This window comes from Haliotis rufescens, unplaced genomic scaffold, assembly GCF_023055435.1.
Source record: "Haliotis rufescens isolate VD_foot unplaced genomic scaffold, xgHalRufe1.0.p SCAF_9, whole genome shotgun sequence".
NCBI lineage: Eukaryota > Metazoa > Mollusca > Gastropoda > Lepetellida > Haliotidae > Haliotis > Haliotis rufescens.
The window spans coordinates 24,956,524-25,013,891 of NW_025964383.1; the positions used below are offsets into that span (position 1 = coordinate 24,956,524).

General features: G+C 40.2%; 3 protein-coding genes and 1 long non-coding RNA gene across 5 annotated transcripts; 1 reads left to right on the plus strand and 3 right to left on the minus strand.

The window, feature by feature from the left end:
- Positions 1 to 1,259: 1,259 nt before the first annotated feature.
- On the minus strand, positions 1,260 to 18,758 carry LOC124127977 (monocarboxylate transporter 5-like). Of its 2 annotated transcripts, XM_048391347.1 has the most exons (6): positions 18,556 to 18,758; positions 5,543 to 5,738; positions 4,966 to 5,109; positions 3,283 to 4,259; positions 2,663 to 2,713; positions 1,260 to 2,464 (listed from the first exon to the last, which is right to left on the minus strand). In XM_048391347.1, exons 4-6 carry the CDS (start codon positions 4,160 to 4,162, stop codon positions 2,385 to 2,387), a joined length of 1,011 nt encoding a protein of 336 aa, XP_048247304.1. In that variant the 5' UTR covers positions 4,163 to 4,259; positions 4,966 to 5,109; positions 5,543 to 5,738; positions 18,556 to 18,758; the 3' UTR covers positions 1,260 to 2,384. The 2 variants fall into 2 exon arrangements, with proteins under 2 accessions (XP_048247304.1, XP_048247305.1); XM_048391348.1 differs by lacking the exons at positions 4,966 to 5,109; positions 5,543 to 5,738.
- Positions 18,759 to 27,361: 8,603 nt separating this feature from the next.
- LOC124130946 (oxalate:formate antiporter-like) lies at positions 27,362 to 47,304 on the minus strand. Its single transcript, XM_046494001.2, has 11 exons — positions 47,136 to 47,304; positions 44,696 to 44,888; positions 44,155 to 44,281; positions 43,243 to 43,382; positions 42,498 to 42,630; positions 41,923 to 41,996; positions 41,321 to 41,441; positions 40,709 to 40,831; positions 39,235 to 39,444; positions 27,973 to 28,072; positions 27,362 to 27,653 (listed from the first exon to the last, which is right to left on the minus strand). Exons 1-11 carry the CDS (start codon positions 47,233 to 47,235, stop codon positions 27,586 to 27,588), a joined length of 1,389 nt encoding a protein of 462 aa, XP_046349957.2. The 5' UTR covers positions 47,236 to 47,304; the 3' UTR covers positions 27,362 to 27,585.
- Positions 33,056 to 37,206, plus strand: LOC125377556. The gene is made up of 3 exons (XR_007219732.1): positions 33,056 to 33,133; positions 33,405 to 33,480; positions 37,037 to 37,206. It is a non-coding gene; the product is annotated as an uncharacterized LOC125377556 (long non-coding RNA).
- A 3,497-nt stretch (positions 47,305 to 50,801) lies between the features above and the next one.
- On the minus strand, positions 50,802 to 55,401 carry LOC124130948 (toll-like receptor 4). Its single transcript, XM_046494002.2, has 2 exons — positions 55,315 to 55,401; positions 50,802 to 54,090 (listed from the first exon to the last, which is right to left on the minus strand). The coding sequence occupies exon 2, from the start codon at positions 54,076 to 54,078 to the stop codon at positions 51,634 to 51,636; it is 2,445 nt and encodes an 814-aa protein (XP_046349958.2). The 5' UTR covers positions 54,079 to 54,090; positions 55,315 to 55,401; the 3' UTR covers positions 50,802 to 51,633.
- Positions 55,402 to 57,368: the final 1,967 nt, after the last annotated feature.

Here is a 57,368-nt window from a genome sequence, read left to right on the forward strand (position 1 = left end):
CATCATTGACAATAATTATGTCCGATGCAGTTCCTATTTTGACGTGTACCGTGTGTTCCCGCGGTTTTTTTAGGTGATCAATCGATTTGCCTTGGCATGTGTGTGCGGCGGGTGCTACCGGTGGGACAGAATACACTCAGCTTTTCGCGAACGGATTTTCATCACTATTTAATAGTGATTCATAAACACATGCTCATGATAAAGTCGGAATCGTACAATGGACTCTGCTTTTAGCAGAGATTTCTTATGAATATGGAAATTGTTTTCTCGCTTTTATGAACTATCCCAGGTGGGTGTTGAATGTCGTGTTCCAACACATCTTGGGGGCATATGTCAGTGTAGTAGCAAATATTCAAATGAGACTACCTATTGTGTTGCCTTTTCAAATGTAATTTAACTGCTCGAGGTGGTTCCCGTCGACTCTGTTCCATTGTGATTCAGTTGGTCGACGTCGTTGCATGTGAGTGAATAAGTATGGTTTTTACGCCGCTTTAATCAATATTCCAGCAATATCACGGCGGGGGGCACCAGAAATGGGCTTCACACATTGTAGTACCCATGTCGAGAATCGAACCCTGGTCTTCGGCGTGACGAGCGAACGCTTAAACCACTAGGCTACCCGACCGCCCGTCGTTGCATGTCTTCCAAGTTGAACAGTTACTAAGTGTTGCAGTCAAAGAATTATATTTTTTGAGGTTCATATCCTTTCGGGTTTGTTAGTTAAGTGAAGATGTTCAGTATTTCAGTCCGCTGCCGGTCATATGGATGCCCTTATTCTATTATCATTCCTTCATGTCAGAATGATGAGATCTTATTGGTCCACGTGATCTTGATAAAATACTGTGTAACCCGCCTTGGAGGGGAATACATTTCTCAGCGGGTAATTAAATCTCTTATACCCCGTCTCGAGCAAGCCAGACTGCACGTAGATTTATGAGAGGCAGAATAAATCCCTTATACCCCGCTTCAAAGCCAGTGGAAGTCACGTGACATAGCGCAAGCTAACCTCAGCTTAATCGAACAGCTGTTTTCTATCAATTTTGAATTTGTTTGAATTCTTTTACAATGTCATATTAAAAGATGTCGTAAATTCGTTGTAGCAGGATCACTCGGGGTACATGCGTTGTGTTTTGCGTCCCGCGTTAGGTTCTATACCACAAGCCTGAGGGACGCATACCCTACGGGATCCTGCTACAACTTATATTGTACCATTGCTGCAGCAATAATCTGTATTTCCTCTATAAGTATCTGAGAGTACGAACATGGAAATTAATTAATCAGTATGCACATGCACGATAACAGATATGTATATAGTCAGGTTACAAATAGAGAATAGACGTCAGCTGCCCTGAGCTTATTCCTGCCCATGTATCGAGTGTCATCTGAAGATGATACAAGATGCGTAATGCCACCAGGTAGTGTCACAACTCTCACTTCGTTGTCTGTACAATCTTCTATTTTAAGATATTGGTTACAGCACAGTAAATCAAACAGTTTCTCATAAAGGTTATGTCCTTCTTGCACCAGACTGTCACAGTTTATTAACTGGTGCAGTACAACATCGTTACATTCCTGTTCAAACATCATATATATGCCAGTTGTTATGGGTAAAATACCTAGTTTAACTAGGGCATATATTGGCTCCTGCTATTCATGTTGTAAAGGTCACACATATTCCACAATCTGTGTGGAGCCAGTCCTTCATGTATCATATGGAAACGTTTCAGATCTTGGCGAGTAGACACCTTTTCTATCCATTTCTGTCTTTCAAGTCGAGCTACCGTGTTATTAACGATTCCTTTCCATGTTGTCTTCGGTGGGAAATGCACTTCAGTGAGATACGTTTCTATGAAATGGAAGAGCTGGTACTTCTTTGTAATGCCTAGTAGATCATGGACAGATGTATCTGAAACACATTTGTTTAGGTACTGTCCTAGTCTAATGGAAAATAGGGTTTTAACAAAATAATCTGCTTTACATCTACAGAGTCTACCGACATAGGCGAGTTTAGTCTTGTCGATCACTGCTTTCACTGTCCAGAGAGGGCGGTGGGATAGCCTAGTGGTTAAAGCGTTCGCTCGTCACGCCGAAGACCCGGGTTCGATTCCCGACATGGGTACAATGTGTGAAGCTCATTTCTGGTGTCCCCCGCCGTGATATTGCTGGAATATCAAATTTGCTAAAAGCGGCGTAAAAACTCACTCACTCACTCACTCACTCACTCACTGTCCAGAGACCATGAGTTTGAGTAGTTACATCAGTTGGGGATCGTTTGTGAAAGTTCTCTATTGATCTGATCCCGACCCTCACCCAGACACCTACCGCGGCACCCGAATACCCTCCCGACATCTATCACGACACCCATCTCTTACCCCACCCCCTTTCTATTTATATTGCATAGATTTTTTCAATCTACGTATATTTGTTAATGCAGTTGATATCGAGCCAAGGATCAAGCATGCTCCTGAAATGAAGAAACAGAGACATGTACATACAGCACATATCAAAACATCCTTTTATGAACTACAACAATACGCAAATCGGTTTCCTTTCATCTACAAAATATGAGATCCTTCTTTGGATGTGTTTACAATCATGTTATCTTTCTGAAAGATGTCCTTGTAACACTACCCAGGTGCACCTAACATTTCACAAACCATACCTGCAAAAACATATGTGTACTCGTATATTCCACTTCTTTTGTACAATGTGCCTGAAACAAAATCAAATGCATTTTCAAACATTGATGAGAAGACTTTATCGGTACGACCTGAGAATAATTTAGTTTATCAGCTTCATTAAGTTGAAATACTTGCCACACTTCGATAAGTCCATAATTCTCTTATTGCTCAACATGTACTATTTCCCGAACTGTATAGCATATAGGGTGATTATGAGGAGTCCTGGGCAGCAGTCGGGACGATGTAATCTGACAAGTAGAGCAACAGGAACACTCAATCATCTTCATGATCAAATGTAATATGACCTGTGAAGATCCGGGGTAGAATAGGTCCTCAGCAACCCATGCTTGCCGTAAAAGGTGACTATGCTTGTCGTGAAAGGCGACTAACGGGATCGGGTGGTCAGGCTCGCTGACTTGGTTGATGCATGACATCGATCCCAATTGCGTGGATCGATGCTCATGATATTAATCACTGGATTGTCTGGCCCAGACTCGATTATTTACAGACCGCCGTCATGTAGCTGGAATATTGCTGAGTGCGGCGTTAAAGAACAAACCAACCAACCAATCGTCATATATTATCTCACACATGTACCTACTTGCTATAGGAGGTCCTAATAAATGACCAAGCCCGCAGAAGAAACACAAGATTCCATATGCAACAGCAACGTGGGGCAAACCAAGCAGATTTATGATGATTGGTCCGATGAGAGAATTGATGCCTTGACTGTATGTCCCATAAAAGTAGCTACGAGCAAGTAGTGAACCGTATGTAAAAGGGCCAACAGTAAACAAGAAAGATATTATTCCTGCCAAACCCGATAGTCCCATTTGTAGCACCACGGCATCTATGTTGGAGTCTGAGGCTGCTATTCCTGCAAATACCCGTGAAAACATGCTCCCTGCTCCCATAGCAGTCAGGAGACTTGCAGCCTCCGCTGGAGAGCGCCCTTTCTGTTCAGCGTAGTTAGGCAGATGGAATATCCAGGCAGCTTCACCTAAACTCCATAGCATAATGCTCAAGCTATACATCCAAAAGGGAAAGTGTCTAAATATGTGAAATCTTTTACAAAACCGAGACCAATTGTAACATATCAATCTCTGAACGTGTTTAGTTTCATTTATGGAATCCATTTCATCTAATTGTGTTGTAACGTTTGGTTGTTCTTGAGAACACTCAATCGCCTCCATATCCCTCATTTGAACATCTTTTACCAAACAAAACGACCTTTCGTCAATCTGGGAGGTTGCCATTTGGTCATCATTTTCAGAGGTCTTCAGGACTATGCATTTTTGTGTTTCCAGCTCTTCCACGTCTTCTAATCGGCATGTTCCAATTGGATTCACTGGTCTCAATAATGCACCAGCCACACACATATTGAAACCAATGCCGCCCATTATCAATAGTGTTCCGTGAAGTTTATAGTAGTGGAGAAGGTATTGACTGAGTGGACCCCCACAAACAAGCAAGCTCCACATCCTGCCATACAGATTCCATAAGCAGCAGGCCTTCGTTTCCGGAAGTACTGCCCTGGTATAACTCCGATCACATTAGCACCAAGCCCTAACCCCACACCTGAAAATATATTGAGACACACTACAAGGATGGAAGGATGGATGGATGCCTACATTATGCTGTAAAAATAAGATTAGGAAGGAAGGGTTAATAAGTTTGGGGCGTCAGACATGCATTACACGATATGAGTTTTTAAACATGATATATACTAATATATACTAATATATATATATATATATGATTAAGTCCAGTTAATAGTATATATATATATATATATATATATATATATATATATATATATATATATACAAAAATGAGGTAAATGTTCACTCGGTGTACATGTAATTTATAATAAAATAATAAAGTCCACGTTAGTCCATCATATAATTGATATAAAGAAGATGATGGACTAACGTGGACTTTTTTATTTTTATTTTATAATCTTCTACGTTTGTGATTTGATGGGAAACTTAGGTTATTAACATCTATCATTTAACAGAACAATTTTACATTTAATCATGCATATCACTTCTATCCCAAAGCCAAGCAAATATCGTATTAACTGTCTCAAAATAGTTCATTATACACGAGTGACGAATGGGTTGCACACAGGTGTTCAACGCGTTGCACACGGGTATCACACGCGTGGCGGACCGGTTCCACGCGAGTGACCAACGGGGTGCCCATGCGTGTAAAGTGAATGAACGTCTAGGCAGTAGTGTACATGTAGATTGAAATACCATCATTCATGTCAAACCATTCGTACCTGCGATAAGTCCATATGTGAGTAAGAGGCTAATGACAGTTTGGCAGAATGAGGCTATAGACATTCCCAGAAGCATCAGAAGGCCCCCTGCCATAGCTGTGATCCTGGCACCAACCTTCTGTTGAACGACTCCAGCAATGGGACCTGAATATACGAAAAAGGTTGAACATACGAACGTGTTATGTGAATATGATATGATGGAATGCACATGAAATTTATTCTACATTCTAAATAGGGTCGACTATTTGGGACATTGAAGTTCGTAAAACAATTTTTCAGTAATTAACGTTACTAATGTTGGCGATAACGATAGTTGTACGACTGTAAGAACAGTATCATGACTACGTTTACTTTCCGTAATTCCGTAATTACAGATTTCTATTCATTTCAAGCTAAGAGGAAACGTCTGCCTTTTCGTAGTTTCAAGTGAAAGAAAGGCTTATTTTTGAAACCTCCTCCCGACGCTATCAATTCAAAATGAAGGCACTGCGTAGCACATGCTTATATCACATGGTATTTAACCCAAACGTTTTGCTCTTTATGGATGTCCGTTGTCAGATCAAATACACACACTAACCAAGTAAAGTGTATGTCCCGAAAAGAGTTGAACCAATCCATGAAGTTTTCGTAATATCGTCTTCCACTTCTTCCATTATGGCAATATTTATTACCCCTGTCGAGTACGAGATGACTCCAATTATGAATTGGATGCTGAAGGTGGCCATCAGTGCCACCCAGGCGTACCCATGGTCAATGTCGCTTGTATACCCCATCTGTATATAGAAAAGTAATACCTTTGGTCAAAGGCGCTTGTATACCCCATCTGTATATAGAAAAGTAATACCTTTGGTCAAAGGAACTTGTTTTAGCCATCTGTATACTTAAATGTACTTTCTTTGGAGAAAGTCACTTGTATAAGCCATCTGTATATAGAAAAGTAATACCTTTGGTCAATGTCGCTTGTATACCCAATCTGTATATAGAAAAGTAATACCTTTGGTCAAAGGAACTTGTTTTAGCCATCTGTATACTTAAATGTACTTTCTTTGGAGAAAGTCACTTGTATAAGCCATCTGTATATAGAGAAGTAATACTTTTGGTCAAAGGCACTTGTTTTGGCTATCTGTATATAGAAAAGTAATACCTTTGGTCAAAGGAACTTGTTTTAGCCATCTGTATACTTAAATGTACTTTCTTTGGAGAAAGTCACTTGTATAAGCCATCTGTATATAGAAAAGTAATACCTTTGGTCAAAGGCACTTGTTTTAGTCATCTGTATAATTAAATGTACTTTCTTTGGAGAAAGTCACTAGTATAAGCCATCTGTATATAGAAAAGTAATACTTTTGGTCAAAGGCACTTGTTTTGGCCATCTGTATATAGAAAAGTAATACCTTTGGTCAAAGGCACTTGTTTTAGCCATCTGTATAATTAAATGTACTTTCTTTGGAGAAAGTCACTTGTATAAGCCATCTGTATATAGAAAAGTAATACCTTTGGACAAAGCACTTGTTTTAGCCATCTGTATAATTAAATGTACTTTCTTTGGAGAAAGTCACTTGTATAAGCTATCTGTATATAGAAAAGTAATAACCACAGTCGATGTCGCTTGTGTACGCCATCTGTATCTACAAAAGTAATTTGCATGGTCAATGTCGCTTGTATCAGCCATCTATCTGTATTTACAAAAGTAATTCCCATTGTCAATGTCGCTTGTATAAGCTATCTGCATATAGAAACGTAATAGCATGGTCAATCTCGCTTGTATGCGTCCTCTGTATATTAAATAGCAATTTCCAAGTTTAAATCAGTGCATATACATTGACATTAGAACGTTTATACATGCAAACTCCGTTCAGGCCATATTCAGCTGATGGCGTTGTAACGTGTCATTCTCTACATAAGCCTCGTCGATAATAGTGAGTGAGTGCATCAGCAGTCTTGCAGCTATCTGCGACTCATGTTGATAGGATAATCTATGATGGCAAATACGTTGGGGGTATCATTCACAAGGACGTCGTTGGATTTCAGTTTAGATTGTTGTTGTTACTTGTTTAACGCCGCAATATTTCAGCTATATGACGGCGGTCTGTAAATAATCGAGTTTGTACCAGACTAACCAGTGATTCATGTCATGAGCATCGATCCACGCAATTGGGATACGATGAGATGCATCAACCAAGTCAGCGAGCCTGACCACCCGATCCCGATAGTCGCCTCTTACGACAAGCATATTCGCCTTTTACGGCAAGCATGGGTTGCCATGGGTTGTCTGCCCCACTCTCGATTATTCTCATGCCGCCGTCATATAGGTGGAGTATTAATGAGATCAGTGTTAACAAAACTGTCAGACTGTGACTTTCACAACACGGCGACCCGCCATGAGTTAGGTGTGTTCTGCATAAAGACAATCAACAGTATGGACAGCTGTGCGAATCATCGCATTTTTTAATATTATCCAATATATATATATATATATATATATATATAATAAAATAATAAAGTCCACGTTAGTCCATCATCTTCTTTATATCAGTTTCATACATAGCACATAGACAGCGAAAGTACTATGTATGAAACTGATAAAAAGAAGATGATGGACTAACGTGGACTTTATTATTTTTTTATATATTACATGTACACCGAGTGAACATTTACCCCATTTTTGTATGTATATATATATATATATATATATATATATATATATATATATATATATATAAATATATATATATATTTTTACACACCAGCACATTCTTCACTCAGTTCACCAGCACATACTTCACTCAGTTCACCAGCACATACTTCACTCAGTTCACCAGCACATACTTCACTCAGTACACCAGCACATACTTCACTCAGTTCACCAGCACATACTTCACTCAGTTCACCAGCACATACTTCACTCAGTTCACCAGCACATACTTCACTCAGTTCACCAGCACATACTTCACTCAGTTCACCAGCACATACTTCACTCAGTTCACCAGCACATACTTCACTCAGTTCACAAGCACATACTTCACTCAGTTCACCAGCACATACTTCACCCAGTTCACCAGCACATACTTCACTCAGTTCACCAGCACATACTTCACTCAGTTCACCAGCACATACTTCACTCAGTTCACCAGCACATACTCCACTCAGTTCACCAGCACATACTTCACTCAGTTCACCAGCACATACTTCACTCAGTTCACCAACACATACTTCACTCAGTTCACCAGCACATACTTCACTCAGTTCACCAGCACATACTTCACTCAGTTCACCAGCACATACTTCACCCAGTTCACCAACACATCCTTCACTCATACCTCACTCAGTTCACCAGCACATACTTCAATCAGTTCACCAGCACATACTTCACTCATACTTCACTCAGTTCACCAGCACTTACAACATGACAACATGAGCATCTATCCACGCAATTTGGATCGATGGCATGCATCAACCAAGTCAGCAAGCCTGACCACCCGATCCCGTTAGTCGCCTCTGACGACAAGCATAGTCGCCTTTTATGGCAATCATGGGTTGCTGAAGACCTATTCTACCCCGGATCTTCACGGGTCAGTGAGGGAAGTATTATATGCCGGTAACGTTGATGAAGTATTTTATACTGGTAAAGTGACTAAAGTATTTTATAGCGGTAAAGTGAGGGAAGTGTTTTATACCGGTGAAGTGAGGGAAGCATGTGCACGTGCTGGCGAACTGAGTGAAGTATTGTTTGGGTTTTTTAGTAAGATTGTGAGTGAGTGAGTGAGTAGTTATGGATGGGCGAGTAAGGGTGTGAGAGAACGAGCGTGTATCGTATCAAAGTATGTCACAACTATGGGAGATTGAAGTCCAATGTAATGAAGAGTTTACCACTTTGATGAAACTATTAACTCGTCCATGGCTGTTATGAAATTGGTTTGAAAACACAACCAGGTCATCATGGCTTTCAACGCCTTAGATCAGAGTGCCCCCCTTGTCTTGTTTCCATCTAAGTTTTGAAATGATACATTTACCAGTCCGCATCAATAAAGGACCCGACACGGTTCAGCCGCCTGATGTTACACTATCGGTGTTGGATAAACTTGATGTTTTGATCAAGAAAACTCTGTCACTTCATTGAAGAGCGAATCGGTACTTAACAACCACTGGAACTGACATGTCATTGTTGTATTTGTAAATACGTAATTTGTATTCCAATATGTTCCATGGAACTATCCAACTTATCTAATGCATTAGGTTATACCTTATGAAGGGCCAGGTTTGATTCCACACATGGGTCAAATGCCTTGTTTTGGACACAAACTCCACAAAATTCTGGAGGAAAATTGCTCAAATGGCGTGAAAACATACTCACTCTCGGTGGTGAATCTGAATTATGTCCAAGCTAAGCTAATGGCGTCTTGACAGGAGTTCCAGTATGCCTGAGGGAATATGTTAAACCACATGTGTACAAGCCCTAATCTGACTTCAGATCAGATATTCTGAAGGTTGACTGGTCGGTGTTAAAATGTATCCTCCATCTCAAGAGTGTTCGAAAATAATGATAAACCTTGACTTTCAGAACACACCAAGAGCATGTATAGTTTACTGAGGGACAGTTTTCAATGTCAATCGTCGATTGGATAAAAACCGCTCTGAATCGATTGTTATCGTATCCGTCAGTCGCCGTCAATTAAGCACACATTAGATTGAATAACTCTCACTAATAGCGTCCCCGAAGGAGAAGTCCCCGGTCCTATTTTCTTCACTCTGAATAACGAATGCCGCAATACATATCGACGTCATGATGACAGGTGGTGCTGGTTGGAACTACGTGTAGTTCATAGCTAGATCAGTAAAGATATTATTGAGGTTACCACGAGTTCAGTCTTTTTAAGGAGACGTTAGCCATGTCTCAAATACTAGCTTCGTTCATGTCAGTAGTATATATTTTGGACCTTCAGCACCTTCCGTGGAAGGTGCCTTATGAATATTCATGAGCCTCGAGTTATTCTAATAGACATGCATGACGTCACAATGAGAACGGGGTAATTTAATTATGCATGAATGTTAAGAATGTGAAGAATGCGGCCTTTGTTAAAAAGTCTTAGTTGAGGAATTCTTTAGGAATGCCGTTTCTCTCTTCACCTTAATAAAACAGAACCAATCATTTTAATTGTTACTTATAGACATGAAGCCAAAAGGTTATCTAACCAATCAGCTCACTTTTCCCTTTCAACAACCAATGAATTTAAAACTTATTTCTAGATATAATGCATGCGTACATTCGTTTGTCCTTTCAATTTCCACTGTCGAGTTGAGTTGGGAAAACGTCTATGTGTGTGTGAACGTCTCATCATGGCAACACTGATAGCAGATAGGTTCGTATAGTTTTATTCCAAATTCTCGCCATTCAGTCAACACTATGCTACTGCCATTCATATCAATGATAAAGAATTTACAGCCATTTGATTCCATCTGAGACTGATGAATTGCTCACTAACACAAAATCTAACAATTGCAACAAAACCAAAATGTGCACAGCGACATGAATTGGACAGACCAACTCTGATGGTTTGTCTCATAACTTTTGACACCCGAAAAAAAAAATTGTTTAACAAATGATCATCATATTGTTGACATTTTTCGCCATGTATTTTGCAAATAATAATGCAGAAGTGTTTGATATTTTTGGGACACACAGCTAGTTACTAATATCAAGACTTTAGTTCGTTTTATGAAACAGCATTGTATTACATTTAAAGATAACACCCACATGCTACAGCAGTCTTACTTAGGTGTCTGCGGATTGTATTGCTTATATTATTTGCTGCAGAAATGTAGTACAGAGATATCACTCAAAGGTATTGCATCTACCTTTACACTCGATAAACTTCCCAATTATATCTATGTATATCAATATATATGTCGATAATTTCAAATTGTATGACTTCAAATGTCCACTGTATTCAATAAACTGTTAACATAGAGTCATGGATTTTTTTAAATTTTTTTTAGAGAAACATCTATGTAATCTGTTTGTTTGAGGTCATGTTTTCATTCTAAAGTGGGACATCGTAAGCGAAAGACCAATATGTGTTAAGACATTATTTTCTGAGACACATATTAGCATTCAATGACAGAAATGATATTTTAGAAGATATTATAGGCATGACCAGGGAGCAGATATTAGTGGTGGTAGTTATTGTCAGGCGGTACTTGAAAACCGTGACTAGAAATGAGAGGCAGAGGTTTCTTAAAAGAAACCCCAACAATCCCTATTTATCCATATTGAGACAATTTGTACGTTCGAGTACAACCGACCTCAAACGCTAAGATTGTTAATCCAACACACGTTACTTATACACTTCATCTTAAAACCAAACCCTGTCAGCAGTGTAAGAGATGAAGCGGTCAGACGCGCGAGGCTTTTAGCTCGTGCTACAGCTTAAATAAGCAAGCATATAGCCTTGGTATTTAGTTCTAGTCGAATGTTACCATATACAACATGTCCAGACAGATGAGTAGTGCTACGATGTATAAGCATACAGACTTGACGAGTGAGACCTCAGACCGAGCAAAATGTCTGTTACCTATACAAACACCCACTTCTATCTCGGTAATTGGTGGTACCTGCAGTGGAAAAACCTATCTGACTAAAGGAATCTTGCAGAATGGCGATCTGATGTTTAATAGGCCACCTAACTTGATCGTGTACTGTTACGCCGTATGGCAAGACATGTATACTGAAATGCAAACGTCTCTAACGAACCTTTTGTTTCACGAAAACCTACCGACAGAAACGGAACTGTACTCTTGGTCTGAACAATCTGATAAAAATATGGTCTTAGTGCTGGGTGATTTAATGATGGAAGTATGCAAAAGCCGTCTCATGCTAAATGTATACACAACCTTGTCCCATCATCTTGGCATCACCACAATTAACATACAACAGTCGGCCTATCCTAAAGGCGAAAGCAGTAGAAGTATATCCCTGAACACCCACCTGTTTATTTTAATGTCTTACCTTCGTTCAGGACATGAGTATAAAATTATAGCCGCTCAGATGTTTCCCGGACAAGCTTAATATTTCTCTGAATCATTGCGAGATGCTGTGGAAGGTAGAAAATATGGCTACCTCGTCATAGATGCTAGTCCATACAACCCTCAGTACAGGCGACTGCGTACGGGCATATTTCCCAATGAAATATGTACTTTGTATTTACCAAAAGACTGAAGTACTATAAAAAGTCCAGATGATTCTGAAAATTTGTCATTTTACTACATCACTGTCATGGGCAAAGTCTATTCCTGGTGCAGTGTAGCCTAGCCACCCGGTGAATCAGAGACGATTTTGTCGCAGAGTCCACAGTGGTATAAGATGAAATTGGAGTGTATCGAATCGTTGAATCGTGTTGTCAAACGTGGGGTTGACCTACCAGACTGCTGGGGAGGACCGTACTATTTTCTGTTTTCAAGATCAATTTTTAGACATGACTGATCTTATAAGTGCCAACTTGAACTATCTCACCCTACTTCAAGAAGGTAATGTGAAACAGAGACGAGCCATGTTATCTCATGCTTCCCCTAACCAATTCAAATCTGTCATCGAAATGATCTATAACCTATTGGGTGGAAATATACCGATACAGGAAAGTGTCAAAAGACACCTACATCGCTATCGATCCGTCATTCGTGCTTTGGCTGACAAGGCAGTCACTAAGAAGCACAAGTTGCAGATGTTAAAATCTCACCAATATATTCTACCACCTTGTATTTCTGCACTACTCGACTACATACGAGCGGATAAAGATAGTGGAGAGAGCGAACCTACCAACAATGAGCAAGCCGATGATTCTGTTATCGAGGGAAACTTATCACAGATTGATTCAGAAAGAAAATAGGAAGGGTGACAACAAATTGGAGAAGCCAAACCCACCTTTAACACAGTCGAGCCTTACACAATATACACAAGTAACTCGCATTGGGCAATGTTTTCCCAGAGACATCGAAATTAAATTAATCTAATTTCTTTAATTAGAGCGCTGCGTATTTTCAGCCAATCAGGTGGCTCGCTCGATTCTGCCCGCGTTTGAAATCTACTTCCGCTCGGGATTGATAACATTTTCCCAGCTCGCGAAATAAACTGTCGATATTTCGGTAAGTAAGGGACATTAATTGAATGTCGATGACTTGTACATGTGTAGAAATGTGTTTTCGATCAATCTACGGCCAGAAATGCGCTTGTCAATAAGCATATAATAAAAAAAATCGTCTTGGATATCGAATGTTAACAAACCAGCAAGATGGCGAGTGACGCTCCTTTTCTCTACTTACATAGAGGGGGTATATATTTTTATTTTCTGACCAATAACGAGTTCCTGTGTGGTCCAGTCTTACTCAGTTTAAAATTGTCGCATAAGCCCCATTTGATGGCACGTTTTTGCGCCAATTCAGATTCTAAATGTTGAATAACAATGGGTTAAATTTTCAATAAATAGAAATATGGATCGTGGCCTTCCCTACCCTGTGGAATGAAATGATTATCATATTCCCTAGCCCGGCCTCCTAACGCTTGTCGAGAACAGCACCCCTGCGGAGCCTCGCTGGGTCTCCGGCTTTTGGCTGCCGAGTCTGCCCCACGACCAGTTTGAGAAGACAGTTTTCAGTGTGACGGGAGAGTGTGAGTGAGTTGGGTTTAACGCCGCTTTTAACATTATTCCAGTTATATCACGGCGTCTCAGCTTAATGTGGGAGGAAAGCCCGAAGTGATGCAGGTCTCAGACGTTTACCACTTCGGTGAAACCCACGAGCACGGGTATGGTGCTGACAAACCTAGAAACATAATCGGGGCAAACCGGGATTCGAACCCACAATCATAGGTTTCTGGCGTGCCCAAGTGACGCAACTCTGCACAGCGAATCGCGGCGCCTTAGACGACTGGGCCACCCGTGCCCCCGTGACGGGAGAGCTTTCATGGAAGGAAAAGATTTGGAACACATTCTACAATTAAACGTTTGATTGGTAGAAGCAGAGCTAGTACTCGCAGACTGAGTACTGTTTGAACCACGATGACTGTGAGAAACATGACTTCTATAGGTGGGATAGTTCGGAAGAACGGTATGACAAAATTTACACGTCAAATTATCTCCGTCATGTAAATGGTACGTTTTCGTATGCGAATCTAAATTGTCTTTACGATTGAAACTTTTGGAACAGATGTTACATGTAAACGCTTGGGACAAAGGCCCGCAATTTCTCTGATGCCTAACTAAAGCTCGTTTGGAGCTGTATATCTTTTGACAAAACACACAGGTATAAACAGGTGTAAAAGGGGACGACATGATGAAGTGCAATAACAACAGAATAAGAAACCTACAAAAAATGTCTAGTTGCTGAAACAGACTAACGTAAATATCAAAGACAAGAAAACAAAACGTCGTGAACAGCAGACAGCGTTTCACGATTTACTGTAACATAAATTCTTTTCATTCCAATTTCATATTACTAATACCTTGACAACGTTTCTTAAATTTTCGAGAAACTAAGATAAACAGACGTGACTTAAATTACTGTATCGTTGACGTCTGATTGTAAACTGAGAGTTTTGTTTTTCCTGTCTATTTTCATAGGTCGGTCTTATCAGTAGCAGTGCCTACATGCGCATGTGTCACGCGCCGAGATCATTTCACTTTAAAAGATGAACTTCTTGTGAAGTACTAAGGATTCGCGCGCTCTTTTAACCGACGTTTTTGTGTTTGTCATTTAAATGCATTATAATATCTTTGGATGGAAAGGGTTAACCTCACAATCATTTGCTACCAACGAGACAAGTCTGCGTGGTTGACTGGTCACTACTTCAGTCTAGAGAGAATTTTAGAATTCCTGATAAACTATTTAAAGTGACATTCCACTTCGCTCAGGCGTTCAACATATATGGAGAAAACTTTGAATTTTGTGGATAAACTCTTCCGAGCGACATTCCAATTCATTCAATGAATACCATTTTCAAAATAATAAAACATTTGTTCGACACGTGTGACCCACCTCGTCTCCCAAAGCGGCAGCTTAAATTCACACACGGTTTGGGAATGCCGGAGGTAATGTAGCCATCTAGGTCAATCAGTACAACGCGTGTCCCGCCCATTCATACAGCCGTTTTATTTTCAGAGTACATACTAACGTATTATCTTTAAACAGGGTACTGTAACTTAAACACGGGTTACCATAAAGGGGGACGGTTATTTACGGTGGTATATCACAGTATAGGGTTGAGGTGGGTAAAAGTTCTAAAAGCTGTGTGGAATAAGGGATACATGCTATACGGAAGATAGCACTATTCTGAAACTGTTCATGTATCCTTAATAAGAACTTGGGATGTTTCATTTCAACCTAGCTTTTACAACATACTTACATTCATTTATCATATGTTCGGTGAATAATATGTGATGTGAACTAGATAAAATTTAAGAAGAATGTGTATGGTCGGATTTAGGGTAAGATGGGAAACTTAGGGTACGATATGAGCGAAGGAAATCTTTCAGAGTTGGAAATTAAGATTGAAAATATAAATAAGACTGACTTTTAACAACGAAATATATCACCACGTGAATAAAGTAGAGAATATTTTTTTAAACTATACTCTTTTTTATTCATTAATTCTAGTGAAAATGATTCATGGTATTGGTTGAATCATATATTACGACGGTTAAAGAATAATTTCTAAAGCCTTATCCATAGAGGAATGTGGTGTGTCTGTACGATATGAGCGAAGGAAATCTTTCAAAGTTGGAAATAAGGATTGAAAATAAGAATAAGATTGACTTTTAACAACGAAATATATCACGGCGTGAATAAAGTAGAGAATTTTTTTTTTTTTAAACTATACTCTTATTTATTCATTAATTCCAGTGAAAATGATTGATGGTTTTGGTTGAATCATGGATTACGACGGTTAAAACAATAATTTCTAAAGCCTTATCCATAGAGGAATGTGCTGTGTCTGTAGCCACGATTCAACTGTGAGAGAGCGACATTCGTCTCTACATGATACCTGTTAAGATAAACTAACGATATCTAAGAACGATACTCAATGAGGACAAAACAATCAGAAAGTGTAAACACTCGTTCACAGAGAATCAGAAACAAATTACTGTTCAACTATAAAACACAGCATATTTCAACGTATGGCATACTCTTATATCGACACCACCACCGTCATGTAGCGTATCGATGTGATATTTTAATAGTGTCGTTATCCGCTCGTTTGGACCTTCGGCTTGCGCGTAAACGCTCAAGCATTTTCTCCTATCATTACATGAAAGTATTTTATTCGTGTAAACATGGGTGCAACTCTGTGCGCGCTCTATATTCTATGACATATAGGTTTTTCATTGATGAATGTAGTTAACTTCGAGTATTTTTTTCTTTTCATCGTCTTTTAGTTTATTGTTGATAGCCTAAATAATTATATCATTTAAATTGTTCGTGGAGATCGTTCAGGCAGTGCTCGTTTATTCATTGTCCGTTCATTCATGGAGCTGATTTGTGCACGGATGAAAGGTTTTAGAGGTAACATCATTTTCCATTCGCCCTGAGTAAGCGTTATACCTTTTATTGTTGGTTTCTCGTTCAGAAACGTTAAGTTACGTTAATAAATGTGTAAGTTATTTTATGACTTTTAAAAACAAGTTTAAGACTTGGTCCTAAAATCTCGTCTATGAATTAATTTATCATGTAGATCTGTCCAAGGTAATTTTAAGTGAGTGAGTGAGTGAGTGAGTATAGTTTTACGCCGCTTTTAGCAATATTCCAGCAATATCACGGCGGGGGACACCAGAAATGGGCTTCACACATTGTACCCATGTCGGGAATCGAACCCGGGTCTTCGGCGTGACGAGCGAACGCTTTAACCACAAGGCTACCCGACCACCCCTCGGCATCGGACAAGTGAGACTTTGCCAATGTACATCGCTAAAAAATCTCACGGAAACGACAAAAAACTACTTTGATCACTTGAAAATATTATTTACCATTACCAGGGTGTTTTACACGATCGTTGTCATCCAGATTCCAGATGAGGCAAGACGAACACAACGAAGAAAAACATTGTTGAAATCACCGATTGCTGTATATATTGTGAGAAATGCTATTTATAAACTGCAGATGTACCGCACACCACAGGATAACGATTGGTGCCGTAACACATATTATATGTTTTGTTCATTTACACTGCTCATATTCTTCACGACAAACGTATTTCGTTCTCGTCCAGAGATCTAGAATAGCTCAGAACCAGAACGTCTATAATTTCTGTGTTGGACTGCTTGGATAAATCGTGGACTTTCCGCGGTATCATTTTATGAAGATGTAAAGACGACATGGCAGGTCGGTTTTGAAACAAAAAGACCTACGCGTTTGTTGAAAAGTCTTGGAATCGTTTGATAGATATTTATTACCATTAAAACTTACGTCCTTGTTGTCAAACGGTTCACGTGGGTGGGTGTTTACATGACGTCACCCGTTTACATATAAACCAATGAAATGTGTGTCTTATCATGACGTCATATTGACCTGTCAGATCACTCGTATAGTGAGTGAGTTTGGTTTTACGCCGCTTTTAGCAATATTCCAGCAATATCCAGCAATATCACGACACCAGAAATGGGCTTCACACATTGTACCCATGTCGGGATTCGAACCCGGGTCTTCGGCGTGACGATCGAACGCTTTAACCACTAGGCTACCCAACCGCCCCAGATCACTAGTATAAGCTCCGCCCACTAGAGTGCGGTAGTTCCTACCGCAGATGCCCCTTTAACTTACGAGGTATCTTACGAATTAAGCTACACGAAGTAGATATTCAATAAGTAATGAAAACATACCCCAAATCCTGCTTGTTCACTAATGCACATAATTTTGCTTCAGAATAATCGTATTCACCGATGATGTATCGGCTGCTCTTTGTAAACCTCCTGTGTGTGACGTCACGCGTCGGATCATGTCACGCGTCGGATCATGTCGCGCATCTATTATTGACTTGACTGTAATAGAGGGGCTCGCAATCACAAAATGTCACCTGATCGACTTGTCTCGCTCGGCGAGGCATTATCACGATAAAATAAACAAGACATGTTCATTTGACCAGAAAATATATGTTCTCAAAGGTAAGACTTACTTTTAGTGTATTTGGATTGTTAGTAGACACGTAATCAGAAATACTAATCCCATAACCGGAGGATATATATATATATGTATGTATGTAACTACACCGCCGTTCATGGTGGATTGTGAGATACAGGCGAAGCCGAAAAATCGTTTTAGAACACATTCCAAGGTTGTACAGGAATGTGTTGAGATTGTTGCATGTTAGGCACACGTAAGATTGTAACCTGAATAGACCATACAATGTTCAGTGAGCTTTGGAAGGAATTACATCACCAATGATGCCCTCGCCTGTATCGCGTAGGTATCCAAATGTGGAATAACATTCGTCATATTGCTTAAATAATATGCTATTCACAAACAGAATTTAAATTCAGCATAGCTAAAACGTTATGAACGTAAAAGAAGCAATAATAACATTAGAGATAACTAATACATAATGGTTACCTTTTCAGTATCTCAGTGTATTCCACATGCACACAAAACAGTCAATGTGTATGGTGAGCCGGCATAGACACAGCCAGTCGGTATATAGCGACAGCCCATTTGGTCATTGTGCTTCCCTAGCATTGAAATGACTGTGCACCACACTCCTTCACGCAGGTCACGGTCGTGGCTCAGTTTACTGTTGGGGTAGTGCATGTGTTATTATACGTTTTATACACTAACATGCTGTATGCTGTCTCGTTATCTTGAACAGAGCCACGTACCCTAACGATATTAATAGAGGCTGTGGTTTAAGGACATGATATTCATGGGTGTTTTTGTGGTATTTATAGATAAAGCAGTAGCACGTGTTTGACGCATGGGCATAGTCTGTCTTACGGACCCTGATACAAATATGTACCAAATACAGCCCATGCAAGTCTATTATGTTTGGCAAGTCTAGATCACTGCAGTATCAGGATCTGAAAATGAAGAGAGTCACTGGGCTCCGTTTTATTATATTTTTATTAAGATAACTGAACAACGGTTTTTTTATGTACGATATGTTAATTTCAGAGACTAGATGTTAGTCTAGCATGGGCAAAGCACAACGCTCGAGGCAACTCAAGTGCTCCCCGTTGGTCACTCGTGTGGAACCCGTCCGCTATAAAGAAATTTGCCAAGACAAGACATCTGCTTTACATATGTCATAAAAAAATAACTGTACAAGCTTAAATATACAGGGTTTTACAAATATTATGCCTATATGTACAGTTTCCTAAGGTTATCACACAATGGACATTTGAGAATAAAATTAAATTTACCTCTATTTCTAGAGGACATACGTGACATATTCTTTCGGACAAATGTAACCCTTAGTATCTTCCAGTTTCAAATGATAAGTTCTGGGCTGAAGGCCTAAACTTGGATACAGTAAACTACGGTTATAACGAACTCAAAGGGACTACTAATTTTAGTTCGTTATAACCGTAGTTCGTTATAAGCATATATACAGCATAACTACGGCAACTAGCCGGGACCAAAAAGTAAGTTCGTTATATCCGTTAGTTCGTTATAACCGTGTTCGTTATAACCGTAGTTTACTGTATATTTTCTGTAGATGACTGGAATTGATTTTCTCAGATAATGTTGTATGGAGTGGGAATCAACAATAAATCTAAACATTACACATTTAGAAGAAGTAGAGGTCTGCCCTTTTATTGTCTGTGTGGCTTGATAAAAAAATTTCTCTGCTTTATTACTGGAAAATAATTTGAATATAACTCCTGCATATTCCAAACGTCTCCAAACCCAATGGAAAATAATATATTATTAACCATAATATACCAAATTGTACTTATTATCGTATTACAATGTATCATACATCAATGTATAACAACCTTTAAGAATAAAGTTATTAGTTACTAGTAGCTTACTCCGAAAGTTGATCAAGGAAACAATGTAATAAATCTAAGAGGGTATCGACCTAGTTCACAATATGTCACAGCATTACAGCACTACACCAGTGTATGGGGGGCACGGGTGGCCCAGTCGTCTAAGGCGCCGCGATTCGCTGTGCAGAGTTGCGTCCCTTGGACACGCAAGAAACCTATGATTGTCGGTTCGAATCCCGGTTCGCCCCGATTATGTTTCTAGGTTTGTCAGCACCATGCTCGTGGGTTTCACCGAAGTGGTAAACGTCTGAGACCTGCATCACTTCGGGCTTTCCTCCCACATTAAGCTGACACGCCGCGATATAACTGGAATACCGTTAAAAGCGGCGTTAAACCCAACTCACTCACCACACCAGTATATTTTTACAATATTCCAGATGGTATGTATGGTTTTAGGGTTTAAGGGCGACTTGGGCCATTAAAGGTATATTTGTGCCCAACGCATCAAATATTTTCAAACAAAAGCAAACCGAGTCATGGAAACGAAATGACGAACTAATCTACTTCATTATCTAATTTATATACTAACAGCAAGTAATAACAATTTCATTTCTGGAAAGTCAGAACTCATTACATTAAAACAACATCAGATAAAAAAACGAAAACTGGTAAAATGGTTTCAAAGTCAATAAACATTGTTTGTATACATTTAATTTCTACAATTTATCAAATTTTCCTGATGCGGTCGGGAAGTCTAATATTGCCCATTGAACTGAAACATAAAATATGTTTGGGCCCAAAATTGTAGTCGTAAGAGAAAATAGTCATCTCTCTCAAGTACTGCACTTCTTAAATTTAATCTGATATCATTGTGGCCTGGGCATTCAATTAAGTAATGCTTCACTGTGTTAGACCTATTCACTATTCACCTTCATCACAGTGACTACATACAGGGGAGACATCTTTATCAATGACACTGTGGTAAGTATTTAACCTTCAGTGTCCAAGACGAAGTCTGGTAATGATGACTTCCTTTCGTCGACGAATTTTCCTATTTATTTTACAGAAGGACAAATATAGAATTCATATGTCGGCCAGTTGTCCCAGCATACCACAACTGTTGCCAGCTTGTGTTGAATGATTTTACTAAAATATAGTCAAAATCTTTTGGTTGGGGATTGAGTTCTGATATTGTCACCTCAGGATACAGCAAGCCAGATGTCGCAAGCTAGTCTGCTGTGTCATTTCCATGCAGCCTAACATGAGCTGGAATCCGCACAATACCACACGTAACATACTTCATATATACTTCATAATATATTCGGGGCGGTCGGGTAGCCTGGTGGTTGTAGCGTTCGCTCGTCACGTCGAAGACCCGGGTTCGATTCCCGACATGGGTACAATGTGTGAAGCCCATTTCTGGTGTCCCCCGCCGTGATATTGCTGGAATATTGCTAAAAGCGGCGTAAAACCATACACACTCACTCACTCATTCACTCGTAATATATTCACAATATTTCATAAACAATGTCACTTCGAGAACCATTGAAAACATATTCAATTGCTTTAACAGCCGCCATAGAGTCAGTAAATATAACGTCATTATCATGATCATTATCATTAACCCACCTTAGAGCTTGAAGACTTGCTATAAGCTCAGCAGCGTATACTGAATATTAAAATCATCATATAAGGTACATTCGAAGAAGAAATTGATTTAATTTTCAGATGGACCTCCGCATTTACAAGAAATAGTATCAGATAAGTTAACACGAAACAGGTCGAAACTTAGTGTGATACAATTGTGTCTCAATCTTGTGTGCACTATGTTTGTAGATCTCTTACCTCAATTATAGTACAAAGGTAGTGATGCTTTTGGTTTGGTTTGTTGTTTAACGCCGCACTCACCAATATTCCAGCTATATGACGGCAGTCTGTATATAATCGAATCTGGACCAGGCATTCCAGTGATTGACATAAGCACTAAGCACTAATACCATATTATCACTAATGCCATACTAATACCATACAAGTGAACGAATACCTTTAACCTGTGTAATGTCACAGAAAACCATGCAAATTCATGCTGATCTAAAGACTTACATATTTGATGATATATTTCTAGTACAGTAAACTACGGTTATAACGAACACGCTTATAACGAACTGACGGATATAACGAACTAACTTTTTGGTCCCGACTACTTGCTGTAATCATGCTGTATATGTGCTTATAACGAACTACGGTTATAACGAACTAAAATTAGTAGTCCCTAGTTCGTTATAACCGTAGTTGACTGTAGTTGAAAAGTAGTTGAGTGTCCTGGTACAAATCCAGAGTGGTGTTTATACAGCAAGTTATGATCTATAAGATGATTAGTAATACACCATCTCTTCAAAACGATTAGGTCAAAAATATTACTTATACAGGATAGTGGTGATACCGGTCTATAATTGGAAGGTGACGATTTATCCCCTTTCCTATATAGAGGAATGCCATGTGCCAATTTCCACTGGTGTGGAATACTAGTATAAGGGTAACGCTATTTTTCAGGGCATTATCATTTGCAGAAGCCCGAGGTCTTCCATTAACTGCCCGACGAAGGAGGGCAGTTGAAAAGACCGAGGGCTTCTGCAAATGATAATGCCCTGAAGAATAGCGTTACCGTTATTATAGCTAAAATGGATGGAATTTTGTATCAAATAAAAAGAAACAACAATATCGGTTTTGAAACATTTACTGCAATCAACACAAATGTCACTGACCCACTATTACAAATATGGAAACGTCATAGAACAAACCAGATGACGTCACTATTTAACGTGAGGTCACCTATGCCTACCCTATGACGTCACCCAACAACGGACGTGATAATGGCCCGTCGTCAAGCCATATGAGGGCATTATCAAGTTACAGTGGCCCGCTGATTCTTGATAACATGCGGGCGGTTTACTGATAATTCTATCCATTTTAGCTATAATATATAAACATGGTCATGCTGTACGGATACTTCCTACATTAACCCATCGAAATATCACTACGAGTACGAATAAAGCTAGACTAACATTTAGTCTCTGAAATCTTATATTACACAATATCCTTCTTGACTCTAAAAAAAAAAAAAAATCCCTATGCTGATTTCAGAATAGAGGAATAGAGCTGGCTTGAGCTGGCTAGACTTGCTTTTGTATGCATTTCTAGATTATTATTTTTTCCATAAAATAAATATATTCCACGGTCATGGTGCAGGACTAGAATAAAGCTTACGTTTCAACATAGAGCTGTGAATATTATGCAGAAGAACAGTATGCTAGTTAATTAAATGCGCACATGCCGAAGAAGCACGGTGGGCGCCATGGAAACATTCGCATTAGTCTAAAGCCAATTTGTTACACCTGTGTATCGGAATATATAGTGTCATCAATGATAAAGATGTATTAATCAACACATGGGTTAAATATTCATACACCAGAGCGTGTGCGGAGTATACTTTATTACTCGCGTTGCCCTTTACGTGACTGCCTTCACAGTATAATTCGTGTATATTTTGATCACGATTTTTTAACAGTAAATGCAACCTCGCTATTCACAGACAAATACATAATTCGCTGCAGTCATCAACTATCACAGTGTCGTGCAAATATGACACATTTCAAATGACGCATGGATCACCATCACCCAGACTTCTATAGCCACACAGAATGGTTACCATAGGGACTGATCATGACCATTTTATATTGGGGGATGGGTTCGATGGCGAGTTCAAGTAAATATGTTATGATTCCCTGAAACGTTCATTGAGGGAAAATGGGTATGTCTTGTCTTGAAGCAGTGTCAGAAACAGAATAACCCCTCCCACCACCACCACGACATATAAAATGGTCGGTCTCCAATTCATCGGGTTCTTGAGGCCTATTCTGCCCCGCAATCTGAGGTGTGACAAAGGCAAATTGACTAATCCCCCTTTATTATTGTAATCATATTGATGAAATAATGAAGTAAGTTAAATGAAAAAGTATACCTACACCATTACTACACCACAGTGTGTTTTGTTTGTTTGTTTGTTGTTTAACGCCGCACTCAGCATTATTCAAGCTATATGACGGCGGTCTGTAAAATCGAGTCTGGACCAGACAATCCAGTGATTGACATCATGAGCATCTATCCAAGCAATTGGGATCGATAACATGTATCAACCAAGTCAGCGAGCCTGACCATCCGATCCCGTTAGTCGCCTCTGACGACAAGCATAGTCTCCTTTTACGGCAAGTATGGGTTGCTGAAGACCTATTCTAACTCGGAATCCCAAATTGTATATTGGCTAAGTGATTAGTATGGTCTAGAAGTCCATTCTGTTGCTAGTTATTCACTGTCTGTATTCTATCGTCGTGTAATGGACGTCTGTATGTAAATGAGGTCCTTCAGCACGTATTCACATGAACGTGGGACATTTTACTCCGATACACTTTGTCGCTGCGGGAACATCTGACACACGCTGGCACGCATGCATGCACGCGTGCACGCACGCACGCTCACATATAAGATATTTCTGTTGCTGCGTTTAACAACACCCAGTCACTCGGATCAGTAAACGTAGTCTGTCATTGTTAGAAATGAGAATTTGGCTAACCCACATATATACAAACACGAGATAACATCTTTCGCTTTAATATAAGACAGGTTTGTTGTCGTCGGATGAAATGGCAGATGTTATAATTTTCTGAACGAGGTGATGTATGTTGTATGATGGGGTGTACATTTCCAGTCTAGATGTACGTGTGGGAGTTGTATACTACGCAACTGGGATATTGGGCCTGTGTGTTGAGTCTTTAATTGCTGGATTGATAGGAATTAAACGTTAGACAAAGTGGGCTTTGAGTGATCTGATCAAACTACCTACATTGTAGCAATACCTAGTGTAATCGGCCCTAGTTTTACTTTAAGGTTAAATATCCTGTTTGGAAAAGGAGATGTGTATTAAAAACAAATAATCCGAAAATTGCAATTTTTGTATTTGTTTTAATTTTGTTGCAATCATGTTACCGAATAAATTAGTTATAGGCTTGTAATTTATCACTTATTTTCAGTGATCCCTTCATATAATTTCAACCGATATTTTGCCTTTTACGCCCAGTGGAATCGGCAGATAGTTGAGACTGGTTTGTTTGTTTGTTTGTTTGTTTGTTTGTTTGTTGGTTGGTTGGTTGGTTAACACTGCACTCAGCAATATTCCAATGTAAATAAGCAAGTATGGATCAGACAATCAAGTGATTGACATCATGAGCATCGATGCACACTTTTTGGATACGATGACAACCAAGTCAGCAATCCTGACCACCCGATCCCGTTAGTCGCCTCTTACGAGTTGCTGAAGACCTACTCTAAACAGGATCTTCACAGGTTAGTTGAGACTGGTTATTCTATGGCTTTGACGTTTCATGTAGTATACCAACCATATGTTTAGTGGACCCCAAATGTGCGTGCGCGCACACACATACACAAACAAACACACACATACACATACACACGCACAAACACACATACACAAACACACACATACATACACACACAAACACACATACATAAACACACAAACATACACACACAAGCACATACATACACGCGCACAAACACACACATACACAAACATGCACAAACACACACATAGATACACACACAAACACACATATATACACACATATACACAAACTCACATACAAACACGCGCCCACACATATATATACACACAAATACACTCACAAATACACTCACAAACACACACACATACATACATACATACAAACACGCACGCACACATATACACACACATACACGAATACACACACAAGCACGCACACACACACACACACACACAAGCACGCACGCACGCACACACACGCACGCACGCACACACACACACACACACACACACACACACACACACACACATACATACATACATACATACATACATACATACATACATACATACATAGGAGTGATAGAACAAATAGTCTCTTGCACTGGACCGATCACTGGACAATACACAGCATATCAAATCTAGACACAGCTGCTGTTCGATCATACGATTCTCAAGTATGTAGGGGTTGTCATGGCCTAGCATGGCCTAGCATGTAAATATGGACCGTATATAAATTTGTTTAGTAATGTTATATGTCAATCATTTACGCCTTTTTGCATCATATATCGTAGGAGCATGTGTGGCATATAAGCGCGTTGTTTGTTACATTGTCCATTGCTCTATTTTATCCTGACCACCCGATCCCGTTAGTCGCCTCTTACGACAAGCACAGACGCCTTTTACGATAAGCATGGGATGCTGAAGACCTATTCTACCCTGGAATCTTCACGGGTCCCAAATACTTACTGACAGAGAGACAGACAGACAGTTTTATTTGCATGGAGGCCATCAGACCTATAGTACAAAAAGGTTTACAAGTTCCATTTTACAGAGATTTATTTCTTAAGGGAAGATAAACAAGTGCTTTATCTTCCTGTGAAGATACAATTCAGGAACCTGGCAAAGTTTAACATGACATTAACATTTGTTGTCTGACGTAATCTTTGTAATGGTTGGTTGGTTGGTTGTTAAACGGCGCACTCAGCAATATTCCAGCTATATGACGGCGGTCTGTAAAATAATCGGGTCTGGACCAGACAATACAGTGATTGACATCATGAGCATCGATCCACGGAATTGGGATCGATGAAATGCATCCACCAAGTCAGCGAGCCTGAGCCCGAGCCTGAGCCTGACCACCCGAACCCATACAAATTGAAACTTCGGGCCCCACACGAGATCTACCTGCAAGGGGCCTAGGAGCAGACACCTATTCCGAACACTGCCTGTTGCCCATCAGATGACGAGACTGGCCTGTCCAGTTAGTAGTCTAATCAGGGATGGAATGAAGTACAGTAAATTTTATTGAGTATCAAACCTGTGTTGCGTTAATTCTTGTATGGGTGTGCCACAGTGCTTGCCTGTTTATGACGATAATTCGGAGTCATCGCTTCCGGCCTTGGAGCTTCTCTAACCGCCAAGGAAGTTGCTGAGTTGCTGAGACTCACAATGGCGACTCGGAAAGGCAGTACGTAGATTGCTGCTGAAGGGCCCCTTGGAAACCCAAAGCCTTTTACCCAGCAGTTACACCAATACCAGGACACGACTTGCACCAAATCGTCAGTATTTTATTTTCAAATTATTTGTGTCTGCATTGCACCAACTTGTATTCTTGAAGACTGTTACACTAGGCAATGTATGGTATGCATTATCAGCTATACTGTCATTGTTGTCGATATTGACTGTTAGTTGGAATACAATCGTTCAATTATACATTCATCTTGTTTTCTGTCGCATTTCTCTCAGTCTTCCCGAACGTAATCACGGAAACACATTCAGTATATTCAAGATATTATACATGGTATTCTACATCCCCTATTCTATTTCAACAGTATATGTAGGTACCCCGGACATCATGGGGTTACAAAGTGTGACCTGATTGATTGTGTAACTTTGTATGCACCCCGACTGCAAGTCTATCTATCTAACTTTAGATTCCAGCTATATTTTGATTTTCTACTCTGTGAACAATACTCAGGAGGTGATTGTGGCCCTAACATGACACGACACATGCCGTCAAATAGGTGACGATTTCTTTTCCATCGTCCAATTCTTGAAATAGAGGATAAGGGACAAGAGAAAACCTGTAAAGCAAGAATATAATGCATCAAACATATTATACTGAACTAAAATTATTAACAAGCCGATGGTTGTATGTAATCATCACAGAAATTATTTCTTTCAAGCTTGTTAGTATCTCAACGTGAGTATGACAATATAATAATAATATAATAATGATAGTGCCACGACTCTATTTGAAAAAAAATGGGCATACAGATAGTAAACAAAACAAAAATTCAAGGCCAGAAGTAATTACGATTACTCTTGACGAGATTCATTTTTATGAAATCTCATTTGTTTTGATGAATAGTATTGATTTTGGAAATCCACAAAATAACCTACTGATAACTGAAATGCCAGCGGATAGAAGGAACAGGCCATGCCATCCCAAGGTATCCTTCGACTGGGACGAAATCGTTGCTCCAACCAAACCAAAAGCTATCTGAAATCATAAATAAAGGGCTATGATTTTCACATGTTGAAATAGGAATCAAAAGTTGAGAAACGCATGAATTGAATTATAATTCTCACCTTCGTTGATTATTCGGAGAATTGGTAGAATTCAATCCAATAAACCTGGGCTTATCATAAGTGTCGACTGAAATGGATCGAGCAGAAAGGCCCCGCGCCATGGTTTATCGCGTATCCCTAATCCGTGTATTGTTGCACATGCATTTAGAAACGGGTTCGCCAGTTGGGATTCCAATTGGTCCCTGATCGAGTGGTCAGGCTATGATTTTTCAAATTGCATCGATCAATGCTGTTGATGTCAAACACTGGATTGTCTGATCCAGGCTCGATAATTTTCAGACTGCCGTCATATAGGTGAAATATTACTGAGTGTGGCGTTAACGAAGTCACTATGTAGCCCAAGAATATGACAATCGGGAAGTAAAGGGTGATGCTTTTTCAGCATTTAGAAATATTCACAGTATTGTATTTTCCTACACCATGGGAGTTATCCAAGTGGGAGGCAAACGAACTGAATCTAAAAGTGCAACATACCTGAATGATACTGGTATCATTGTAACAATTTGTTAGCAAGTTGAAACGTTTCTTGATCAAATGAAATGTTATTACTGTAACAGACTATAATAATAATTAAGGCAGGGCAGGACAACTTAGGAATGGCCAGGAGTCCGAACTTGACCACACAGAAGGAAGCGAGCTACAAAAACATGTTTTATATCATTGGAAAGCTCTTGAGGAGTCGAATCCAAATAATGTGTGTCCCAGTGTGTTCACATGTTCACAAGCTCAAAAATTGGCTCAGAAAATGCATTACTGCAGAAATTTCTGGCCGAATTTTTTTTTTCTGCAGAAATTTCTGGCAGTATTATTTTTTTTCTACAGAAATTTCTGGCCGAATTTTTTTTTCTACAGAAATTTCTGGCAGAATTTTTTTCTGCAGTAATATCAACCATCAATCTTTGGAGAGTTTAAATTGAATTAAGCAATTGCAGATATTTATCTTTGTATTATATTTACCAAATTTATCAAGAAAAGTTGACGTCACTCGAATTAAGTGTCAGTTTTGTCCGACAAGGAGCGAGTTTACTTTTTTTAGACACAGACTTTGTAACAGGCTCTTCCCCTGGAAACACATATATTGTAAATAAATATTTTGCCGTTTCCATCAACCTTATCACGTGATGTTCTATAACTGTTGTCTTGTACACTATCCATAGTGTAAGTCAGCTGGCTCGAGGAATGTTCATATAGTATTATCATTAAACAACATACCCTATGCAACAGTTATGTTGCTACCCAGACAAAACTATTTTTATATTCTATATTAAATGTAAACGATCAGTTTTTATTATAAATACAAAACCACCTTTTAAGCGGTAATACCTATCACGCATTAAATAACATATATGAACAACCATGTGATTATAAAGTCTCACGTTGGTTCCTCCGTGCAACTTCATGCCTCACTTACATTCAACAGACTTAGATTCAAGTTGAAGTGTTTAGATGTTTTCATAGAGCTGTCACAGCCGAACCAGATTCAATAATAGGTATTATTCACAGGTGGTCAGTAAGGCGGAAATCATCATGGGACTACAGGGTTATGGTCATGGTTAAAAAGCTTGCTATCACCAATAGAGGCCAGACTGCATATGATTACTGTAATAACACAAGCCGGCCAGTGTTCCTTGATCAAGCATTGCAGGAGCTGGATAAGAAAGACAGAGAGAAGTGGTATTCAGATCTATTTAATGATAAAAATAATTCAAATGGAAACAAGTTAAGAACTTATAGATTATTTCAACAAGACATTGAAACATGCCATTATGTTAAAATGTCTCTACCAAGGCAATATAGAAGTGTATTAGCATCATTGCGTTGTGGTAACCTGCCAATTAATATAGAATGTGGAAGATATACCAAGCCCATCACTCCTCTTTCAGAAAGACTATGTACTCTCTGTGACAAGCAAGCCATAGAGGATGAATTTCATTTTGTTGTAGAATGCAACTTCTATAAAGATATCAGACTATCTATATTAAACACAGCTAAAATACAAGAAACAAATTTCACTGAATTTTCAAATTTTGAAAAGTTTCTGTGGCTTCTTAAAAATGACAACATTCAGTACCAGTTATCTAAATGTTTGCACACTGTGTACAGCAAAAGGCGTTTGTGCTTATCCAAACTACCATAATTTAAAAATATCTGTTTTTAGTGAACAATATCCTTAGGTATAATTCTATGTTCATATGTTGTACATTACCGGTGCGAGAATGTGATTAAGCAGATTAGTAGTTTGTGCTTATCCAAACTACCATAATATAATAATATCTTTTTTTAGTGAACAATATCTATATATATATATATATATATAATTGTATATTATTTGGGAGAGAAGGTGACTAAGTAGAAATTTTGAAATACGACAGACTGACCAAGGGGATTGGGGACAAACAGAATGACTGGATTAAAGTATATGCATGACTGTGTGACATGGTGTGACTTGGGGCGTGTATGGGTGTGTGCTAGGAAGGGTGGGCAGATTGAATACAGAATGGTTGATTGACACGGTTGAACTTGTGCATGATTGAATGTGTGGGGGTCATATTCAATAATGCGTGTAATTGAGTGACCGAGTTGGATTTCTGTGACTCGCTGACCTGGGACATGTATAATGGGGGGGAGGGGGGAGGGTGTGTGTGTGTGTGCTAAGGTGTGTGAACTGGTGACTAGGTTGATCTTGCATGAGAGTATATGTCCGTGTGTCTGTGGAGTGGGGCGAGGGGAGGGGTGGTGGGTGGGTGGGGTTTGTTAGTTATAATATTTTATTTATGTATTTTATTGATTGTATAATTTTAGGTGTCTTTTAGGCCAGTAATGGCCAGGTGTATTATGTACACATGACACATTAATAAACTATATTCTTCTTATTATTATTATTGTTCTTTCACCACACTTACGCTTCTCCAAATTTAGAACAGAACAGAAGTTTATTGCTCGTAAGAAAATCACACAGAGTGATTACAGAGCATACATGAGGTTGAATATATACACAACCACACCAACAATAATATATAATAATATATACATACATGCACCCATAATGCATTTATATAATACATATATGATCTGCATAACTACAAACGTGAACACATAAAATATACACATATATTATATTGTAGAGTGAAATTCACAAATTTTAACGTCGCGAGGGCAATTTTCCAGCCATAGATCGACGATCCTATGATATCTAATTATGTAAATAATGTTAAACCTTTTTTACAGAACTGAGCCAGTTTTACTAGAATGGGTTTGTATGAACATTTCATTAATTGATTGTATTTTAGAGTGGAGGGATATTTAGTATAGTAGGCCGGAAGGTATTGTTTACGAAGGTCATTTAGTCTTGGACATACTTATAGAAAGTGAAATTCATCTCCTATTTGGTCGTTACATAAAGTGCAAGTTCTCTCAGTACTCTGTGTGTTAAACCATCTGCCTTTCTCAATTGGTAGTCTATGATTTGATGTTCTCAGTTTAAGAATCCAGATTGCTTGTTTCAATGGGAGAGATAATAGATACTCATCTAACTGTGGTTTGTCTTTTAGCATTGTATAATATTTGCCTTTAGATGAAGAACACGCCTTGACATTCCAGCTTTGATAGAAGTTGTCTATTAAGGTTTGTTTAACGTTAGTTTTAAGCCAAGAGAGATTTGGAAAAGAGTTAGTATCAAAGACAAAATTCAAACCAGTTTCATATAAAATATTTTTAATTGAGGTGAGCCATGGAAATGCAGTATTGCTAGTCATTGTGATTTTATGAATTAGCAGGTAGATGCGGCTAGATAGTTTATTAGGCGATACAATTAGTTTGCTCCAAAAAGATATCATTCTTATTTTTATCTGAATCGTTAATGGATGTCTACCTAATTCACCATATACTAGAAAATCGGGTGTTGACTGTTTTAATCTGAGGATAGATTTACAGAACTTAAGGTGAATTCTTTCAATTGTCCTTACATTTTCATACCCCCATACTTCTGAAGAATAAAGAAGTAACGGTTGAACCAAATTGTCGAACAGTTTAAGTTGGCAATCTAAAGGAATGTCTAGTGTTCTTATTCTTCTAAATATGCTGTACATTGCTTTTGATGCTTGCTCACTTAACTTTTTGATAGCTTTGTGGAAACGACCAGTGCTTGTAAATAAGATTCCTAAATATGAAAACTCTTTAACAATTTCCAAGGGTTTGTTACGAAATATAAAGTTTAGATTTTTAGAGTGGGAGCGTTTCTCAAATATGAGAATTTTAGTTTTGCTGATGTTAACCTCCAATTTCCATTGATGGCAGTATTTTTCAAAAATATTCAGAGCTTTTTGTGAGTCATCTGGTGATTCAGCTAATAATACTGTGTCATCAGCATATAGTAAGATTAGTAGTTTAACGTAAGTATTTAACTGATTGCTGAACTCGTCACTTACTAGCTGCAGTCCTTGGAATTTATTTTCTGCTAGAAATGCTTCTAAGTCATTTAGGTAAATAGAGAATAAGTATGGAGATAAATTTTCACCCTGTCTGACTCCTATCATGCTTGGGAAAAAAGATGAAATTTTTCCATTAAGAGAAACACACGACTTAATTCCTTTATACATATTATGAATTATACGAAAACATTTTCCTTCAAGATTAGATATTAACATTTTAAGCCACAAGCTGCATCTGTCTATAGTATCAAATGCCTTACTGAAGTGTACAAATGCACAGAACAGTTTTTTGTTTTCGGCTAAATATATGTCTATTAGCGATTTTAAAATAAATATGTTATCCATTGTTGAATGATTGTTTCTGAAGCCTGACTGGTTGTCATTTAGCAGCTTAATTGAATCAGCGAACATTTGTAAGCGACACGAAATAATTGAGGTGAAAAGCTTGCCAAGAAGCTGTGTAAACAGTGTTCTTGCGAGTTACAATTACGCGTCCGGTTTGGCGGCAACTTCAAAGAGTGGACATATGGTTGCTCCTTCAGGTAGCTATAATTACCCTCTCTATAATGCAATATCGTATTATCCATTTGTAATGAATGATAGTAACACTTAATCGGATTGGATTCAGTTAAATCTACATTTCTCAAGGTCTCTAACATGGAGATTTGAAATATCTTTCATGTAAATACCTTCTTTGTCATGTGACTTGTATATAATCATGTATATTCAGAATCGTACCTTCGCACAATGTCTTTGCTCAATGGCACAAGCAACGTGTTCTCTTTCTGTAAAAAATAGCACTCTTTATTTCAGCCACAGCAAAGATCCCGAACCACGTGCAGTCAGCAGAGTTACAGCGTCTGGTTACCGTCTTGCAGTTACGATACAGGTAAGACGTCAAAATATTTATTGTCTTATTTCTGGAAACGCCGACCCTAGAACGTGGAATTTTGGTAACACGGTTATTTCATATAACAACAACCAAATAACAACCTGTACTCCAAACAGTGAATGTGTGGCTTTGCTGCCATGCGAAACGCGTTTTGTAAGAGTCTAATTTTCTACCACTTTTGATAAAAAAATACGCAAACAAACTAATCTGAAAAGGAGATATCTCCATCCCCTGTTGTGACATTGCGACTTGTATACTGTCTACATGTACATTAGGCAACTTATTGTAGCTGTATGGCGACACTTGTAGTGTAGCTATGTGGCCATGAAGTTATGTGATCAGTGAAAGTAAAAACACGGAAAATTAAAAAATACCAATCCATGCAGTATTTTGATCATTTACATGCGAGTTTTCTATCATTTATAACGTTAGAAATATTTACATAAAAATAACTTTATAAACCCAATGTTTTTTAATATAACAAATTGTTGTATTAATGTTTTCCTAAAATAAACATATATATCATCTTCTCTTATTGCCCCATCAAAGCTGGTGCTGAGATAATTTAGAATACCCAAACGACGCATATTGTACGGGCCGTGCCGCCAGACTTCCTGTTGTTGTTGCATTAAGTGTTTAAGAGGTCGCCTCCTGCCTAGGCAATTTCGGCTGACCTGTCCCTCTTTGGGACTCCTGTGTGTGAGAAGGGTACACATATCTATTGTGAGTTCGGTGTTCACATAATTTCTGTTTTTGCATTGATATGATTTCTATTTTCTTATATTGATATGATTTCATTTTTATCCTTGGCTGCTCTGTTTATATACGTTTGAGTAGCTGTCCATCTCTCAGAAATAGAGTTAGTTTGGCCTTCGCTATTGCATCTCTTGGCTTTAGGAGATCTATGACAGATAGCGGATCTAACTGCAATTCTTGTTTTAACATAGCCCGGGCTGGGGCATGGTCTTGACATTCTAGTAACACGTGGTCAATGGTTTCAGCCTGATTGCAAGATGAATAAACCTTGTCATAGTGCTTTTTGTGACCAAGTCTGAGGCGTGAGATAGCAATTTCAATTTTCCTTTCATTTGAGTATGAGTTTGGCTTTTGTTGGACCTTGGTTTGAATTTTGCATAGCCATCTGCCGATCTTACTTGCGTAAGACTTCCTGCCAACTTGGCAATTAAATATCCTCGGGTATTGTCACTTCATACGGTGATACATAGTCTCGCGCACGTGGTCGGTGGGTATTGTCTATCAGCGCCACGATCACGTGATCGTTTTGTTAATTACACTGTGTTACGGTCTCGCCGATCCTAAACTTTCAAAGCCTTCAATAAAATTTATGAGATCATTATCTTATCTTTATTCCGACTGAATCATCCTTTATTTCAGACGCCCCCTCACACACACACTCCCAATGCAAAGTCACTGAGGCTTGACCGTTACCAATTAACAGCTGTCAATTAAACAGTTCGCATCTAAGTAGTATGTTATCGAATATATTGAAAACCGTGAGCGTGCTACTTTTTTTGGGGGGGGGGGGTTAAGGAGGGTGTTGGTTGTTCACAAGGTCACTCGACAAACAGAATGTATACGGGTATTTCAAAAATTGTATGATATATTTAGTCCTTGGGCAGCCCCAATCTCAAAACAACAATAAAATCCTAATTCTCACCGACTCCCTTAGTGGACTAAAAGCCCTCCAAAACAAAATTACCAAAAACGACCTAAATTAATAAACCAAACACTTAAAAGCTCCGACGACCTAACAAAAGCAGGCAAACAAATAACCTTCTTGTGGATCCCCGCCCACGTAGGAATTTACGGCAACGAAAGCGCCGATAAAGCAGCTAAATTATCTCTCAAAATACCAGTAATAAGCCTAAACCTACCCATCTCAAAAGCAGAAATTAAAAGTGTAAACAAACAAAAAATAACCAAAAAATGGCATTATCAATATCAAAATTCAAATAGCCAAATCAAAAAAGTGCTCAGAAAACCACTAGCCAAACCTAAAATCCTACACCCCTCTAAAAAAATTGACAGATTTATTACAAAACTCCAAACAGGACACACGAACCTAAATAACCACCTAAAAAAACTTAAAAGACACACCACAGGCAACTGCCCCCACTGCAAACAACCCGAAACCACAGAACACGCACTCATCCACTGCACCCACTACCAAACACACAGAACCACACTACAAACCACCCTCAATCGAAATAAGGTTCCTACTCTAGATGAAATACTAAACCCTCAAAATAAACTAGAAAACTTCAAGGCCCTAGGCGTATTCCTAATCAAAACAGACCTTATTAAGCGCATCTAAAAACTAATTAATCTACCAATCCAAAATCCAATAAACATACAAACACCCACCTCACCCGGCTCCCTTAGTTCCCTCCTCCACCCACCTCGGCATTTATTCGAAATTTAAAAATTCCAAAACTTCAATATAAGCAACCCCTAAAAGCCCCCTCTTGTGTTGCACACACCACTTTCACCCTTCTCGGAATACACTAAATGGTCTGGCCAGGCCCGTGTGCGAAATACGCTACAGTCGGAAAGCGCACGTTAAATCTTCTATATCAGTCAGTCAGACCCCAGTGTTTCATATCATTTTTCCACCAAACTAAAAAAGAATAACCCCCAACTGGATATGTCAAGCGAACTAATTGTCGTTTCGTCTGTCGATTGATATTTTGGAAATTCAAGGGGAACCACTCCGGCTTATGCAGCACACACACTTGGGAAGGTTGCTTCATTAATAATAATACTTCTTACCATGGTTTCACAGTCGTTAGGAACTTTTTTAAGATCTGACACCAGATTATGCTGTCCGAAAATTTATCTATTTTTTTTTAGTGGAGACATAGACTAGGCTAGCTTTACACTAAGTCTTGTACCAGGCTGCCCCCTCTGGGTAGTAGGTCTGGTCTCTCCTTTGTCCTTGGACCCCCTTTCCGATCATAAGGGTTGAGTATCTCTTGCCAATGAAACACGTGTTTACCATCCTTTTTACCTTAGAGCACCCATTTACGACACATGGGGTTAGTTTTGAGTTCGGTTATGGTTTAGAAGTCTCTTGATATAAACATATTTATTTCCATAAAGTGGAGGGATTGGCAAACAAGCAAATTTTGCTTATCTGAATGCCTCTCCCAAACATGATACATAAGTCTCTTTTAACGAATTAATCCAATGTAATTTTCGCAGTATACTCATCCTTATATAAATTTCAGCTTCATGACAGTGTGAACATTGAGTGCCCCCTACACAAGTATGCGGTCACTGACAACTTATGGAGTGACCTGTACAAAACGGAAGATGCAGACGACTAGTACAAGCACGCACACACACACACACACACACACACACACACACGCACGCACGCACATGCTATATAAGTGCAATTATCTTGGACGCGACATTCAACCCAATTTCAACTCACCTCACTTATCTTACTTTGTTCATGTGTCTAAAGCTTGTGGAATGTGTTAATTACTGAAATGAAAAGCATTTTAATGGTTTTTTCCTATCTTTTCAGAATATGTGCACATAGCTTTCAATGACCAGACGAAAAAAGAATTCATTTCAAGTATGTTGAGAAGAAAACGTAAGTAAAGCACAATATTTACATTCATAATACATTTTATTCCGCAGGCTCTATTGTAAAGTTAAACTCTAGCTGCGTATAGGCTGCTATTATCCATTATATTAGACACTATGGATCCACTCATCTATACATCTATTTTCTTTTGTGACAGGGCCCATCACTGAAAAAATCATCTCACCCAAGAAATGAGAATGAAAAGTGCAAAGTCTCCCAAGGAATTGTCTTGTAATAAAGCATGTGAATAAATAATTTTTTGAAATATCTCACGAAATTAGTTTTATTTTTTTGCTTGAAATCATGTGAACTAAAAATGTTTCTTTTGAGGAAAAAGGTCATTTGAAGCAACTCCAGGTTCAACTATCCAATGATTGAATCTTATTTCTCCTGAATTAAAACAATTCTGCTAAATATTACTGCAGAAAAAAATTCTGCCAGAAATTTCTGTAGAAAAAAAATAATTCTGCCAGAAATTTCTGTAGAAAAAAAAAATACTGCCAGAAATTTCTGCAGAAAAAAAAAATTCGGCCAGAAATTTCTGCAGTAATGCATTTTCTGAGCCAATTTTTGAGCTTATGAACATGTGAACACACTGGGACACACATTATTTGGATTCGACTCCTCGAGAGCTTTCCAGTGATATAAAACATGTTTTTGTAGCTCGCTTCCTTCTGTGTGGTCAAGTTCGGACTCCTGGCCATTCCTAAGTTGTCCCGCCCTGCCTTTGTTCTTGTTAAAAATAATTCCAGGATTTTAATGAACCCCAAGGGGTCAATAACAAGATTACAAAAAAACATTTTACGATTTTTGCTAAAAATTGTTTGACCAATTGGTTGCAGCATTGAAGGCCTTAATAAAGTTTTCAAAAAGGTATAGGGTAGACATGTGGAGGACATTTGCAACCACAAATGTGACCAAAATGATGACTTGTACCATATGTTCTCGTGCGTGTTCAAGTGAAGAATCGACTTGCCTGTGTATGTGTTCATGACGGGTGCCACCAGTGATGCACATGGTGTTATTACCTACAGTATAAACAGATCCGTACAATTGACTCTTATAATTATGGAAAGAGTTTTGTCGCTTTTGTTTTTTGAATGATTAAATGTACCTAACTGGCAAATCTAAGAGTAAATTATCCAATACATGTGAATCTATAATATAGGTATCATGACATTTGCAATAATTACATTTGCAGTAAATTTCCTGAAACTATCATTAATTTGAGTTTTAAACTTAATGCCAATTTTGCTATGTGTTCGTTTTGTATGTACACTATTACAAATTAAGAATTTACATATACCGACTGATAACAGCGCTTACAAAGTCTCCTGGGCGGTCGGGTAGCCTAGTGGTTAAAGCGTTCGCTCGTCACGCCGAAGACCCGGGTTCGATTCCCGACATGGGTACAATGTGTGAAGCCCATTTCTGGTGTCCCCCGCCGTGATATTGCTGGAAGTTTGCTAAAAGCGGCGTAAAACCATACTCACTCACTCACTACAAAGTCTCCTTTGTATGCACACAGGTAGCAACACGACTGCAAAGAAGCCTGACCTTATTATTCCCATTCTTTACTGCTATGCATCCACTATAAATACAAGATAAATAAAAGGGGCAAACCCTTTCCATATTCATGGGAAATTCTCTGCCGAAAACAGAGTCGATTGTACGATTTCGAGTGTATCATGAGCATGTGTTTATGAATCACTATCAAATAGTGATAATATCAGTTGTTAAAAGTGAGCGTATCCTGCCCCGTCGGTGGCACCCGTCACCCGTCATCCGCCAAGTTGGTTGGTTGGTTTCTTGTTTAACGCAGCACTCAGCAATATTCCAGCTATATGACGGCGGTCTGTAAATAATCGAGTCTGGACCAGACAATCCAGTGATGGGCATAATGAGCATCTATTCACGAAATTGGGATCGATGACATGCATCAACCAAGTCAGCGAGCCTGACCACCCGATCCCGTTAGTCGCCTTTTACGACAAGCATATTCGCCTTTTACGGCAAGCATGGGTTACTGAAGACCTATTCTACCCCGGATCTTTACGGGTCTCACCCTCCAAGGAACGGACTAACACCTATCATGAAGGTAATTATTCTTCCAATTCCAGCTCAAGATCACTTACTCCAGCAGTGTGCACAAGTCCATAGTTAACTGAGTAGTACTTATTTCCAAACATCTCAATGGCTATCAGCGGAAGGATGCTGAATATGCCGTTCATGGAGAAACCAAGACAGCAGACCCAGATGAAGTACATGGCCTTTCCCCCGTACTCTGTTGCGATTAGAGTAGCTTGGAATACACCACTGGCTGTGATCAAGGACACCAGGACGGGCTGGAAATGGATAGGTTTCAGTCAACTTCGGTCGTACTTTTGAGCTTTATCTGCAGTTTATGGAATGGCTGACATAGGCTTGCAACAACCGTGTGTGTTGTGTTGTGTTGTGTTGTGTGTGTGTGTGTGTGTGTGTGTGTGTGTGTGTGTGTGTGTGTGTGTGTGTGTGTGTGGTGTAGTGTAGTGTGTGTGTGTGTGTGTGTGTGTGTGTTGTGTTGTGTTGTGTTGTGTTGTGTTGTGTGTGTGTCCAGTCGTCTAAATTCCGAAACGCGCTGTGCAGAGCTACGTCATTTAATGAGGCGTGCCTGAACTAAGGATCATTGGTTCGCGTTGATTCAGTTTGTCAGCACCATAAATGTGATCTATACTTCTGGATTTGACAATAACAATTACTACTAACATACAGTTAACCACGATTTTGTTTCTCGCAGCACTTCACAGATACTGAAAAAGACCCTTCAGACAAAGTTTTACACGTCTGAGTTTACATGATCAGTTTCTATTCCTTCCTAGTGTGCAGACATCTTTTGAATAAAGAGAAAACGACAGTTTTAAAATAGAAAACAGCTAACATTTACACAAACCATACTTGTGATGGTTACTTGTAAGAGTACACAGCTTATTCAAAATGGCAAATTTCAATGCATTCGACTAAAACGTATCACGGCATATTTGACTCCAGAACTATTCACACTGAATTATTTGAAAAAAAATTATTGGAGAAAGCACTTTTCAACGTGAAATTATGCCGAGGGGTGTGGGTGTTGAATCTTAAACTCTTTTGAATTTTGCAACTAAAACTCGATGGGATAAGTTTGGGTTTGAAGAAGATTTTAGCAATCAACATGGACATACTACTAACGCCAAATATGTTGGGAACGTTGCAGGAAATGTATTCTTTTACATGTTTGTCCAGTTAGGCGTCCAATCGGATTATTCCCGTGAATGTTGTTGTTTGTTTGTTGTTTAACGCCGCACTCAGCAATATTCCAGCTATATGACGGCGGTCTGTAAATAATCGAGTCTGGACCAGACAATCCAGTGATTGACATCATGAGCATTGATCCACGCAATTGGGATCGATGACATGTATCAACCAAGTCAGCGAGCCTGACCACCCGATCCCGTTAGTCGCCTTTTACGACAAGCATAGTCACCTTTTACGGCAAGCATGGGTTGCTGAAGACCTATTCAACCCCGGAATCTTCACGGGTCTCCCGTGAATGTAATGAATAAACCAACTACATGGGTCAGTTACTTTTACCTTGTATGAATACCTGTCAACCATGAACCCCCAGAACAGGTTTCCCAGAGCATTTGCTATAGCAGCAAAGGAGGCCACCAAAGACAGGAAGTAGTCATCAGTGATGAATGTTTCACCATATGGCTGAACAAAAACATGTAGATATATACAGTTTAAAATCTGATCGAGAACTTACAGTACAGCTAAACGCTGTTGTATTGTGTATGAAATGTTTAAGTTAGATACTTTTAGGTGGACTTCTGTCAAATTCAACTCCAATCCAAATACATAACCTCCCTTCCATGAATCCTGTAGTAAGATTTATCGATGTTGATTTCTTAGGATCTTTGACAAGATTTGATCAAATAATATCTTTTCCAAACTATATCTTAGTCGGCTTCTATCCTCGATGTACGATGCTGGTCTGAATTTAACACAACAGTGTTTTCGTTTTCTTATGCACGATGCCTGAACAGAGGAGGCTTCCGAAATAATAAATGTGTCAGTGTACAATACAAACAGACCCGTCACCTTTCAGGTCTGTGATTTATGTAGAAATGTATATCATTACCATTACATCGGAACTCTTAAAACATGGAGAATATAAATGCCAGTATTATCACTGTGACATGCCTTGTAAAAGCCGTAGAAGATGTCAATGGACACTCCCAAACTGAAGTACACCAGCCAGATGATGTAGAACCGGACTGTCTTTAATGTTTCCATCGGGCTCAGGCTTCCGTCGTCATCATGTCTGAAAGATTGTTGGTTGTTGTTGCTTTGTTGTTTAACGCCGCACTCAGCAATATTCCAGCTATATGACGGCGGTCTGTAAATAATCGAGTCTGGACCAGACAATCCAGTGATTTATGTCATGAGCATCGATCCACGCAGTTGAGATCGATGACATGCATCAACCAAAGTCAGCGAGCCTGACCACCCGATCCCGTTAGTCGCCTTTTACGACAAGCATATATAGTCGCCTTTTACGGCTAGCATGGGTTCCTGAAGACCAATTCTACCCCGATCTTCACGGGTCTGAAAACACAATATACATTCATGGTACATCATTCGAAGGATGGAGAACCACGCTGTCCTTGTAGTTTCCTTGAGGATTTGGCTACCTCCGTCCGCATGGAAGAAAGGACACAATTTATTCTTATGAAATATTCGTTCTCCAGGAATTTGTTAAAACTCATTACTGATATTAGTGATTATCCTCTACTTTATGATACCTTTCGTCTCTGTTTTCGTCTTCTTTAATTCCAGTGTCTCCTATTTCTTGAATTGTGTCCTTCAGACCAGGAGCCTAAAACCATTAGATGACATCCATGTAATCATATGACCATTAGCTTGATTATACACTTCGGTTAATTGATCTCGTTATGTTTGGCAATTTTGTTAAACAAAACTATAACTAAAATTAACATGCCCACCAGTATTTAGAACAGGTCAGTTACACTTAATATCAGAATTAATAGCATTTAATTGATGCAACCATTAGCTGGCAACTATTATATACCTTGCTGTTGTTTGTGCATACGAAAGTGGTAGTTGTCACTTTGGATTTTTTATATAGATTTGACATACTGTGATTAAACTCAATACAGAGCTGAAGGACACAACTGGTGTGTTATAACTGATATGTGGTTTTAAAGAATATAAGTGCTGTGATGTTACTGATATTCGGCGTTGAAGCATGAATGTGCTTGGCAAGTTGGCAAAGCCCTTCCTGTAGGACGAAAGAACCCACAGTGAACAACCTACGCTGTATTTTTTAATTGATAAAACGCACTTTCCATTTACTCACATCCCCATTTTCTACCTGCACTGCTGGATCCTTCATTAGCAGGACCCCGACTGTACTTAGTGCTGCATAAATACCTCCCAGGAGGAGAAAACAGTAGGGCACTCTATCCAGGAGACTGTCTTGAGTGAAATAACTGGAAGAGACGTGAAGTTGTCTTCACTAAGTTGGTTGGTTTGTTGTTTAACGCCGCACTCCAGCAATATTCCAGCTATATGACGGCGGTCTGTTAATAATCGAGTCTGGACCAGACAATCCAGTGATTGATATCATGAGCATCCATACACGAAATTGGGATTGATGACATGCATCAACCAAGTAAGCGAGCCTGACCACCCGATCCCGTTAGTCGCCTTTTACGACAAGCATGGTCACCTTTTACGGCAAGCGTGGGTTGCTGAAGACCTATTCTACCCCGGAATCTTCACGGGTCCTTCACTAAGTGTCTCAACTCGTGCCTCAAATTGGCTCTGAATTGCAAAACTAAAGCGTTTATTAACACTATGTTTCATTTAAAGACAAATGTCATTAAGACAACAAAGTCCAAAAAAAAACGATTTAAAATTTTCGACTGTATCTGGCATTCACGTGAAGACCGAAATAAAGCAAAATTATTATTATTCATATTTAGCAGTAATAGCAACCACAATTCTTTAGGTTGTATGTTTAAAATTGAAAAAAACAAAAAAATTTATCTTAAACAAACTGTTACAATACATTTCAGAAATATTTCAGGGTAATTAATCACTGGTTGTTGTTGATATCTTGGTCAGGGGAAAGGTTGTCAGGGTTGATAAATCTGGTGATGATTTGGTTCAGGGCAAATGCACTGCCGCCATAGCAGGCATCAATTATTCCAATCACGAGACCCTTTCGTCCAGGAAACCACTGCACATAAAACAACAGAACATAGCATCAATGAGGTCGATTTATTCAACACGATACAACATTGCTCTGCAGCTTCTGAAACCACCAGCGTTATAATATGGATGTACGTTTTAATGTCTGCCTTAATTCGAAATATAAAGTATTTCTAATCACAAAAACATAAGAATAATATTTTTTCTCGTATTCCTATCATGAGCAACGTCCCATGCCGTACGGTGACTCGCATCAGCCATGTCACCGAGCTTGCCCAGTGCATATAAATAAGACACCTCGTGAAAAGCAATACTGTGGGTTGGTTGGTTGGTTGTTTTACGCCGCACTCAGCAATATTCAAGCTATATGACGGCGGTCTGTAAATAATCGAGTCTGGACCAGACAATCCAGTGATTGATATCATGAGCATCGATCCACGTAATTGGGATCGATGACATGCATCAACCAAGTCAGCGAGCCTGACCACCCGATCCCGTTAGTCGCTTTCACGACAAGCATAGTCGCCTTTTACGGCAAGCATGGGTTGCTGAAGACCGATTCCACCCCGGATCTTCACGGGTCTAATACAGTGGGAGGAAGCCCGAAGTGATGTAGTCGTTTTACTTCTTTGTCAAAACCCACGAACACAATTATTCTGCTGACAAACCAGAAACACAATCAGCGCGAAGCTGGGATTCAAACCCACGATCATAGGTTTAAGGGGCGTAACTCTGCACGGCGACTGGTTACGCCTTAGGCGACTGGGCCATCCATTACCCTGACACATAACCACACTTACCTTGATAGCCATCCTCAGGCTGATAGGGTATGCCATACTCTTCCCCATAGCGTATAGGACTCCGTAGGAGAGGATGGTGGTGACGAAGCTGTAGCTGACACTGAAGTATGTCACCGCGATACCAAGACTGACAAAGACAAGGCACAATCCATTCTCATTATATTTAAGCACAATACAGCCACTCACTCACATTGTGTAAGTAATCCAAAATCCAAACTTCTTGGCATCCGCTGACAAGTCTTATTGTGTTAACATTAACTAATCTTATTCAGAAATGTCATAGCTCGACTATTGCTGAGTGACTGAGTGAGTGAGTGAGTATGGTTTTACGCCGCTTTTAGCAATATTCCAGCAATTTCACGGCGGGGGAAACCAGAAATGGGCTTCACACATTGTACCCATGTCGGGAATCGAACCCGGGTCTTCGGCGTGACGATCGAACGCTTTAACCACTAGGCTACCCGACCGCCCCTATTGCTGAGTGCGGCGTTAAACAACAAACAAACAAAAAACAAAGAAAACAAAGCAACTACTGAATCACCTGAAGGTCCATCCGCCGACGAGGATACAAATCCTGGATGGGATGTATTGTTCCGCCATACACAGAATCGGCATGAAGAAGCTGGAGCAGAGGATGCTCCCGGTACTGATCCACAGCGTATCCGCGTACCTGACATCCGAGGACAGCGCGCTTCTGTTCCTCAGGTACGAGGTCAGGTACGGGGTCATGTTGCCTAAAAACAATCCAAAAGGTCATCGTGGTCAACAGACACTGCGTGTTCCTGAAAAAGTATGTGTTTGTTGTTTTATGCAAATATGTAATATTCAAGCTCTATGACGTCGGACTGTAAATAATACAGTTTCGACCAGACAAACGAATGATTGAGTTTATGAGCAACTCGATCCATTTAGTGGCCTCTCATGACAACCATAGGTTTGTTGGAATCTATTCTAACCCCGAATCCCTCCATGATTAATGATCTGTGATTGCATACACCAAGTCAGTGAGTTTGATTTTACGCCGCTTTTAGCAATATTCAAGCAATATTCCACACCAGACACCAGAAATGGGCTTCACATATATACCCATGTCGGGAATCGAACCCGGGTCTTCGGCGTGACGAGCGAACGCTTTAACCACTAGGCTACCCAACCGCCCCGCATACACCAAAATTGGGTGAAGGGAATAATCGGACTCTTTGCTGCTGCTTCTCGAGTAAGTGATGTGAATGAATGTTGTTTTACTCTACAATCTGCCCTTCCCAATCACGATTGGCCTGTAAATAATCGAGTCTAGGCTAGGCGACCCGATGGGTGACAGCATGAGCAACGGTCGGTGACCTTGGGGCAGGATGGTACGCAGTTATCCGATCCTCATCCGTTGGCTCTTACGAAAAGAATGGAAAAACGGGGCCTACTTGGCCCTGGAATCCGATGGTGAGGTGAGGTGAAATTGGGTTTAACGTCGCGTCCAGGATTATTGCACTCATATAGCGACGTGCATGCGCGCGGCTGCTTGTACTAGTCCGGACTGATGCCGATTTATAGTGCTAGCCAACTGAGATACCATGCCGCAGTTTAACACGAATACCCCACTCAGACAGAGTATACTGACTCCGAGCCGACCAGTCCTTGTTTTAGCCCCTTAATGCCGAGCGCAAGAAAGAGTAACAACAAGTACCAACTTTTAACGTCTTTTGGTATGGCGCGGCAGGGGATCGAACCCCGGACCTTCCGCTCTCCGGGCGGACGCTCTACCACTAGACCACGGAGGCGGTCTGGAATCCGATGGAACACGTACAAACAGATGTTGACAATTTGAGCTGCAAAGATACTAGTGCGAAGTTCCATTTCAAATCATTCACACTCCTTCTATCAAAGCCGACTAAAATATGTTAAGGGGAGATTTTTAGACAATTCACTTATTCAGCACAATAACCCCTTTTTTCTTTTGCCTTTTTATCTGATCGGGTTAAAATATAACATATCAAAATAACTGAGACGCTTTGCTCTCCGTTCCACAAAGTGATGAGAACGCTACAATGATCGAACGCCCATACTATAACACAGACAAAGTCATATTGCCATAGTTATATTGTTCAGATCGCTTTGTCACCCGTGAAGATCCGGGGAAGAATAGGTCTTCAGCAACCCATGCTTGCCGTAAAAGACGACTATGCTTGTCGTAAGAGGCGACTAACGGGATCGCTGACTTGGTTGATGCATGTTATCGTGTCCTAATTTCGCGAATAGATTCTCCTTATGTCAATCACTAGATTGTCTGGTCTAGACTCGATTATTTACATACAGCTTGAGTATCGCTGAGTGCGACCTTCACGACAAACAATCAAACGAACAGATCGCTTTGTGAAGCGCCCAGTCCTTTAAGACCTTGATAAATATTCCAATACCAGACGAAGCGTAAACACAACAAGAAACGCAAACCTCAGTAATACAGTGCATGCAGGGGGCGGTCGGGTAGCCTAGTGGTTTAAGCGTTCGCTCGTCACGCCGGGTTCGCTCTTCCACCCGGGTTCGATTCTCGACATGGGTACAATGTGTGAAGCCAATTTCTGGTTTTCCCCGCCGTGATATTGCTGGAGTGAGTGAGTGAGTTGGGTTTTACGCCGCTTTAAACAATATTCCAGTTATATCACGGCGTGTCAGCTTAATGTGGGAGGAAAGCCCGAAGTGATGCAGGTCTCATACGTTTACCACTTCGGTGAAACCCACGAGCACGGGTATGGTGCTGACAAACCTAGAAACATAATCGGGGCGAATCGGGATTCGAACCCAAAATTATGGGTTTCTGGCGTTGCCAAGGGACGCAACTCTGCACAGCGAATCGCGGCGCCTTAGACGACTGGGCCAACCTTGCCCCCCGATATTGCTGGAATATTGCTAAAAGCGGCGTAAAACCATACTCGCTCACTGTGTAGGGCATGTCATCACCACCAGATGATACCTAAAAGGAAACTCACCGTATGTGTATCCATTTCCAAGACAAAACACGACCAAGGCACATCCAAGAACTGTTACCGCTCCACGGAGTGGTATTCCGCAGCAGTCCGAGCGAGGCATGGGTTGATGCTCAGCAGTTTCACACCATCAAATAAGACATGAAGCCGTGGAGCTGTTGCCCTTACAAGAATACTAGGCCAAATAACTGTATTCCCCGGAGATAACAGTGTGTGATTAGTGGGTGCATTCCGTCGCCAGGTATCGTCCTGACTTGTAGAGTGTTTACTTCCACAGGGTGGCATCCTTCATCGCATCTGGGGTTGACCTTGCTGAACACTGGCCTGTGTCACATCCCCAGTACCCTAGCCCCCGTAGAGTAGCCCTGGTGCACCAGCTCTAGCACACAAGCCTGAAACATTAGATCCGGCATATAAGACCCAGTACACTAGCCCTGGTACACCAGCTCCAGCACACAAGCCTGAAACATTAGATCCGGCATATAAGACCCAGTACACTAGCCCTGGTACACTAGCTCCACCACACAAGCCTGGAACATAAGACCCTGCATATTAGACCCAGTACACAAGCCCTGGTTCACTAGATCCAGCATACAAGCCTGGAACATTAGACCCGGCATATTAGACCAAGTACACTAGCTCCAGCACACAAGTCTGGAACATTAGACCCGGCATATTAGACCCGGTACACTAGCTCCAGCACACAAGCCTGGAACATTAGACCCCGCATATTAGACCAAGTACACAAACCCTGGTTAACTAGCTCCAGCACACAAGCCTGGAACATTAGACCCCGCATATTAGACCCAGTGCACTAGCTCCACCACACAAGCCTGGAACATTAGACCTCGAATATTAGACCCAATACACTAGCCCTGGTTCACAAGATCCAGCACACAAGCCCGGAACATTAGACCCGGCATATTAGACCCGGTACACTAGCTCCAGGACACAAGCCTGGAACATTAGACCCTGCATATTAGACCCAGTACACTAGCCCTGGTACACTAGCTCCAGCACACAAGCCTGGAACATTAGACCCGGCATATCAGACCCAGTACACTAGCTCCAGCACACAAGCCTGGAACATTAGACCCGGCATATTAGACCATGTACACCAGCCGAGGTGCACTAGCTCCAGCACACAAGCCTGGAACATTAGACCCGGCATATTAGACCAAGTACACCAGCCGTGGTGCACTAGGTCCAGCACACAAGCCTGGAACATTAGACCCCATATATTAGACCCAGTACACTAGCTCCAGGACACAAGCCTGGAACATTAGACCCTGCATATTAGACCCAGTACACTAGCCCTGGTACACTAGCTCCAGCACACAAGTCTGAAACATTAGACCCGGCATATTAGACCCAGTACACTAGCTCCAGGACACAAGCCTGGAACATTAGACCCCGCATATTAGACCAAGTACACTAGCCCTGGTTCATTATCTCCAGCACACAAGCCTGGAACATTAGACCCCATATATTAGACCCAGTACACTAGCTCCAGCACACAAGCCTGGAACATTAGACCCTACATATTAGACCCAGTACACTAGCTTCAGCACACAAGCCTGGAACATTAGACCCGGCATATTAGACCAAGTACACTAGCTCCAGCACACAAGCCTGGAACATTAGACCCGGCATATTAGACCCAGTACACTAGCTTCAGCACACAAGCCTGGAACATTAGACCCGGCATATTAGACCCAGTACACTAGCCCTGGTACACTAGGGTATCAACCGCCACTCACAAACATAAAAAGTAAATGTTTGTTTGTTGATAACCCCGCACCCGGCAATTTGCCTGCCATACGACGGTGGCCTGTAAACAATCTAATCTGGACCAGACAATCAAGTGGTCGCTATCATGAGCATTGACCCGCGTCGTTGATGTACGACGTCATGCTGTCAACCAAGTGAGTAAGGATGTGTGAAAACTCCCTGTACAGGTCATAGTAAGGGGTAGCATCACGCATCACGTTACCAAGCAACGTGTCACATTTAGTTGATTCCTTTGAACGTTTACCAAAACATTTCTTAACAGGAATTTGATGGTGAGTGAGTGAGTTGGGTTTTACGGCTCTTTTAGCAATATTCCAGCAATACAACTTCAGGGGACACACAGAAATTGTGAGTGAGCGAGTGAGTATGGTTTTACGCCGCATTTACGCAATATTCCGACAATATCACCGCGGGGGACACCAGAAGTGGGCTTCACACATTGTACCCATGTCGAGAATCAAACCCGGGTCTTCGGCGTGACGAGCGAACGCTTTAGCCACTAGACTACCCAACCGCCCCACAGAAAATAATGAAGCAGTATCCGAAATAATTTTCTGTCTCCAGTAAAACTCAAAATCCCTCCACTATCTCTCCCCAAAATATTAAAGGTTGGTCTGGATCTTTACTATATACTAGAAATAAATAAAATTAACAAGTTGCTATTGCTAAGACATTTAATGTACATTCGAATTCGCGTGCAATGGATACATTGAACCACACCATTGACAGTTATCAAAGCCAAATTGACTGCTGGCTTAGATGGCTTCATTCACAAACCTATTCATTGTTCATCATTGCCACACCGTGCGTCGACGATTGAAGAGCCGACACCTCCACTGTCACAGGACACACCGAGGACCCATTCTGACACCACATTATCGCCGGGGCCGTCTTCAGTGGGCAACACAGCACCAGCATTGGCGCCACCAGCAGTGGAGAAGAGTCCCCTTCTCAGACGAGAGCCGTTACTGTATCTCAACAGTAGATGGCAGAGAGAGAGCCTGGTGACGCCGTGGGGAACGTTATTCGGATGCTTGTGTTGTTGAGAGAGACTCGTGGGGTGGTCCGAGCATCATGTTGTGTGGTGGAATTGGTCTTGCACAGAGGGTCGGCCCTGTGGTCTTCCAGAAATTCGGTCCAGGGAAGGGTCCAAGGGTATCACAGCAGCTCGGTACATTGATCAAGTCCATACCTCATTTGGCACGTCGCCGCAACCAATAGTTTCAGCATGATAACGCCCGTGCCACACTACGAGAGCAACAAGAGACTTCCTCCAACAGAATGGGATCAGAACCATGCAGTCGCCTTCCCTCAGTCCCGATTTAAATCCCATTGAGCACCTTTGGGACGAGATTCAAAGACGGCTGAATGACGTCCGACCAAGGCCTACAACTGCAGCTGAACTGCGTCAGGCATTCCTCAGAGTGTGGGCTCAAGTGCCTATGGCCTTCTTCAACCGCCTCATCCATTCCATGTATCGACGTTGCACGGCAGTCATCAATGCACATGGTAGACACACGAGATACTGACTTGTCTCTGAGAAAATGGCATTACAAGTTTTCTGTTTCACTTTAAGAACATTTGACACTTTAATTTCAACCTTGATGATCAGTTTTGCCAGGTTTCATCTTTTTAATATTTCTCAAGGTATGTCTTCAGTGTTTGGACAAATAAGGTTTCTCCTATATCTATCCATGTTGACGTTTCTTTTGCGGTTCAGTACATAAAGTTACAAAGTTAAGGTTTTACTTCCTATTGTGGAGTGCAATTAGAACAAAAATGAAAGTTTAAAAGATAGTGACTTTATTTTGCCAAAGAAAACATGTACATGTAAAGACTACATTTAACCAACAAAATTCAAAGCAACAATGAGTGGGAATATAAAATTCAAGGTCATTTCTCTCGCGATGACATTTAAACAATAGCATCTTTGGAAAATGGCATTGTGAAAAAATAACTATACGTACAATATATGCAATATACAGCTGTAACGTATAAGTACAATACATGTAATGTACAACTGTGACGTATAGGTACAATATATGCAATGTACAACTGTGACGTATAAGTACAATACATGTAATGTACAACTGTGACGTTTAAGTACAATATATGCAATGTACAACTGTGACGTATAGGTACAATATATGCAATACACAGCTGTGGCGTATAAGTACAATATATGCAATACACAGCTGTGACATATAAGTACAATATATGCAATACACAGCTGTGACATATAAGTACAATATATGCAATACACAGCTGTGACATATAAGTACAATATATGCAATGTACAACTGGGGCCAATCAGCGTAGGATTACTTGGTAGTCTCGGACATGTTATTACATTTGCATTGAAATAAAGACAGATAATCCCTTCAAAACTATTCTTTATCAAACAACAGAATAACCTACTATTTATCACACAATGATATCAACTATGTATAAGGTATGGTCGCTGGGTTTAAAGCCGCTTTGATCAGTATTCCAGTTATATCAGCTTAAACTGGGAGGAAAGCCTGAAGTGATGCAGGTCTGTTGTGAAATCCACGAGCACGGGTGTGATGCTGAGAAACCAAGAAACATGATCGGGGCGAACCGGGATTCGAAACCACGATCATGTGTTTCTGGCGTGCCCAAGGGACGCAACTCTTGTGAGTTTCTGTTTGTTCAGATAAGATTACGTCCCCGTACATCTGGGGATATATCAGTTGCTGACAGCTTCTCCAAGGTTCACCCAAAATATCGCCTGATCCTCAGGATCATCAGGGTATTCCAGGTACGAGTCCGACCTCATCAGATAGAGCAGCTCTCGGGGTACGGCAGCAGATGACACGTCTTCAATCTTGACAACGACAAGGACACTTCTAGAGTCGTACACTGCCTCCATTCTAGCCATCTCAAACTCATAACGACACCAGTTGCTCTCAAGGAAACTACCCGATAGTATCAGGACAGTGTGCCTGCTAGTCTGAATTGCATTAACAATATTTGCACCTATGGGTTCTCCGGGACGAAAGTCCCGGTGGTGAACAACCAGACGTTTCCCCTGACCCTCAAGGTTATTAATCAGTGTGTCGACAAAGACAAGGTCTTCATTTGCGTAGGAAATGAAAGCATCAAACATAAACTGTCTTTCGCCATCATCCTGACCTCTGTGAAAATTATACCGATCCCTAACAATGTAATACAGATACTTGATTCTCCACCGATACCTATACACCAGTCCAACGACTGAGACGGACAAGAAAAACACGACAGAACATAATCCACCAATAACTACACCAGCATAGGATTTGCAGGTTTCCTTCTTTGACTTAATGAAACCCTTGTCCAAAAGCATACGTTTGCCGAATTCATTAACACACGTGTAAGTGCCAACATTTTGTAAATTAACCTTCGTTTTCAATATCCACAACAAAAAGTCAAGATGGTCACAAGAACAGTCTAAAGGGTTATCTGACAGATCGACTGTTAAGTGATTGTTCACGTCCATGGCATCAAACATATCCCGCGTGGATTTGGCTATGTACCTTATTTCATTCATCTGTAGGTTCACCATTGTGAGGTTTATCTTTCCCACGTCTAAGTCGAGATTTGATATTGCATTCTGGCTTAGATTCAAATACTTCAGGTTTCTGTTATGTTTGAAAAATGTTGGATGCAAAATACGGAATCTGTTAGCAGACAAATCAAGTACTTCAAGCTTTGTCAGTGAACTAAAAACTCTAGTGAATTTGAGATCTTTGAGGGCATCTCCCAAATAGTTATTAGAAACATTCAAAATGCGAATAGTCATAAAACTGTTGAAAAAGGTTGCAATTACTTTTGAACAATAATTTGATGATAAGTCAAGAGTTTCTAAATTCTTGAGCCCGTAAACAGGTCCCCGCCAGAAGGAAACCCCATTTTGAGAAGCATCAAGGGATCTGAGTCTGTTCTTTGAGAAGTACACTGATGGTATTTCTGCATGTATAATCATATTTCTGAGGACAATATCTTCTAGATTTGGTGGCAAGGGAAAAGACGGTATCCAAGGAATACTATATATTCCATTGCCTTCAAGCGGAAAATTGGAATGGCCCACGATATTGTCACTGAGATCTATACGCCTTAGTCCTGTTAATTTATTAAGTTCAAAAATGTAATGACCAAACGTAAACTTATTGTCTCGAAGAGAAATGATTTCTAAACTTGGTGGAAAATAATCCAACGCCCCAGGTTCAAGTTTTCTAATATCATTATGATTTAGATATAACTCCTTGATTGATGTATTGAACAAATAACGCAAACAATCAGAGGGAATGACAACACAAATCGAATATGGGGGATATATGCTGCTTAACATAAGAACTCTAATTTGTGTGTCTCTCAAACCATGGAATATGTGTGTTACATTTAAACCCACCTCTGTGTTTCCGGATAGATCTAGTGTGTCAATGTGCGGTAGTTTTGCAAAGGATTCTTTGTGGACATCGAAGATATGGCAGTGAGACATACTAAGAAAGGTGATGTTAGGTGTATTGACAAACATGCCCTCCTCGACGTAATTAATATAACACAGCTTAAAATCTAAATATGTTAGGCTGTGCAGGTGACAAAATCCCACTCCAAACATAGCATTGGGTAAACCATCCACTGACAATTCTTCTAATGCCTCAAGCTGTCCTATGGCTTCATCGGGGTAGTAAAATGAGTCTTGAGGGTCTAAGAACCATTCAATCGCAACATTGTTCCCAATCAGTAGCCTCTGAAGTGACACCAGTCCCGAGAAACAAAGTGCGGGATATGCGTTGCGTGACAGATTCAGATGGTTGCGTTCAAGTTGTAAACTTTGTAAGCTTGTAAGGCCATAGAACGAGTTATTGTTGAGTCGCTTGATCTGGTTATTAGACAAATCAAGGTGCTTCAAATGTGCGTATTTTTTAAAAGCAAATCCTGCAATGTCCACCAGTTTATTATCGGCCATCAACAACGTTGTTATGTTTTCAGGCAATGTTGATGGAACGGAAGTCAAACCTCTTGCACTGCAGTTGGCAACTTGGTTCTTCACTAGACAGGTGTCAGCACTGGCAGTCACCATCATATGTATCAGTAAAAGGTGCTGTATGAGGTGCCGATGCACATTCTGTGTAAACGTTAGCCACTCCATTTCCTCTTGCGCCTGAGAAAGAATAGGAAGTCATTTATTTAGTCTATGTTATGAAGTGAGTGAGTGAGTTGGGTTTAACGCCGCTTTTAACATTATCAGTCCAGTTATATCACGGCGTGTCAGGGGGGAAAGCCCGAAGTGATGCAGGCCTCAGACGTTTACCTCTTCGCACGAGCACGGGTATGGTGCAGACTTACCTAAAAACACAATCGGAGCGAACCGGGATTCGAACCCACAATCATACTTTTCTGGTGTGCCCAAGGGACGCAACTCTGCACAGCGAATCGCGGCGCCTTAGACGACTGGGCCACCTGTGACCCCCAATGTTGTGAAGACTTGTATTGTATTTTCTTAAGAATGTATAACATCTCCCCTAGAACATATGAAATGCTCGGGGGGACACATGTTGGGACAGTCCTCAGCATTCCTTTTGTGTAGTACGAAGCGGGGCGGTCGGGTAGCCTAGTGGTTAAAGCGTTCGCTCGTCACGCCGAAGACCCGGGTTCGATGTCCGACATGGGTACAATGTGTTGAGCCCATTTCTGGTGTCCCCCGCCGTGATATTGCTGGAATATTGCTAGAAGCAGCGTAAAACCAAACTCACTAACTCATACCCCGTGATATCCTTGAGCTCGCACATCATCACATTTTGCATATAATGAAACACGTGTTCATACTGCTGGAAATGCAATTCGATTAAGTTGATAGGTTGTGTGGCCAAGGACGATTATTTATTTTATACATGCCCTTTGTGTTCTAACTTTATGTTATAAACATCATCCATTGAATTATACACGTGTTTTTCACGCTCATGTAGAGCCAATAAAGTTCTGCACAAGATTTAACACTACAAACTTGTCATTCCAGGAGGATACGCATTAACCCAACTGTAGCCAAAGAAAATGTCTAAAACTGTGTCTGTGAGAGCAACATGTTAAATTTTAAACATTTACAATGGCAAGTACGTCTCTGAATATAATTTTAGTTCGTCGGTTGTCACTTATTGGTAGATGGGACTTCTTAGTATATATTAGTTATTAGTTATTTAATATATGGCTTTATATGTATGTATATATGTAGACCTGCATTTCTTTGGCTTTGCTCCCACATTAAGCTGCCACGCTGTAATCTACCTGGAATACTGTTAACACCGGCATTAACCCAAATCCACTTATTAAAACAGGACGTACAAAATACAGTCATACATATTCATATATACTGATTAGAGTTACTTACATGACCAGAAACCTCTCCACGTTTGCAAACGCCCAGTCAGGTACAAATGGAGTGTACACGGCACGTAATACCGCCACACTGTGTGACATGAATCGGCAGAAGGAAGGAGGAAAGTTTGCTGTTTGAACAACCGTAACGACCAAGGTCAAATGTGTATGGCCATTAAAGGGGTGAACATACTCGGTGAACATGGACACAAAATTCGAATTATTTGCAAATGTTTGCATGTTTTTTGCAAATGTTATTTTATTTTTTTAAACTAATCAACTTGTTCGTAATCGCTCCAATGTTTTTCTAACATATACTACAAAATTACGCAAACAAATATGATGTGTAATTATCATGGTTCTTTGAATGACTATCCGTGAAGATCCGGGGTGGAATAGCTCTTCAGCAACCCATGCCTGTCGTAACTATGCTTGTGTAAGAGGCGACTAAAAAGGATCGGGTGGTCAGGCTCGCTGACTTAGTTGATCGTATCCCATTTTCAGGGATCGATGCTCATGATGTCAATCACTGGATTGTCTGGTCCAGACTCGATTATTGCAGACCGACATCATATAGATTGAATATTGCTCAGTGCGGCGTTAAACAACAAACCAACAAACAAACAAATCTTTTATTGACCTTATTTCAGTAAAGCTTTCAAAAATTTAAGGATAGACACGTGAAGAACATTTCAGATTTGACGCACCAGTGACAAAAAATATGTCCGACGCAAAACGCTATTTTTTACTTGAACCATATGTTCCCGTGTTTTTTTCAGGTGAGCAATTGACTTGCCTTTGCATGTGTTTGTGACATGTAACATCGACGGTGCAGGATATGCTCTTCTCTTCGTGAACACTGGTATACTCGTGCTATAGTCGGAATCGTACAATCGAGATTTCTTATGAATATGGAAAGGAAAATTAATCTATCCTCCCGTCATGTGTTTTCGTTCCTAATATATTTTCGGTCAGCCATTGCGAAATGTGATTCAAGTTCAACAAGGAAAACAGATACAAGCAATGGTAGACATTATCTTTTCGCGTGTGTATATTAATGTCACGTATGTATATTAATGTCAAGTATGTATATTAATGCCACGTATGTATATTAATGTCAAAAAAATTAAGTTTTGATAATATCATAGGTTGAGGATTCCGATGGAACCTGCCGTCAGCATGTTTACGCTTAGCAATAAATAATCACGACTTATCACATTTTTTTTTTGCACTTTTTTATGCATGGAAAGTTAGTTGGGTTATCTCTTATATTTGTGAAATTATTAAATAGAGTTTTTGAAATGAGCGACGTATTTTACAAGTTTTGACGAATGGTCAGCCGACTGGGAGTGGGAAATACCGCCAATATTCTTCCGAAACCTTAGACATGGCTCATAAGCTATAGCCCCCCAAGCGCACCATATTTGCTCAAGAGAGATCGATGTTGATCAGCCAATCGTCTGACGGAAATCCGATGACGTCACTCAAGATGTTTTGCTTTGGCAGCTGAACCGATCAGCCGATCACTTCGTTATTACAAGAGAAACAATGATCATATATAATTTGCGCAAAGTATCAATAACAGTCAAGTTCAGAGGTACGATAACACTTAGGTTCCACATGTATATATTCACTGTTAGGGCGCGGCAATGTTTCTTGTGTGACCGAAAACTGATAACACGAGAATACACATTAACAAATTACATGATGATGAATATAATGATGATGATGCTTTACGATTTGTGTGGTAATTGATCATTTGCCGTGTGGGAATTCTGCGTTATAATTGATCCCCGGCAATTCTATGCTTGGCGACTTGACGGACCGGGTGGTCAAACTTGATGATTTGGCCCATCGCACCCCGACGGCATGGTCCAGACTCGATTTACATGTACATGCCCAGTGCCGTAGCCAGCCGGGGGGCAAGGTATGGTTTTCGTGGTTGTGTTAATTATCCTTGTCTTGTACGATGTATATATGACCAGGTTTGGTAGTTATCATACTTTAGTGTTATAAGGAAAATATTCCCATTGGGGTTGTTTTGGTTGCGTCATCATATGCCGCAAA

Bases quoted from the DNA above. Each gene is read 5' to 3' on its own strand.
- LOC124127977 (XM_048391348.1), bottom strand. From the start codon at position 4,162: ATGTGGAGCTTGCTTGTTTGTGGGGGTCCACTCAGTCAATACCTTCTC. The intron at 2,714-3,282 runs GTAGGTACATGT...ATTTTGTTTCAG, and splicing joins ATTAGGACCTCCTATAGCAA to GCACATTGTACAAAAGAAGT. The intron at 2,465-2,662 runs GTATGGTTTGTG...TCTTCATTTCAG, and splicing joins GTACACATATGTTTTTGCAG to GAGCATGCTTGATCCTTGGC.
- LOC124130946 (XM_046494001.2), bottom strand. From the start codon at position 47,235: ATGCCTCGCTCGGACTGCTGCGGAATACCACTCCGTGGAGCGGTAACA. The intron at 44,889-47,135 runs GTGAGTTTCCTT...GATTGTTTTTAG, and splicing joins TGGAAATGGATACACATACG to GCAACATGACCCCGTACCTG. The intron at 41,442-41,922 runs GTATCATAAAGT...ACAATCTTTCAG, and splicing joins GACGAAAACAGAGACGAAAG to ACATGATGACGACGGAAGCC.
- LOC124130948 (XM_046494002.2), bottom strand. From the start codon at position 54,078: ATGGAGTGGCTAACGTTTACACAGAATGTGCATCGGCACCTCATACAG.